The sequence below is a fragment of the Rattus norvegicus genome, assembly GCF_036323735.1.
Source record: "Rattus norvegicus strain BN/NHsdMcwi chromosome Y unlocalized genomic scaffold, GRCr8 chrY_unlocalized_22, whole genome shotgun sequence".
Classification (NCBI taxonomy): Eukaryota; Metazoa; Chordata; class Mammalia; order Rodentia; family Muridae; genus Rattus; species Rattus norvegicus.
In genome coordinates, this window is record NW_026947381.1 from 17,299 (window position 1) to 89,387 (window position 72,089).

At 37.0% G+C, this 72,089-nt stretch overlaps 1 pseudogene; it reads left to right on the plus strand.

Moving 5' to 3' along the window:
* On the plus strand, positions 39,372–39,833 carry Or10ap2-ps1 (olfactory receptor family 10 subfamily AP member 2, pseudogene 1; annotated as a pseudogene).

Genomic DNA, 72,089 nt, shown 5'->3' on the forward strand with positions numbered 1-72,089 from the left:
CATGGGAGGTCTTTTTGTCTTCTGCTACCTTCCTCAGTTTCTCTCTTCAGGGACTTGGAGTTCACACCAGACATGTTTCTGATGTGCTAGGTTAGAGTTATTTTATATTTCATATATATATATATATATATATATATATATATATATATATATATATATATATATATATGCCCATTATGAATGGCATTGCTTCCCTAATTTCTTCTCAGCCTCTCTGTCATTTGCATGACAGATTATTTTCATTTAATATTTCATCCGTCCACTCGGCTGAAGGTGTTTTTCATATGTAGGTCATTTCTGGTAAATCTTTGGGATCACATATGTTCACTATTATATGATGTGTAAATGGTGATACACTGAGTTCTGATTTTCCAATATCATCCCCTCTACTTCCTTTGGTTGTCTTATTGCTCTAGCTGGGAATTTAAGGACTTTACTGAAAGGATGCTGCGAAATGAGCATTCTGTTCTCATTCTCCAATTTAGTCGAATTGCCTTTTTCCCCCCCATATTTGGTATTAACTGTTGGACTGCTTTATTTCATTTTATGTAATTTTTTTTATTTATTTTAGTATTTTATTGCATTATGTATGTGCCTGTCATCCCTGGTCTCCCTGAGACCATAAATAGCAAAGGACGATTTATTCTGTCAAAGGCTTTTTCAGCATCTAAAGAGATAGTCTTGCATTTTTTTCTTTGTTTCTTCAATTCTGCTCCTTCACACCATTGTGTAATAGTGCATATTAAAAATTCATATTAAATATATTAATAATTAATATATTAATTTTGATATATTAATGTACTATTTCATTTAATTTATTATATCACTATTTATTAATTTAATATCGTATCATAATATATCAATATTAATTATATTTACCATATTAATATAATTTAATGTATAATACAAAATGTTAATATTAATATAATATATTAATATTAGTTATATATTATAATATTAGGATATAACAATTTAATATGTTACTATATATATATATATAAATATATATATATATATATTTCATGATATGCAACTACCAAAAAGTAAAATCAAAGGAGAGCTCCCACGTTAATGTAAAGTGCTGAGGGCAGAATTTTTTTTTCAGTTCAGTTTGTTAATATGGTGGATCACTTTGATAAGTTTTCATCGATTGATCTACTCCTGCATCCTCAGGTGCAAGCCTACTAAATGGCGCTGGATGGCGGATTGAAATGTCCTTGGATTTTGTTTTCAAGCATTTTACCTAGTCTTTTTTCCACCAATGTTCGTCAGGGAAATTCGTCTGAAATTCTTTCTTTGTTGAGTTATTTGTGATTTTGGTGTCAGGGCGACAATGCTGTCATGGAATCAGTTTGGCTACTTTCCTTCTGTTTCTGTGTTTAGGCGTAGGTTGAGATATCTTTGAAAATCTGGTAGAAGTCTGCGCTCAATCAATCTGGCCCTGGGAATTTTACAGTGGGGAAACTTTTAATTACTGTTTAAAGGTTAAATTACTCTTTAAGTGTTGTAGAGCTATTCACATAGTTTATCTGACCTCAGTTTACCTGTGGTCAGTGTTATCCTTCGATACAATCATCCATTTAATTCAGAGATTCTAATTTTGCAGACAGCAGGTTTTTGACACCTAATGATTCTGTGACTTTCATCAGTGTCCATCTATGCGGCTCCCTATTCATTTCTGATTTTGTTATTTGGATGCTGTCTTACCTCCTATTACATTATTTGTTTAGGGCTTTGTGTGTCTGCTTGATTTTCCCAAGGAACTAGCTCTACTTTTTGTTAATTTTTGTATTCACTTTGTTTCTGATGGATCACTCTCACCCCGAGTCTGATCATTTCTTTCTGTCCCCTCCTTTAATATGTATTTGCTTCTTTTTATTTTAGAGATTTAGGGTATGCTGGGAAGTTGCTAGTGTGAGGTCACTCTGATTTCTTTATGAAAGCTCCCTGTGCTGCATATGCATGTTCCCCTTAACACTGCTTTCGTTATGTCCCTTAAGTTTGGGGAAGCTGTGCCTTCATTTTCATTAAATTCTAAGAACGCTTTTTCTTTTTCTTGTCTTCTCTGAACTTGTGGTTCTTCAGTTTGGAGCTATTGAATTTCAATGAGTTTATATACTTTTTCTTATTGTTGAAGTCCAGTTTTAATCCCTGGTGATCTGAGAAGATCCAATGCTTAGCATAGTCTTTTTGTATCCGTTGTGGCTTGTTTAGAGTGGGAGAACAAGGTCAGTTTAGGATAAGGTTACATGAGGTACTGAAAAGAGAGTGTGTACTTTTGTGTTCATGTGAACTATTCTGTAGATATCAGTGTGGTCAATTTAATTGAACCCCGTGTTAGGGACATCATTTATTTTTTTTTGTTTCTGTTTCAATGGTCTGCCCTTAGTGAGAGTGGGACATTGATGGACCCCACTATTAATGTGTGAGCTTCAATGTGATATTTAAACTTCAGCAATATTTCTCTCACCAATATTACTGCTTTTGTCTTTGTCTTATAGACATCCAGAATCGAGATGCCATTTTGGTGGATATTTCCTCTGATGCATAATAAGTGTCCTTCCCAGTCTCTTTTCATTACTTTTGGTAGAAAGTCTGATTTGCTGAATGTTAGAATGGTTACACAATCTTGTTTCTTGTGTCCATTTGCTTGGAAAAACTTTTCCAACCCCTTGGTCTGAGGTTGTGTCTAGCTCGGTACCTGGATTGTGTTTCTTGGGTGCAACAGAAGGATCTTTCCTCTTTTTAAATCCATTGTGTTATCCTGTGTCCTTTTACTGTTGAGTAGAGGACATTAATGCTTAAAGTTATTAATGAGATGTTGCGGAAGCAGGGTTTTTTTGCTTGCATGTTTTTTGGTTTTGTGTTTTCGATTGGGATGTTTGAGAAGGTATGTGAGTATTACTTCTCTTCAGTGGGGTGCATGTTTTTTTTGTTTGTATTTTTTGTTTTTGTTTTCTGGGGAGCTGTTGGAGTATGCATGTAAATGTGAGATACTTTCTGTACTTTATGCTGTGTAATTATTAATTTCTAGTGGGAGGCAGGGATGGTTCAATTTCTGAAAATCCATCAATATAATTCACTATAAAATGAAACTGAAAGAGAAAAATCACATGATAATCTCATTATATGCTGAAAAAGCTTGCAAAAATATTCCAACACCCATTCATGTTAAAAGCATGAGACCAATCAGGGATACGATTCCTATGCAGAAACATAATAGAGGCAATGGACAGCAGGCCGGTACCCAACATCAATCTAAAGGGAAAGAAACGTAAAGCAATTCCATTAAATCAAGGACAATGTAAGGCTGCCCACTCTCCCTATTCTTTATAGTATTTGAAATTCTATCCAGGGTAAAAGCATAGTTCAATATTGATTCTGACATGGAGTATGGCCAAGGCCTGTGAAGGAGGAATGGCACACAGCTTTAGAACTCCTGGGGTATGGCCCACTCTTCAGCACAGTCTCCTTGGACCTTGGTGAGTCATGAACCCCACGAGAACTTCCCACAGAGTGTCATTCAGTTATTGCAATCATTCTCTCTTAATCTAAGAAGTGCATGAAAATCCTCATGGAGCTTCCCACCACTCAGAGGGCAGTGCCATTGGCATTTGCAATAACCGTGGTCCAGGTCTTTTAGCAATTGCCCCTGGGGTAGATCAGTGCTTCTATCGTTGACCAAGGAAATGTAGAATTGTCACAACCCGTAAAAAGGACCACAACCCTTAAAAAGCATTTGGAAAAATAAAATTGATTGTGAAGCTGGCTAAGATCTTTTCCCTACTGACTCTGTTATAAAAAACAATGTATGAAACAATTGGTAGTTCAGAAAGGCTGGGACCTTTTAAGGTCAGGGATCAAGAACAATGGCAGCACAGACTAATGGTGTGACTGTCACAAAGGCTGGAATGTTGATGACTGATTTCTGAACCAGTTTTACCCTCTGCTTCCTGATAGGATTTAATAATGATTCCCAATTACAGATGTGCATTCTGATCATTTGAAGCAGATGACATTTTTATACAGATGTTTATATTTCTGTTTTTTTTAAAGATTCTTATAAGAGTATTTTTGAAGATAAATAATACAATACTTAACCATTTCTCTGTAAATTCAAATTGCTTACTTATGAAGTTATGTTGGCCTTGGGAATAATTTGTTTTCTTTAGGTGACTATGTAATATTTGTTCTAATACTGTATTGGGTATCACTTTTTCAACACTATGCAAGAGAAGAAAACTAAAACATGATCACACTTTTTGTAATACAATATTCAATAAATTAATGGTCTATAGGGAAAATACTGCCCATTGGGAAACAGAGAAAACCTAGAAAATTTAACTGTATGTCACTCGAATGAACCTGGGAATAAAAATGTTATGTAGAAGATTCTCATATACTTTATGTTCCTAAGTGATTTCTACCCATGTCAAGTCCCTGACTAAATATCTTCATTCAGAGCATGTAACCACTAATGAAGCCAAGAGAATTCTCTAGATTTAGAGAGATGTAGTATGTAATGGTTTTGACTGTTTCACAAGAGACTCTTCTGGAAAAGGCACTCTTGAACCTGGTCAATGTAAGGAAATATGTTCAGCATGTAGGCCATAGCAAGTCTCAGTGACATCATCATTAGGCCCTCCATTAAAAATCTCTTGTATCCTGGAGAGCCCTAGTTTCTTCTGTGATGTCACAAGTGTTGTGACATCATCTGCCTCTTAGATATTCCATCAGTACCTCTAGAGTTTACTAATTGATCTGTAATTCAGAATAAACAGCCATTTGGGAGAGAAAAAAAGAAGATGAAGAGATCAGAGATGGGGAGAAGGAACCTGGCCTTCTGTCTTGGTATAAAAAAGAAGAAATATGTGGTCCATGGTAAAGCTATGTGAGACCTTAGTAGGGGTTGAGTGGGTTCTCTTGAGAGACAGCCTTGACCTGAGCCTTCCACATATGGGAATCAGGAGCTGGGAAACTCTCAGAAGCATCTGGAGTTTCCTGAATATTATGGTTCCTTGAAGTCAGAGAGTTTCTATCATTAATTACTTTATTTCAAAAGTCAAGTGTTGGGAAGGGCACAGTTTTCTTTCTGAGAGCTCATGGCTATTATTCTTTTTGACAAGAAGAAAAAGGACCTAAGGAAGAAGGGAAAAACAAGTATTTTGTCCCTAGCTCAAAGTAAACTCCTCCATACTATTTTATCTATTGTTTAGTTTGTGTCTGACACTGATATCGGGAAAGAGAAGTGTTTGTAGTTGAGACTTCACCATCTCAGTCTTTCCAATATTATTTCTCTCACTACCATTCCCTGACAGTGACCCATTAGATTTCTGTGTCAAGAGCTGTGTTTAGCTGTCAGTTTTCTTTTCTTTTATATCTTATTTTTTTAATTTTTACAAATTTATTTGTCTTTTTAAATGTTTATTTCTCTATTTACAATTATAATATTATTCCCTTTAAGAGTTTCCTCCCATAAGATCCCTAACCGGTCCTTCTCCACTTCTTCTATAACCCCCCCCCCTTACTGTCCCTTCAAATTCTCTTTAACTGTGAATCAAACCAAGGGAAGACCAAGGGCTTCTTCTTCCACTGGTGCCGAACAAGGCCATTCTCTGCAGTTGGAGACATAGGTCTGTTCACGTACAGTCTTTCAATATTAGTCTCGTACCAGAAAACTTTGTTTCATTAGCATTGTTGTTCTTATGGGGTTGAAGGTTCCTTCAGCTCATGTTAGCCTTTCTCAAATTCTACCAAAATGAGGTCCATTTTCAGTTCACTGGTTTGCCACTAGCATTCACTTCTTTATTTGACATGCTGTAGTTGTGTCTCTCAAAACATATCTATATCCGTTTTCTGGCAGAATGCACTTCTTAGCTTCATAAATCTTATCTATTACTGGTGACTGATACACACACACACACACACACACACACACACACACACTTTTGGTGCCTCCTACAACTATTTGGTTAGGTGGAATGTTAACATGGATTCTGCACAACTAGGTCAAGAATGTACCATTTACAAATGACAATGTTATGTAGACTCTCTCCTGTACTTGAAGTTGAGGTTTCACTGTTCCTCTAGCTTTCTTCACCCTGCCATCTTCCTGTTTCTTATATTAGCCTTAAGAAAGAATCATGGTAAAATATCTAAAACCTTCAAGTCTGGCAATCAGAATACAGGAAGGTAGATTTTGTAGTACAGATATCAAATGTGACTAGAGAACTGAATTGTATAGTCCATGTGGTCCTTTGCTTTATTGATGTCTGGTAATATTAGGATCAAATAAGGATTTGGGAGTTGATCATTTGACGTATGTACACAACATTTCCACTGTTTAGTCACTCTATAGCTGGGCCAAGTTTGTTGTCGAATTCATTGCAAAAAAAAATGGAATTGTAAAAATGAAATTTTTGAGTACACATGCAGGAATATATATAATGTCTCCTGTCAATTAATGTACGATCAGTAAATGTAAAACAATATTCACTCGATTAAAGTTCTGTGGGGAAAATACTGGCATATGGAAAACTGACGAAACCTAGGGAATTGAACTATATGTCACAAGATTGGACCTGGGGAAATAATTAATCTCCAGAAGAATCTCCTTCACTCCTTGTTCCTAGATATTTTCTACCCATGCCAAGCCCCTAAGAAACTATCTCTATTCAGAGCATGTGTACCCACTAATGAAGCAGAGAGAAGTCTCTAGTTTTAGAGAGATGAATATGTAAAGGTTTCTACTGTGTCACAGGAGACACTCTTGGAAATTGCACCTCCAGATCTGGTCAATGTAAAAAAATCGTTTAACAGGTAGGCTATGGCAATTCTCAGTTACATCATCATTAGGCCCTCCGTGTAAAAACTCTTGTATCCTGGAGAGCCCTAACTTCTTCTGTGATGTCACAAGTGTTGTGCTGACAGCAACAGACTCTTGGATATTCCTTCAGTACCTCCAGGGTTTCATAATTGGCCTTCAATTCAGAATAAAGAGCCAATTGGGAGTGTATTTGTATAAAAAAATAAAAAAAAAATACTTGGTCCAGTGGAAAGCTCAGTGAGCCCTGTTTAGGGGTTGACTTGGTTTGCTGAAGAGATAGCCTTTATCTGAATCTTATCATAAGGGAATCAGGAACTGAGGGCTTCCCAGAAGCATCTGGACATCCCTGCTTGTTATGTTTCCTTGATGTCAGAGAGTTATATCATTCATTTCTTTATTCCAAAATCCAGGTGTTGGAAAGGGCCCAGTTGTTCTGTGAGAGCTCATGGCTTTTAGTTTTTCCCAGAAGAGAAATGTCCTAAGGAAGAAGGGAAAGACAAGTATTGTGTCCTCAGCTCAGAGTACAGTCCTCCTTGCTTTGGATTCCTATAGTGAAGTTTGGGTCTGACACTGATAACTGGGAGAGAGAAGTGCTTCTATTTGAGATTTCATCATCTCAGTCTATCCACTAGTATTACTCTGCTTACCATTCCCTGACAGTTACCATTTAGATTTCTGAGTCAATAGGTATGATTAGCTGGCAGTTAACTTTTCTTTTTTTCTGTCATATTTTTTATTTTTTAAGCAATTTTTATTACTTTTCCTAATTGGATATTTTTATATTTACATTTCAAATGTTATTTTTTATCCCAGGTTCCTGTCCATGAGATCCCTAAACAGTCACACTAACCTTCTTCTATAACCCCCCTTACTGTACCTTGACATTCCCTTGAATTGGGAGGCAAACCTAGGGAGGAGCAAGGGCTTCTCCTTCCATTGGGAAGGAGACAAGACCATACTCTGTTACCTATGCAGTTGGAGCCATAGGTCTGTCTATGCCCAGTCTTTGAATATTGGTTTAGTACCAGAAATCTCTACTTAGTTGAATTGTTGTTCTTATGGGGTTGAAAGTCCATTCAGTTGTAATCCTTTCTTATCATCTTAAAAAAAGAGGTCCATTTTCAGTTCTTTGGTTTGCCACTAACATTCACTTCTGTATTTGACATGCTGTAGCTGGTTCTCTCATGAATGATCTATATCCAGTTCCTGGCAGTATGATCTTCTTAGCTTCAATCATCGTATCTAGTTTTGGTGCCTGGTATATCTATATATCTATATCTATCTATATCTATCTATCTCTATCTTTATCTCTATCTCTATCTCTATCTATCTCTATCTCTATATCTAAATCTATATCATCTATATCTATACATATGTATATATATCATCTATATCTATATCATCTATATCTATATCTATATCTATACCTATTTCTATATATATCTATACCTATATCTATATCTATATCTAACTATCTATCATATATATACTTTATATATACTTTTATACTTATATATACTTTTGGTGGCTCCTACAACTACGATTTTTGATGGAATAGTTACATGGATTGTGCCTAACTAGGTCAAGAATATATGATCCACAAATGACAATGCCAAATAGACTCCCTCCTGTTCTCATAACCTACTGAAGTTGAGGTTTCACTGGACCTCAAGCCATTCCTCTTGCTGCCCATCACCCAGAAAATAATGTTTGGCCTGAAGAAAGAATCATGGTAAAACATCCAAAATTCTCAAGTCTTTCCCTGGACAAACAGGAAGGTTGATATTAGAGAAAGGATATATAATAGAACTACAGAACCAAATTCTATAGTCCATGCTGTCCTTTGCTTAACTGATGTCTGGTAATTTATAGATAAAATAAGGATTTGGGAGTTGATCATTTGAAGTAGGTACACTATATTTCCACTCTTATATTCACTCTACAAGTGGGCCCCATTTGTTGACAAATTCATTGCAAAAATGGAATTGGAAAAATGAAATTTTTGAATACACATGCAGGAACATAAATGATGCCCCCGGTCCATGAATTTCCAGTCAGAAAATGTAGCACAATATTCACTCAATTAAAGGTCTGTAGGGAAAATAGTGGCAACGAGGAAACAGATTAAACCTAGGGAATTGAAATTTATGTCAGAAGGTTGGAAATTGGAGTAAATTAAATCTTGAGTAGAATCTCCTTCCTTCCTTGTTCCTAGATCTTTTCTACCCATGACAAACCCCTGAATAACTTTCTTCATTCAGAGCATGTGATCACTAATGAAGAAGAGAGAAGTCTCCAGCTTTAGAGAGATGTAGCATGTAAAGATTTCTACTGTGTCACAGGAAACACTCCTGGAGAGGGCACCTCCAAATCTGGTCAATGTAAGGAAAGCTGTTCAGCAGATAGGCCATGGCACTTCTCAGTGACATCATCATTAGGCCCTCCATGAAAAATCTCTTGCTTCCTGGAGAACACCTGCTTCCTCTGTGACATCACAAGGTTTATCTTGACAGAAACTACCTCCCAGATATTCCTCCTATATATCTATGGTTTACTATTTGGCCTCTAATTCGGAGTAAAGAGCCATTTGGAATGGAGAACAGATAGGATGAAGAGATCAGAGATGGGGAGAAGGAATCTGGCCTTCTGTCTTGATATAAAATAAAAGAAGAAATATGTGGTTCTTGGGAAAATACCCTGGGAAGATGACTCTAGTTATGTTGTTCTCTAGGTGCACCGAGCTCTTGGAGAAGTTGCTGAACATCCTAAAGACTTTTGGGCAGATGGTAAAGTTTCTAGATACCCCTTTTTAGATTTCAATTGTCCTGAGGATTGTATGGCTGGTGGTCAATGTTTTCCAGGAAGAGTGCTAGAGCCAGATTGATTTTTAGATGCATGGGCTAATGGCATAAGGTCCAAATGATTTTTTTTGATGTGGATATTCCTTCAGACCTTTGGAAATATAAAAGGATTTTGTATTTTTGAAGTCTAATTTGCACAATAACAAATCACTGTGAGCATCTTTGGACGACATGAGATGTCCAGCATTCCCTTCAAAGGATTGGTAACTTTCCACATTTCCTTCATCATTTTTTGAAAATTCCATGGCCCTTTGGACAGATGGAGAATGTGTGGGACTCACCTGAGGAGTAGTTGTAGCTTTTGGTGTCTCTTTTGCAGAAGAAGATAGCACAAGATTTCTTTTGGCAGAAGGGGGAAGGTTGAAACTGTCTTCCTTAGAGGAGAAATTTTTCAAGACTCCATCAGAAGGAACAAACCTTAAACCACTGTTTCTAGAAACTGGATGCCTGTCGTCCATTTTGGTAGAGGGAGAATGTCGAGTATTTCTGCCCAGAGTGGACATGTGAAAGAAATCTATTTGGGTAGATGGGGATAGTTGTAAAGCATGCTGTTCAGATGCAGTAGATCCTAAGACATCCTTCTCAGATGAGGAAGGTCTTAATGTACCTTGTACATGTTTAGAAATCCTGACTGACATCAAAATGGGGTGTAGGTATTAGAGCTACCTCTGAAGGTGAGACCTCTCCTACAGCATCATGGGCATATGTGAGAGGGCTGAGAGACTCATGAGCAGATAAGGATGTTTCTACATATTGTTGACTAATTGAGGAAGTTCCAAGAAAAATTTCTTTTGCTAGAGAAGAGGAAACAGACTTTCGTATAGATGAGTCAGTTTCCCTAGCCTGCTTGATAGGCAAAACAGGTTCCAAGGCCCCTTCAGAAGGTAAGGAAAAGTGCAGAGCCATTGAAGTATTTTACAGATGTTCTGGGTCTGCTTGTGGGTATAAAGAAGGACAGGCAACCCTTTCTGCATATTTGGAAGAGTGTGTAGCATCTTCTGTAGTTGGGGAAGATGGCTAATCTTGAGGAGATAAGGAAGTTCTATAGACTCCTGTGAAGTTTGCGGAGGTCATATGTATTCTTTTGCACTAATGGAATCCAAGGAATCCCTTTCCTCAGATATCGGGGATGCTACAGAACTGGTGTTTGCGTATCATGTTCCACCACTCCTGGTTCACATATGGTTCGATCCATAACCTTCTCTACAGATGGAATATGTCCTAGAACATCTTTTGCACATGTGTCCAATCCACAAGTCAATCCTAAAGATGTGGCTGTGGGTAGAACTTCTTTTGTAGATGTTTCTTGTCTCACAGAATCTTTATGAGATAGAGTACTACTCAGAGAATACTGCTCAGTTTTGGGAAATTCTAGCATCTCTGATTTATATGTGGAAAATTTTGGATCCTCTCCGTTCAGGACAAAATGACCTAGAGTCCCCTGAGGATGTAGGAGATGTTTTATCTTCTCTGCACATTGTATAAATATGGAGCCTGCATGGCTCATTGACTGTGTGTTGTGATAAACCTGGCTCTTTTGAGTCTAATGACAAGTTACGTGGGTCCTTTTCAGTGGTAGAAGATATTTGAATAATTCTCTGTTGTATAGGGACATTTGCAGTACAAGGGGAAATGGTGAGGGTGCTAGAACATATTTTTTATGTTCGGAAGGCGTAAGAGTTCCTTGGGTGGACTCAGAATTTTCTAACACATCTTACATGGGTTTGGAATTCTCAAGAGCCCCTTCTGAAACTGGCAGTGGTCCTTGAACTAATGGTGTAAATGCAGAAAATTTTGTCTCTGCTTGGGCTGGTATGTGTGTTATGAGGTTCACTTGGGGATTTTGTCCCCCTTGGACCATAAGTGATTATTTAAGCCCATTTTTAATAGTATAGGACATTGAAGGTCCTCTTGTTTTAATAGGGAAGTTCTGAAATTCCCTTTGTCAGCAGAATCAGGTTTCAAACTCATTTTACCCGAAGTAGATTGCATAAAGCACTTTGGTGGAGATGGGAGGCATCTTTGTCTGTCTTTGTGAGTGGACTTGGCTCTGTTCCCTGCTTTGGCAGCTGGCCAAGATAGTAAAGTCTCATGTGGAGACAGGGCAGGATTTAATCCATTTGTGGAATATGAGAAATCACAGAGATTACCTTTAAGAGAAGAACTTTTGCAGCCCTCTTTGTCTGATGGGAACTGTTGTACTCCCCTTGAACAGAAGGGTCTTTTCCAATACACTTTGGAGGAGAATTGGAAAGACTGGAGACCTATAGGATAGGGAATGAACATTTGAAACTCCTTTGGAAACTCTGTGGGACAGAGAGCTGATCACCCAGAAGAGTGGGCAATACTGAGACCACAGGGAAGGAGAGATTGCCACTTCTGACCACCGGTGCACACATTCCTAGCCCAAGAGGAAACTGCAGAGTGCCACTGGACACATGAATATAGGAGTAGTCAAGCTTCAGGAGCCCTGCAGTCCAAACTGCACTTGTATCTGAACTGGTCCTAACATTATTCTACACCCTAATCTCGTGTGGGTTGAGGAAGTCTTAGACTGTCAGAGGGACAGAAACCCCTGAGAACTCTGCTCACAGTCCTGACTCAAGAAAAAAACACCTAGCTCCATCTGGGCCTTCTGTTAATAGGGACCTAGGGGCAGTAGGGGCAGAACAATTTTGGTTGCAGCCTTCATGGAAAACTGCAAGTCAGCCCAACGAGCAACTTCAGGCATGAGACAAGAGGTGAATCAAACTTTTCTGCTCAAAGTGAGCTGAGTTGTGGTCTCAGGACACACAAAGGAAGAACTGCCCTGGGACCAGGCAGTTCCAGTTTCTTGCAGGCTCCTGAACTTCTGTGGTCCTGGCCCAGAACTCCCTGATTCTAGATGCTGTGGGAAAGAGAGCTGATCACCCAGGAGTATGGGCAATACCAAGCGTACAATGAACAGAGACTGCCACTTCTGCCCACCATTGCCTACACCTCTAGCCCAAGACAAAACTGCCTAGTGCCTCTGGACACAGGAATATAGGAGGAGTAAATCTAAAGGAGCACCATGTTCCAGACTGTGCCTGGATCTGAACTGAACTGGTCAAACAGCTCCTTGTACCAAAATCCTGAGTGTGGGGGAACTAGACCTTCAGAGAAGCAGACACTCCTGGGAAACCAGAGAGGACTACACTCTTCCAAGATTCCTGACTCAAGAGGAAAACATTTTGTGCCATCAGTGTCCCCAACCTACAGTGGGACCTATGAGAAGTATGGGAATTTTCTTCTTGTTCCCGCCCACAGGGAAAGATGAAAGGGAGTGGACAGGAGCAACTACATGCCTGAGAACAGAATACTTTGTTCCTATAACTGGGTAAAACAAAACAGGAAAACAGGTCTATAGCAATCCTGACACACAAGCCTACAGGGCGGTCAACCACCGCCAGAAAGACCAAGAGAAGCTAGCTCCAGAGACAACCTGATGGCTAGTCAGGAACACAAGCAACAGAAAACAAGACTACTTAGGCACAACAGAACCCAATTCTCCCATCAAAACAAACAGTGTATATCTAAACAAAAGCAAGATCTAGATTTAAATTCACATTTTATCATGATGGGGGCGTGTGTTAAGAAGGTCATAAATAACTCCTTTAAGAATATAAAGGACAATAGAAAATACAGAAGTAAACAAGTAGAATCCCTGAAAGAGTGAACTCAAAAGTACCTTAAAGAACTACTGGAAAAGGACTTCTGCGCCTGAGACACCACCGGAACCTGAAAGAAACAGACCGGATAAACAGTTCTCTGCACCCAAATCCCGTGGGAGGGAGAGCTAAACCTTCAGAGAGGCAGACAAGCCTGGGAAACCAGAAGAGACTGCTCCCTGCACACACATCTCGGACGCCAGAGGAAAACACCAAACGCCATCTGGAACCCTGGTGCACTGAAGCTCCCGGAAGGGGCGGCACAGGTCTCCCTGGTTGCTGCCGCTGCAGAGAGCCCCTGGGCAGCACCCCACGAGCGAACCTGAGCCTCGGGACCACAGGTAAGACCAAATTTTCTGCTGCAAGAAAGCTGCCTGGTGAGCTTGGGACACGGAAGCAGAATTTCTCTAGGAGGCACGGTCTGTGTTTACCGGAAGTCCCACACCCGCGGATCCCGGCCCGCAGCAGCTCTCTGCTCCCAGACCCGGTGAGAGAGAGACCCAACCGCCTGGTCAGGTGGGCACTCCTGAGGCTGCAGAGCGGAAGAGACGACCAACACTGCTCACCCCTGCCCACATCCCTGGCCCAAAAGGAAACTGTATAAGGCCTCTGGGCTCCCGTGGGGGAGGGCCCAGGAGCGGCAGGACGTCTGCGCCTGAGACACCGCCGGAACCTGAAAGAAACAGACCGGATAAACAGTTCTCTGCACCCAAATCCCGTGGGAGGGAGAGCTAAACCTTCAGAGAGGCAGACAAGCCTGGGAAACCAGAAGAGACTGCTCCCTGCACACACATCTCGGACGCCAGAGGAAAAAGCCAAAGACCATCTGGAACCCTGGTGCACTGAAGCTCCCGGAAGGGGCGGCACAGGTCTTCCTGGTTGCTGCCGCTGCAGAGAGCCCCTGGGCAGCACCCCACGAGCGAACCTGAGCTTCGGGACCACAGGTAAGACCAAATTTTCTGCTGCAAGAAAGCTGCCTGGTGAACTCAAGACACAGGCCCACAGGAACAGCTGAAGACCTGTAGAGAGGAAAAACTACACGCCGGAAAGCAGAACACACTGTCCCCATAACTGACTGAAAGAGAGGAAAACAGGTCCATAGCACTCCTGACACACAGGCTTATAGGTCAGTCTAGCCACTGTCAGAAATAGCAGAACAAAGTAACACTAGAGATAATCTGATGGCGAGAGGCAAGCGCAGGAACCCAAGCAACAGAAACCAAGACTGCATGCCATCATCGGAGCCCAATTCTCCCGCCAAAACAAACATGGAATATCCAAACACACCAGAAAAGCAAGATCTAGTTTCAAAATCATATTTGATCATGATGCTGGAGGACTTCAAGAAAGACATGAACACACTTAGGGAAACACAGGAAATCATTAATAAACAAGTAGAGGCCTACAGAGAGGAATGGCAAAAATCCCTGAAAGAATTCCAGGAAAACACAATCAAACAGATGAAGGAATTAAAAATGGAAATAGAAGCAATCAAGAAAGAACACATGGAAACAACCCTGGATATAGAAAACCAAAAGAAGAGACAAGGAGCTGTAGATACAAGCTTCACCAACAGAATACAAGAGATGGAAGCGAGAATCTCAGGAGCAGAAGATTCCATAGAAATCATTGACTCAACTGTCAAAGATAATGTAAAGCGGAAAAAGCTACTGGTCCAAAACATACAGGAAATCCAGGACTCAATGAGAAGATCAAACCTAAGGATAATAGGTATAGAAGAGAGTGAAGACTCCCAGCTCAAAGGACCAGTAAATATCTTCAACAAAATCATAGAAGAAAACTTCCCTAACCTAAAAAAAGAGATACCCATAGGCATACAAGAAGCCTACAGAAGTCCAAATAGATTGGACCAGAAAAGAAACACCTCCCGTCACATAATTGTCAAAACACCAAACGCACAAAATAAAGAAAGAATATTAAAAGCAGTAAGGGAAAAAGGTCAAGTAACATATAAAGGGAGACCTATCAGAATCACACCAGACTTCTCGCCAGAAACTATGAAGGCCAGAAGATCCTGGACTGATGTCATACAGACCCTAAGAGAACACAAATGCCAGCCCAGGTTACTGTATCCAGCAAAACTCTCAATTAACATTGATGGAGAAACCAAGATATTCCATGACAAAACCAAATTTACACAATATCTTTCTACAAATCCAGCACTACAAAGGATAATAAATGGTAAAGCCCAACATAAGGAGGCAAGCTATACCCTAGAAGAAGCAAGAAACTAATCGTCTTGGCAACAAAACAAAGAGAATGAAAGCACACAAACATAACCTCACATCCAAATATGAATATAAAGGGAAACAATAATCACTATTCCTTAATATCTCTCAATATCAATGGCCTCAACTCCCCAATAAAAAGACATAGATTAACAAACTGGATACGCAACGAGGACCCTGCATTCTGCTGCCTACAGGAAACACACCTCAGAGACAAAGACAGACACTACCTCAGAGTGAAAGGCTGGAAAACAACTTTCCAAGCAAATGGTCAGAAGAAGCAAGCTGGAGTAGCCATTCTAATATCAAATAAAATCAATTTCCAACTAAAAGTCATCAAAAAAGATAAGGAAGGACACTTCATATTCATCAAAGGAAAAATCCACCAAGATGAACTCTCAATCCTAAATATCTATGCCCCAAATACAAGGGCACCTACATACGTAAAAGAAACCTTACTAAAGCTCAAAACACACATTGCACCTCACACAATAATAGTGGGAGATTTCAACACCCCACTCTCATCAATGGACAGATCATGGAAACAGAAATTAAACAGTGATGTCGACAGACTAAGAGAAGTCATGAGCCAAATGGACTTAACGGATATTTATAGAACATTCTATCCTAAAGCAAAAGGATATACCTTCTTCTCAGCTCCTCATGGTACTTTCTCCAAAATTGACCATATAATTGGTCAAAAAACGGGCCTCAACAGGTACAGAAAGATAGAAATAATCCCATGCGTGCTATCGGACCACCACGGCCTAAAACTGGTCTTCAATAACAATAAGGGAAGAATGCCCACATATACGTGGAAATTGAACAATGCTCTACTCAATGATAACCTGGTCAAGGAAGAAATAAAGAAAGAAATTAAAAACTTTTTAGAATTTAATGAAAATGAAGATACAACATACTCAAACTTATGGGACACAATGAAAGCTGTGCTAAGAGGAAAACTCATAGCGCTGAGTGCCTGCAGAAAGAAACAGGAAAGAGCATATGTCAGCAGCTTGACAGCACACCTAAAAGCTCTAGAACAAAAAGAAGCAAATACACCCAGGAGGAGTAGAAGGCAGGAAATAATCAAACTCAGAGCTGAAATCAACCAAGTAGAAACAAAAAGGACCATAGAAAGAATCAACAGGACCAAAAGTTGGTTCTTTGAGAAAATCAACAAGATAGATAAACCCTTAGCCAGACTAACGAGAGGACACAGAGAGTGCGTCCAAATTAACAAAATCAGAAATGAAAAGGGAGACATAACTACAGATTCAGAGGAAATTCAAAAAATCATCAGATCTTACTATAAAAACCTATATTCAACAAAATTTGAAAATCTTCAGGAAATGGACAATTTCCTAGACAGATACCAGGTATCAAAGTTAAATCAGGAACAGATAAACCAGTTAAACAACCCCATAACTCCTAAGGAAATAGAAGCAGTCATTAAAGGTCTCCCAACCAAAAAGAGCCCAGGTCCAGATGGGTTTAGTGCAGAATTCTATCAAACCTTCATAGAAGACCTCATACCAATATTATCCAAACTATTCCACAAAATTGAAACAGATGGAGCCCTACCGAATTCCTTCTACGAATCTACAATTACTCTTATACCTAAACCACACAAAGACACAACAAAGAAAGAGAACTTCAGACCAATTTCCCTTATGAATATCGACGCAAAAATACTCAATAAAATTCTGGCAAACCGAATTCAAGAGCACATCAAAACAATCATCCACCATGATCAAGTAGGCTTCATCCCAGGCATGCAGGGATGGTTTAATATACGGAAAACCATCAACGTGATCCATTATATAAACAAACTGAAAGAACAGAACCACATGATCATTTCATTAGATGCTGAGAAAGCATTTGACAAAATTCAACACCCCTTCATGATAAAAGTCCTGGAAAGAATAGGAATTCAAGGCCCATACCTAAACATAGTAAAAGCCATATACAGCAAACCAGTTGCTAACATTAAACTAAATGGAGAGAAACTTGAAGCAATCCCACTAAAATCAGGGACTAGACAAGGCTGCCCACTCTCTCCCTACTTATTCAATATAGTTCTTGAAGTTCTAGCCAGAGCAATCAGACAACAAAAGGAGATCAAAGGGATACAGATCGGAAAAGAAGAGGTCAAAATATCACTATTTGCAGATGATATGATAGTATATTTAAGTGATCCCAAAAGTTCCACCAGAGAACTACTAAAGCTGATAAACAACTTCAGCAAAGTGGCTGGGTATAAAATTAACTCAAATAAATCAGTTGCCTTCCTCTATACAAAAGAGAAACAAGCCGAGAAAGAAATTAGGGAAACGACACCCTTCATAATAGACCCAAATAATATAAAGTACCTCGGTGTGACTTTAACCAAGCAAGTAAAAGATCTGTACAATAAGAACTTCAAGACACTGAAGAAAGAAATTGAAGAAGACCTCAGAAGATGGAAAGATCTCCCATGCTCATGGATTGGCAGGATTAATATAGTAAAAATGGCCATTTTACCAAAAGCAATCTACAGATTCAATGCAATCCCCATCAAAATACCAATCCAATTCTTCAAAGAGTTAGACAGAAAAATTTGCAAATTCATCTGGAATAACAAAAAACCCAGGATAGCTAAAGCTATCCTCAACAATAAAAGGACTTCAGGGGGAATCACTATCCCTGAACTCAAGCAGTATTACAGAGCAATAGTGATAAAAACTGCATGGTATTGGTACAGAGACAGACAGATAGACCAATGGAATAGAATTGAAGACCCAGAAATGAACCCACACACCTATGGTCACTTGATTTTTGACAAAGGAGCCAAAACCATCCAATGGAAAAAAGATAGCATTTTCAGCAAATGGTGCTGGTTCAACTGGAGGGCAACATGTAGAAGAATGCAGATCGATCCATGCTTATCACCCTGTACAAAGCTTAAGTCGAAGTGGATCAAGGACCTCCACATCAAACCAGACACACTCAAACTAATAGAAGAAAAACTAGGGAAGCATCTGGAACACATGGGCACTGGAAAAAATTTCCTGAACAAAACACCAATGGCTTATGCTCTAAGATCAAGAATTGACAAATGGGATCTCATAAAACTGCAAAGCTTCTGTAAGGCAAAGGACACTGTGGTTAGGACAAAACGGCAACCAACAGATTGGGAAAAGATCTTTACCAACCCTACAACAGATAGAGGCCTTATATCCAAAATATACAAAGAACTCAAGAAGTTAGACCGCAGGGAAACAAATAACCCTATTAAAAAATGGGGTTCAGAGCTAAACAAAGAATTCACAGCTGAGGAATGCCGAATGGCTGAGAAACACCTAAAGAAATGTTCAACATCTTTAGTCATAAGGGAAATGCAAATCAAAACAACCCTGAGATTTCACCTCACACCAGTGAGAATGGCTAAGATCAAAAACTCAGGTGACAGCAGATGCTGGCGAGGATGTGGAGAAAGAGGAACACTCCTCCATTGTTGGTGGGATTGCAGACTGGTAAAACCATTCTGGAAATCAGTCTGGAGGTTCCTCAGAAAATTGGACATTGAACTGCCTGAGGATCCAGCTATACCTCTCTTGGGCATATACCCAAAAGATGCCTCAACATATAAAAGAGACACGTGCTCCACTATGTTCATCGCAGCCTTATTTATAATAGCCAGAAAATGGAAAGAACCCAGATGCCCTTCAACAGAGGAATGGATACAGAAAATGTGGTACATCTACACAATGGAATACTACTCAGCTATCAAAAACAACGAGTTTATGAAATTCGTAGGCAAATGGTTGGAACTGGAAAATATCATCCTGAGTGAACTAACCCAATCACAGAAAGACATACATGGTATGCACTCATTGATAAGTGGCTATTAGCCCAAATGCTTGAATTACCCTAGATCCCTAGAACAAACGAAACTCAAGACGGATGATCAAAATGTGAATGCTTCACTCCTTCTTTAAATGAGGAAAAAGAATACCCTTGGCAGGGAAGGGAGAGGCAAAGATTAAAACAGAGACTGAAGGAACACCCATTCAGAGCCTGTCCCACATTTGGCCCATACATATACAGCCACCCAATTGGACTAGATGGATGAAGCAAAGAAGTGCAGACCGACAGGAGCCGGATGTAGATCGCTCCTGAGAGACACAGCCAGAATACAGCAAATACAGAGGCGAATGCCAGCAGCAAACCACTGAACTGAGAATAGGTCCCCTATTGAAGGAATCAGAGAAAGAACTGGAAGAGCTTGAAGGGGCTCGAGACCCCAAAAGTACAACAATGCCAAGCAACCAGAGCTTCCAGGGACTAAGCCACTACCTAAAGACTATACATGGACTGACCCTGGACTCTGACCCCATAGGTAGCAATGAATATCCTAGTAAGAGCACCAGTGGAAGGGGAAGCCCTGGGTCCTGCTAAGACTGAACCCCCAGTGAACTAGTCTATGGGGGGAGGGCGGCAATGGTGGGAGGGTTGGGAGGGGAACACCCATAAGGAAGGGGAGGGGGGAGGGGGATGTTTGCCCGGAAACCGGGAAAGGGAATAACACTCGAAATGTATATAAGAAATACTCAAGTTAATAAATAAAAAAAAAAAAAAAAAAAAAAAAAAGAACTACTGGAAAAACTGAAAACAGGAGAAGGAAATATACAAAACCACCCTGGAGTTAAAAATAGAAATAAAAACAATAAAGAAAGCACAAGGAAGACAACCCTGAAAATGGAAAACCTAGGAAAGAGACCAGGAGTCACAGATGCGAGAATCACCAACAGGATAAAAGAGATTGAAGACATAATCTAAGGAGCACAAGATTCCATAGAAATCATTGACACAACTGTCAAAGATAATTTAAATGGAAAAGCAGCTAGCCCAACACATCAAGGATATGCGGGGCACAATGTGTAGATCAAACCTAAGCTTAACAGGTATAGAAGAGAGTGAAGACTGTCAACATCAAGGGACAGTAATATATTCAACAAAATTATAGAAAGAAACTTCCCTAATCTAAAGAAAGAGTTGCCCATTAACATACACAAAGCCGACAAAACTCTCAATAGATTGGACCAGAAAAGGAAATCATCCCGTCACATAATAGTCAAAACACCAAAATCGAAAAACAAATAAAAATATTAAGAGCAGTAACGGAAGAGGTCAAGTAACATATAAAGACAGACCTATCAGAATTAAAACAGAATTCTCAACAGATACTATGAAAGCCAGAAGATCCTGGATAGGTGTCATACAGACACTAAGAGAACAAAATCGCCATCCCAGGATACTGTATCCAGCAAAACTCCTAATTAACATAGATGGAGAAACCAAAATATTCCATGACAAAACCAAATTACAGAATATCTTTCTACATATCCAGTCCTACAAAGGACCCTAACTGGCAAACCCAAAAACAAGGAGGCAAGTAAAATCATAGATAAAGCAAGAAATTAATCTTTTCACAACAAAACAAAGATAAGAGAAGCACACAATCATTTTTTAATCTCCAATTATGAAAATAACAGAAAGTGACCATCACTATTCTTTAATATCTCTCATCATCAATGGACTCAATTACCCACTAAAAATACACAGATTGACACACTGGATATGTATTGAGGACACAGCGTGTTGCACTACAGGAAACACACTTCAGAGACAAAGACAGACACTACATCGGAGGAAAAGACTGGAAAAAAACTTTCCAAGGAAATGGTCTGAAGAAACAAGCTGGAGTAGCCATTCTAATATCATATAAAATCAACTTTCAACCGAAAGTCATCCAAAAGCATAAGGAAGGACACTTCATATTTATCAAAGGAAAAATCCACCAAGATGAACTCGAAATCATAAATATCTACGCTCCAAATACAAGGTCACCTATATACAAAGAAGAAACCTTACTAAAGTCAAAGAACATATGGTACTGCAAATAATAAGAGTATGAGATTTCAACACCCCATTCTCACCACTGGACAGATCACGGAAAGAGAAATTAAACAGATACATAGAGAGACTAACAGAAGGTATAAACCAAATGGACTTAACAGATATTTAGAGAACATTCTATCCAAAACAAAAGGAAATACATTCTTCTCACCACCTCATGGCACTTTCTCCAACACTGATCATATAATCAGTCAAAAAGCAGGCCTCAAAGGATACAGAAATATAGCAATAATTCCATGCACTCTACCAGACTTCCATGAGCTAAGGCTGTTCTTCAAAAACAATCGGGAAAGAACACCCACATATACATGGAAGTTGAATAATGCACTACTCAATGATAACGTGGTCAAGGAAAAATTAAAGGACGAAATTAAAGACTTCTTATAATTCAATGAAAATGAAGGTACAATACACCCAAACTCTTGGGACACAATGAAAGCTGTTCTAAGAGGAAAACTCATATCTCTGAGTGCCTGCAGAAAGAAACAGGAGAGAGGATACATCAGCAGCTTGACAGCACACCTAAAACCTCTAGATTAAAAAGAAGCAAATACACCCAGGAGGAGTAGAAGTCAGGAAATAATAAAACACAGAGCTGATATCAACCAAGTAGAAAAAAGGGACTATACAATGAATCAACAGAACCAATACCTGGCTCTCTGAGAAAATCAACAGTATATATTAACCCATAGCCAGACTAAACAGAGGATACAGAGAGTGTCCAAAATAACAAAATCAAATATTAAAAAGGGAGACTTAACAGCAGTATCAGAGGAAATTTAAAAAAAAATCAATCTACTACAAAAGCCTATGTTCAACAAAACTTGAAAATCTGGAGAAAAAGAACAATTTCCTAGACAAATACTAGGTACCAAAGCTAAATCAGGAAAAGATAAACCATTTGAACAACTCATAACTCCCAAAGGAATACAAGCAATCATCAAAACTCTCCCAACCAAAAAGAGTCCAGGATCAGATAGGTTTAATGCAGAAATCCATCCAAAATTCACTGAAGTTTTCATAACAATACTGTCCAAACTATTCCATAAAATTGAAAAGATGGAGTACTACCGAATTGCTTTCATGAAGCCACAATTGCTGTAATAACTAAAACACAGAAAGACCCAACAAAGAAAGAGAACTTCAGACCAATTTCTCTTACCAATATCGACACAAAAATACTCAAAGAAATTCTTGCAAACCTAATCCTACATCACTTTAAACAATAATACACTATGATTAAGTAGGATTCATCCCAGACTTGCAGGGATGCTTTAATACAGAAAACCAACAATCTAATCCAGTGCATAAAGAAACTCAAAGATGAAAACCACATGATCCTTTCATTAGATGCTGAGAAAGATTTTGAAAAAATTCCACATCCCTTGATGATAAAAGTCCTGGAAAGAACAGATATTTAAGGCCCATACCTAAATATATACAGCAAATACATAGCTAACATTAAACTAAGTGGAGAGAAATTTAAAGCAATCACACTGAAATCAGGGACTAGACAAGGCTGCCCACTCTCTCACAACTTATTCAATACAGTTCTAGACGTCTTAGCAGAGCAAGCAGACACTAAAGTAGGTCAAAGGGATATAGTTTGGAAAGGAAGAAGTCAAAATAGCACTCTTTGTAGATGATATGATAGTATACTTAGTGACCTCAAAATTTCCACAAGAGAATTACTAAGCCTGATAAACAATTTCAGCAAAGGGCCTGGGTATAAAAATAACTCTGCACAAAAGCTAAACAAGCGGAGAAAGAAACTAGGGATATGACACCCTTCAAAATAGCCTCAAATAATATAAAATATCTCAGGGTGACTTTATCCAAGCAAGTAAAAAATATAAGCATATGAGCAGAACATCATGTCTCTGAAGTAAGTGAAGGAGATTTCAGAAAATGGAAAGATCTCCAATGCTCATGGACTGGCAGGATTAATATAGTAAAAATGGCCATTATACCAAAAGCAACCTACAGATTGATTCCAATCCCCATCAAAATTTCAGTCCAATTCTTCATGGAGTTAGACAGAACAATTCATAAATTCTTCTGGAAAAAAAAAACCCAGGATAGCTAAAACTGTCCTCAACAATAAAAGGACTTCCCTGGGAATCACTATCCCTGAACTCAAGGAGTATTACAGAGCAATAGTGATAAAAAACCGTATGGCATTAAGACAGAGTCAGGCATATAAACAAGTGGAATAGAATTGAAGACCCAAAAATGAACCCATGGTCACATAACTTTTGAGAATGGAACCAAATCCATCCAATGGAAAAAAAGATAGCATTTTCTGCAAATGGTGTTGGTTCAACTGGAGGTCAGCATGTAGAAGAAGGCAAATTGATCCATACTTACTGCCCTGTAGAAACCTTTAGTCCAACTAGATCAAGGACCTCCACATCAAACCAGATACACTCAAGCTAAGGGAAGAAAATTGGGTAAGTATCTCAAACACATGGGCACTGGAGAAAATTTCCTGAATAATACAAAAATGGCTCATGTTCTAAGATCAAGAATTGACAAATGTGATCGCATAAAATTGCAAATCTTCTGTACGGCATAGGACATTGTTGTTAGGACAAAATGGCAACCAACAGATTGGAAAAAGATCTTTACCAATCCTATAACAGATAGAGAGCGTATATCCAAAATATTCAAAGAACACATGAAGTTAGCCAGCAGGGAGACAAGGAACCCTATTGAAAAATGGGGTTCAGAGCAAAACAAAGAATTCACAGGTGAAGAATATCGATTGGCAGGGAAATACCTAAAGAAATGTTCAACATCTTTAGTCATAAGGTAAATGCAAATCAAAACAACCCTGATATTTCACCTCGCACCAGTCAGAATGGCTTAGATCAAAAACTCAGCTGATAGCAAATCCTGGCGAGGATGTGGAAAAAGAGGAACACCCCCCATTTTTGGTGGGATTGGAGACTGGAACAACAATTCTGGAAATCAGTCTAGAGGTTCCTCAGAAAATTGGACATTGAATTATCTGAAGACCCAACTACACCTCTCTTTGGCATATATCCAAAGATGCCCCAACATGTATCAAAGACACGTGCTCCACTATGTTCATAGCAGCCTTATTTATAATAGGAGAAGCTGGAAAGAACCTAGATGCTCATCAACAGAAGAATGGATACAGGAAATATGGCACATGTTCACAATGGAGTGTCATTAAGAGATACCAACTAAATAACGATGGAGAAACTTTACTGGCTCTTTATCTGATGTATGGATCATATCTATAAGACACAAAATACCTTATTCATCAGAAATAAAGTAATGCAATTAAATATGCAATATGGTTGATTAAATGCTTGAAATAATGGCACAGTAATTATCAAAAATTACATGAAAATTACTAAACCCACAAATCGTTGATGAAGTACAAATACAAATGACAGTGTTTGTATAGTTTTGCTGGAACAAAGAACCCTGGTATATGTTTGTTGGATCTAAAATTTAATATAGCTACTAAAGAAATTAATATAAAACTGAAAACTGAAATTATTTGTGATTCAATAGTAACACTGAAGGAATATGTACCTTGAGGAATATGTCTATTCCAGGTATAACTCCATGACTGTATTTACCTTCTCACTGTTCAAAATATCCATGTTACAAAATTGGAAAAATAATTTATATAGGCACCAGACCTTTTTTCAACCATCAAAAGAGCAAAATTATATCATTGGCATGGATATAGATGAAACTAGATAACATTGTGCCAGTTGAAAATCCAGAAATATGAAGACAATTATATAAATTTTATGAAAATGGCCAACTGCTGTTTGTTTGACTTTGAAGCCTCTACTATAGAAGGAAAGTCAGATGTCATGTTGTAAACACGGTCACATTTTCCCCATGGCTCACATGGCCATAGAGAGGATCCTACTATTCCTGTTTTGCTAAATGGCCATGTTGTTAAACTGACTTCCAATACTTACTGTTTTTATCCATACATTACTACTTTTATGATCTGTGGTCAGAGAAATGTATAGGTGTACTGTGCCGTAATTACTGTTGATCTATGTAAGTTATATAAGTGCTAAGACCGTGAGAAAAAGAAAGCTGAGCATAAGGATGGGGAAACAGCAGAAAAGGAGAAGGCCAAACTTGGGGAGTGAGAGGATCCAACCGTGACATCTAGAGATGAAACAGTTGTTGGACCAATGGATTCACTGCATCTACAGTCGTATGCACAAGTCCTATACACAGTTAAGACAATGAATTAGGGAAGATCCCAACAGGCAGTAATCAGTGAACCAATAGATTATAAAGAAAATAAAACAGGAAAATATAAAGAACATGAAGCTGGAAATGGAATGTATCCAGAGAGAGTAGAACCAAGTTAAGGATCGGTGTGATCAAGGTACATTGTATACGTGTGTGAAGAATAAATAAAATTCTAAAATAAGAAAAAGTTCTGAAAATATATTAAGGATTTTTATATCCTATGGAAGTCATTTTTTCCCAAAAATAGAATGGAGAATCTTTTTTGTAAGTTGCAGAAAATTCAGTGAAAAAATGTAGTTACATTAGTTCAGTGCATGCTGTCTGCATTATGGAAATATCAAACTTAGGCTCATTAATCTGTACAGTTAACTTATATCACCTGTTCAAATAAAATAAAATAAAACACTGTCTAATGATCCACCAAAACCAAACTGCACACTAGAGATTGAAATGCAAACCTAAAAATGCCCTGTTCTTAACCTCAACAATTTTACTCTTTGAAACTCCAAATACTTATGAATATAAAAGTTCTAACCTGATACTCAGCATATATTATGGTGTCTCTGTGACTTATATGGTAAGACTTTTAGAGTTGCACATTGCTATCAAATATGTCATTCACTTTTAAAATCCTAGGACAACAAGATCTAAAATTCACGGGCTTTGTTCCTGACAGCCAGGGAGTGCACTCTGTACATGATCACTTTATATTAATTAGCTAAACTCTGAAAGGCAATTTGCTGCCTCACAAAATTAAATTGATTCATTGCTATGGTTATGGTAAGGGTTTCATGTGAGAATATATATATATATATATATATATATATATATATATATATATATATAAATTTCTCATGACAAATTTGCTTTCTCTTGTAATGGATAGTGGGCTATTGATGAGCTTAAACTTCTTCCTTCCCAACATAGCACTTACAATAGATTATTTTTCACTCTCGATCCTAGACACAATAAAGATAGGAAAAACACTGAATATAGTATGGGCTTTGTTCTCTGTCCCAAAAGATCGTTTTTGACTTCTTCATCATATTCACCACCACAACCAACACCAACACCAACACCACCACCCCCTCCACCACCATCATCAACATCACCATCATCATCTTCATCTAATTTACATGAAATTGAATTTGGAATCGTGTTACACCGAAGGATGAAATGAGAAGTATATTGCTTGAAGAAGAGATGTTGATTAACACTAACTCCTGTACAGCCATTTTAATGTTATAAAGACATTATCAAGGTTTCTTCAGATGATTGATTTAAATGCTAGCGCGCTGTACATCAGGGTTTGAAATTCCTGTTGAGAGAGAATGATCTTTTACAGCAAGACCTTCATTATCAGACCTTAATTTAACCCATCTACCAACGAAGTGAAATTGTCCCAGAAATAAAATAGTGCCTCTCCAGAAACAGCTTTTATCCACTGATACACATCTACTTCTATTTCTTAATTGTCATGCTGATGTGGGCTTAGGATACAATATATTCTGAATTATTAATGGTATTTTAGTATTATTTGGGTTAATTGTGAAAATTTCAAAGGATCATCCCTCTTCCATTATTGTATCCCATACATTTAATTTGATCTTGAAGAGTTGCATGAAAACTGAAGTATCGAAAATGTATATCTTCCCATTGAAAATTTCTAACATCCATCATGTGAAACTCCCACTGGACTTCAGTGGATTAATATCTCTGAAAGCATTTAAAGAATTTCCTACTGCAATATTGCAACTCTACAGAAGCTTCACTCCCATAGTGGCAGTTCCAGATTGGCTGTAAACAAATAATTTTCCTTGCCTTGGAAAGGGTTTAAAATATTTTCATTAACTTTTAATATGAAATTTGTTAAGACTTTGAGAAAAGTGGGCAGACAGGCACTAGAAAGTATGTTTTTAAAATTCTTTTCTTAAAATTTGACTTTTTCATGCAATATATTTGAATTATGATTTCCCTTTCATCTATTCCCTCCTTCTTCTATTCCTCTACAGTCATCTGTATCTACATTCTTCTGACTCTCACTAGAAAACAAACAGTCATCTAAGGGATAAAAATAAAATGAAAGTTAATGAATTTGAATAGAACAAAACAACAGATAGAAAAGAGCCAATGCAGGCTACAAAAATCTGATACAGACACAGAGACACAGACTTCCATTCACACAATCAGGTATTTCATGGAAACAGAAAACCAGGAAAAAATATATACACAAAACATACAGAGTAAAAATTAATAGATAAATAAATAAATAAATAAATAAATAAATAACAAAAGGAAAAAGACATTCCGAATAAAACTTCTGTCATATTATGAGACAAGGATCCCCCAAAGATGTTGTTCAGTTCCCTTATTTCTTTATACGAATTCTACCCTTAAAATTAGTTTGGTTACCAAGTGAGATTCCCTTGGAGAAAACTAAGTTTTCACTTTCAAATGATTACCCACCGGAGATAACTTCCAGTGTAGAGATAAGGTGATATGCATGGCTTGGCCTCTTTCAAGGGCTAATTAATAGGTAAGGAGATCTGTGAGGTGCTGTCTTCTGAGATTGATACAGTTGTGGCACTCAGGAACTCAGAATATTTACATCTATCTGAACAGACCCTATATAATATTGTCCCTGCCTTTTCAAAGGAACTAAGCGAAGTGTTGGAGAATAGAAAATGATGTAGCCACTGGTGTCTTACCAGTTGTTAAGTGTATAGCTTCATGGTCTTTTTCACAGAAGTGACTCAGGGTAAATCCAGGGGGTCATGAAGGAAAAATAAAAGACATGCATGTGCTGAGGGGATTTGGTCTAAAGAGGATATGTTGGTTGGGGAAGATAAGGGATTGGGAGTGTAGTGGGCTTCCATACATGTGTTGTGCATGTATGGAATTGTCAAAGAATAACTTGCTTTCTTAAAACTTCCAAATGTAACCACTAAGATCGGTTGGGCAGATATTCTTTCAAATCAGATCTATTTGTCTTTAAAATTGGATCTCATTGTGTAGCTCAAAATGACCTAGAACTCCCAGTGTTCTTTCTACTGCCTCCCATGCTCTTGTATCAGGTTTACTCTATATTGACAAAATTATAGAATATATGTAAATCTTCTGTTTATAAAGTTTAATTACATAATGCAATATTCTGTCATTTGTATTTCATTTAACAATATATCTTGAATACATGTGCATGAGGAATTTCTTCATGGAATATCATGCATTTAATAAATGGTAGATTACTCATTTGTTTAAATAATAACCTAATTGTGGTATTCAGATTATTTTCATTTTCATTAAGTAAAGTTCGCTACAGAAAATCAGCATGGACACTACTCTGGCACTGTACTCAGTGGTGATTATTTACAATATATTTTGTTTAAATTACAAAACACATTGTTGGAATGATCTCAATGCTATAAAGTAATGAAATACTTGTATAAATACTGCCAAATTTCCATCTCTGAAGACTATAATAAATACATAATGCTATCAATTTTTTGTGAAAGAACCCATAGTATACCATTCAAAATTAAATGATACATATATTTTAAAACGGTATCAGTCTCTGATTTCTGTCAGTTGTTGGATTAGGGGAAGGATTGACGAAGTTGAAGTGGGGGGCAACCTATATAGGAAGACCAGCAGTCTCAACTATTCTGGACCGTTGATATCTCCCAGACACTGAGCCACCAACCAGGCAGCATACACTATCTGTTCTGATGCCCTGACACATGTATAGCTGAGCACTGCCTGGTCTGGCCTAATCCTTGAGAGTTTTGAGGCCCCAGGGATTATGGGGCCTGGCAGAATCTGGGGAACATCGTCTTGGGTCAGGGAAGGAAGAGGTGGAATGGGATGAGTAACTGTGTGAGGGGACAAGGAGATTGTACAATGGAAGGAATGTATTTAAATAAAATAATTTATAAAATAGTTTTACTCATAAATTCAAATGCTAGATTTTTTTAACATCCATATTGCAATTCAATAGTGAAGTTTAACATTTTATCCTTACTGAACTGTGTAAGCTTTAATCCTTAATTTACTCTTCATACTATTTGCGAATTGTCTTCTTTCTTATTATATTGTAGCAATTGTGTTTGCATATGTAGAATGCTTACTATTCATAATATGTGCAGAAAATACATTCATGAATCTTTTTTATTTGAATGATCTGTTATGTGTGAATGCGTATGAATAGATTTGTGCACATGGACACAGGCACCTGGGGAGACCAGGAGATGTCAGATCCCCTGGAGCTGCTTTTACAGCTGGTTGCAAGTGGCTTCGTGGATGTTGGAAACTGAATGTGTTTGCTCTTAAGAGTATAAGTGCTCTTAACCACTAAGCTAATATTACAATACTTATTCCATAATAAAATCAACCTATTTATCATTTTCTCATGTATTTCTGGTGTCTTTGTATTTGAGACATCTTGGCACATTCTAGGTGCTGAGACTACACTCAGCCATTATTTTTTCCAGTTTTCTTTCCTTTATCATTGTAAGATGTGTTTGATTAAATATGTTAATATTATACAGTAGATCTTTCCAATTTTTCTTATAGAACCTTGGATAAGTGTCTGTTTCTGTCCTCTGCACAATCGATCTCATGTGTTTTTGCTTTCATATAGAATGAAGTAAAAGCCAGTTAGTTTTCCTTTGAATAGTTAATGTACTAGGAAAATGTGTTTAATTTCCTATTTTGAGACCAATACAATATATTATTTATTTAAAATGTTCCTATAGTTTTTTTTCTTTTTCTTATTATTACTGTTCTCATTAGTCTCATTATTAATATTCTGTGTAGCCTTTTGTGTGTGCAGGTGTTGTGGTGAATATTGAAGTCTTCAAAACATATATGTGTAGGTATCAAATTTAGGTTCTTGGTTTTTCAAGGCATGAAATTTTATCTGCTGGGACACCACACTGGAACACACTATAAAACTTTAAGGTGACATATAGCTCCAGGCTGCTTTTATGTAAACAATATTTTCATCATTTTGCTTTTAATAAATATTTTTGGTTATTCTAATATATTTTATATTCCATTTTACTTGGTAACCCAAGAATGCTTATTTTAATATTTAATTAATAATTTAATCATAATTATTATGCACTTGAAACCTAGCTAATATTATATAATCTTATATACAATTGAATAAATGCAATTATTTACCTAAAGCATGAAGCTTGGTACATAATTTTGTTCATTATTCCTATGTATTTGCATAAAGCAGAGAATATTTCATCTTTACAATCCTGATGCCAATTTTACAAAGTATGACAGCTACCAACTACATGTGACTTTTAATCACTTAAAAGGTGTTTGGATTATACTATTAAATTATATTTCCCCAACATCAAGTAAATATTTATTTTGCTTAATTTAAAAAATGCTCTATAGCAGGAAAAGTTTAATTTCCTTTTGTTAGTTTAAGACTAAATTTAACTTTTACATTCTCCTGAGTATCAGAAAGTAACTATTAAAGAGAAAGATATGCCGGGCACGGGTCTAATTTCTAGTATATCATATAATTACAATCACCAGTCTTGTCAGTTTCAAGTGATTGTTCACATCATACCTGTAAAACACAATGATCAACATGACAGGATAAACATAAGGGCAGTGCAGTGGCATAAATAGCTTGGTGATAGCCAACAGTTCTCTAATTTTGCTTAAGTCCTGTTCAATGAACATGGATGGTACTGGTAATTTAGCCACATATATAAGGCTATTGCAGCTGTGACTATGGGGGAGTATATACAGTCCCTTACTTACATAAGCCAGTATCATACCTAACATCAATCAAAGTCATGTGTCCTTATATACAGAATTAATTACAGTCTCTGCAACAAAGATCACAGTAAAAATCCCAGCCTTTCAAAATGCAGGACAGAAATTTCAGGTGCAGTCTCAATGCATCTATCTATAAAACGTCACTTGATTCAAGGCTGAGGAACATTACAGAAGAGGGGAAAGAAGATTGTAAGAGACTAAAGTATACTATGAGATGGTGTTCCAAAGTAACACCAGAAATTACACTTATAGCATCTCACTAACATGACTGCCTAAACAACAGCTGAGGAAGAGAGGAAATGGGGAAGTATGGAAGTTTATTTTTCTTTCTCTTTCAATTCCTTCTTCTTCTTCTTCTTCTTCTTCTTCTTCTTCTTCTTCTTCTTCTTCTTCTTCTTCTTCTTCTTCTTCTTCTTCCTCTTCCTCTTCTTCTTCCTCTTATTCTTCCTCTCTCTCTCTCTCTCTCTCTCTCTCTCTCTCTCTCTTTCTCCTTCACTCTTTCTCTCTCTCACTGTTGGATATTTCCTGTTTACATTTCGAATGTTATTCCCTTTTCCAGGTTTCCAGTCCACAAGCCCCTTAACCCTTCCCCCTACCCTTCTATAAGGGAGTTCACCTCTCACCCACAGCCTCCCTACACCTCCCCACATTCTCCTACACTGGGGGTACAACATTGTCCGAAAAAAAATTGTTTCTCATTCCATTTTTTCTCAACAAGACCATCCTTTGCCACATGCAGTTGGAACCATGGGTCAGTCCATGTATAGTCTTGCTGTTGGAAATTTGGTCCCTGGAAGCTCTGTTTGTTTGAGATTGTTGTTATTAACTTCAGTTCTTTCAATCATTTCTCTAATTCCTCCAACTGGGGTCTGATTTGCTTCAGTGGTTTGCTGTTGCCATTTGCCTCTGTATTTGACATTTTCTGGCTGTGTCTCTCAGGAGGGATCAATATCCAGTTATCATCAGCCTGCACTTCTTAGCTTCATACATCTTATCTAGTTTTGGTGACTGTATATGTATGGGCTACGTGTGAGCCAGGCTCTGAACGGCAGGTCCTTCAATCTCAGTTATAAACTTTGCCTCCTTATCCCCTCCCATGGGTATTTTGTTTCCCCTTTTAAAGAAGGAGTGAATCATCTGCTTTTTAATCATCCTTCTTGAGTTTCATCTGGTCTGTGTATTGCACGATGGGTAATTCAAGCTTTTTGGATAATATCTACTTACCAATGAATGCATACCAAGTATGTTTTTCTTTGATAGAATAACCTCATGTAGGATGATATTTTCTAGTTTATTCTATTTGCCTATGAATTTCATGAAGTCATTGTTTTGATAGCTGAGTAATATTCTACTGTGTAGATGTACCACATTTTCTGTATCCATTCCTCTCTTGAAGGGCATCTGGGTTCTTTCCAGCTTCTGACTATTTTAAATAAGGCTGCTATGAACATATTCGACTATATTGCACTGTTGTATGTTGGAACATCTTTTGGTTATATGGCCAAGAGGGATATTACTGGGTCCTCAGGTAATGGAATGTCCAATTTTCTGAGGAAACTTCAGATGATTTTCAAAAGGGTTGTACCAGTCTGTAATCCCACCAACAATGGAGGAGTGTTCCTCTTTCTCCACATCCTCGCCAGCATCTGCCATCACCTGAGATTTATATCTTACCCATTCTGACTGGTGTGATGTGGAATCTCAGATTTGTTTTGATTTGAAGTTCCCTGATGACTAAGAATGTTGAACATTTATTTAGGTGTTTTTTGGCCAGTTGAAAACCTTCAAATGAGAATGTCTTGTAACTCACTCTACCCCATTTTTAATAGGGTATTTTTGCTTTCTAGAGTCTACCTTCTTAAGTTCTTTGTATATTTTGGATATTATCCACTGTCAGATATAGGATTGGCAAAAATCTTTTCCAATCCGTTGGTTGCAGTTTTGTCCTAATGACAGTGTCTTTTGCCTTACAGAAGCTTTGCTGTTTTATGATCTCCTATTTGTCAATTCTTGATCTTAAAGCATAAGTCACTAGTGTTTTGCTCAGGAAATGTTCTTCAATGCCCATGTGTTCAAGATTCTTCCCCACCTTTTCTTCCATTAGTTTGAGTGTATCTGGTTTTATGTGTAGGTCCTTGATTAACTTGTACTTAAGCTTTGTACATGGTCATAAAATTGGGATTATTTGCATTCTTCTACATGCTGACTTCCAGTTTAACCAGCACTATTTCTGGAAAATGCTATGTTTCTTCATTTGGATGGTTTTATCTCCTTTGCCAAATATCAAACGATAGGGTGTGTGCGTTCATTACTTGGTCTTCAATTCTATTCCACTGGTCTATCCATCTGTCTCTTTATCAATACCATGCAGTTTTTTATCACTATTCCTCTGTAATACTGCTTGAGTTCAGGGGTGATGATTCCCCCAGAAGTTCTTTTATTGTTGAGGATAGTTTTAGCTACATGGCTTTTTTCTTATTCGGAATGAATTTGCAAATTTCTCTTTCTAGCTTTATTAAAGAAGTGAGTAGGAATTTTGATGGAAATTGCATTGAATCTGTACATTGCTTTTGGCAAAATAGTCATCTTTACTAAATTAATCCTGTCAATGCATGAGCATGGAATCTCTTTCTATCTTCTGAGATCTTCCTCAATTCCTTTCTTCAGATACTTGAACTTCTTGTCATACAGATCATTCCTTTGCTTGTTTAAACTAACACCAAGTTATTTTATAATATTTGGGACTATGGTGGAGTGTGTGATTTCATTATTTTTTCTCAGCATGTTTATCCATTGAGGAGTGGAAGGCTACTGGTCTGTTTGAGGTAATTTTATACCCTGACACTTTGCTGTAGTTATTTATCAGGTTGAGAAATTCTCTGGTGGAACTTTTGGGGTCAATAAGTATATACAATCATATCATCTGCAAATAGTGATATTTTGATATCTTCTCTTCCAATTTGTATCTGGTTGAACCCCTTAGCTGTCTGATTTCTCTGACTATGGCATGGAGTCCTGTTTAGAAAGAGTAGGGAGAGAGTTGGGCAGCCTTTTCTAGTTCCTGGTTTTACTGGGAATGCTTCAAGTTTCTTTCCATTTAGTTTGATGTTAGCTACAGGTATGCTGTATATTTCTTACACTATGTTTTTTTTTTTTGGTTCTTTTTTTCGGAGCTGGGGAAAGAACCCCGGGCCTTGCACTTCCTAGGTAAGCGCTCTACCACTGAGCTAAATCCCCAGCCCCACACTATGTTTTGATATGAGCCTTCATTTCTTGATTTTTCCAGGATTTTTAGCCACAAGGGTTGTTGAATTTTGTCAAATGCTTTTATACCATCTAATGAAATGTTCATGTGCTCTTTAATTTTGAGTTTGTTTACATGATGGATTACATTCATGGATTTTCCTATATTAAACCATCCTTCCATTCCTGGGTTCAAGTCTACTTGATCATGATGGATGATTTTTTTGATGTGTTCTTAGATTCGGTTTGCAAGAATGTTATAAGTATTTTTCATCAATATTCATAATTCATCAATATGAAATATTCATATTTTCATCAATATCATAAGGGATATTGGTCTGAAGTTCTCTTTCTGTGCTGAGTCTTTGTGTGGGTTAAGTATAAGAGTAATTGTGGATTCATGTAAGGAATGTGGTAGTTCTCTGTCTGTTTCAATTTTGTGGAAGAGTTTGGATAATATTTGTATGAGGTCTTCTAAGAAGGTCTGATAAAATTCTGCACTGAACCATCTCTACTTGGGCTCTGTTTGGTTGGGAGATTTTCAATATATGCTTCTATTTCTTTAGGAGTTATGGGGTTCTTTAGATAGTTTATTTGTTCCTGTTTTAACTTTGCTACCTGGTATCTGTCTACGAAATTATCCATTTCCTCCAGATTTTGTAGTTTTGTTGAATATAGGCTTTTATAGTAGAATCTGATGATTTTTTTTTTTTTACTTTCTTCAGATTCCCTTGTTACGTCTCCCTTTTCTTTTCTGATTTTGTGAATTTCGATACAGTCTCTTTTACCTCTGGTTGGTTTGGCTAAGGGTTTATCTATCTTATTGTTTTTGTCAAAGAAACAGCTCCTGGTTTTGTTGATTCTTTGTATGGTGCTTTTCATTTCTGCTTCATTGATTTCAGCTCTGAGTTTTATTTCCTGCTTTCTACCCCCCTTGGGTTTACTTAGTTCTTTTTGTTCTAGAGCTTTTACATGTGCTATCAAGCTCCTGATATATGCTCTCTCCTGTTTCTTTTCGCAAGAACTCAGATCTATAAGTTTTTATTTTTAGTTCTGCTTTCATTGTGTCACGTATGTTTGGGAATGTTGTGTCTTCATTTTCATTAAGTTCTAAGAAGTCTTTAATTTCTATCCTTATCTCTTCCTTGACCAATTTGTCATGGAGTAAAGCATTTTTCAACTTCCATGTATACGTGAGCATTCTGACATTATTGTTATTGTTGAAGACAAGTCTTAGTGTGTGGTGATCTTATAGAATGCATGGGATTATTTCTATCTTCCTGTATCAGTTAAGGTCTGCTAAGGGACCGATTGTGTGGTCAATTTTGAAGAAGGTTCCCTGACGTTATGAGAAGAATGTATATCCTTATATTTTAGGATGGAATGTTCTATAAATATCTGTTAAATCCATTTGGTTCATAACTTCTATTATGTTCTCTACATCTCTGTTTAATTTCTGTTTCCAAGATCTCTCCAGTGATGAGGATGGGGTGTTGAAATATCCTACTATTATCATGTCAGGTGCAATGTGTGCTTTTAGCTTTAGTAAGTTTTCTTTTATGAAACCTCAGGATTTCTCGTGAGTCATTTTTACTGCACAAATCCAAATGTAAATACAACATTCTAGTTCTTGAGTTAATATTCTGGAAATTTACCTGGGAGAAGAAAGGCCTCACTCTCTAACTAGAGAGCTAACTATACAAATACAGAAATTACTAATGAAAAGTAAGTTGCTGTAAAAATATTTCAAATTAAAATATAGTCATTCTCTGTGTTGGCTGTGGGAAGGTTGTTTATTTGTTTTTGTTTTTGTTTTTTGTTTCTTTTATTTTAATATGGACAAATATTTACACTACATCAAAATAAGTGTGAAATGCCTAACAATAGAATCCTATGCATTCCAGCATTTTTTTTTTCTACAAGAAGAGAGTCCACTGAATGGTCAAGTATGTTCAACAGCACTCTCGCTTCATAATTCTCAGAGCTTTAAGTCTACCCTATGTTCTCTACACTTAGATTTTTATAACTTTTATATGAATGGGTCAGATCTAATCTAATAGATCTAATAAAGTATTATACCTGACTATGTCCCCTGCCCCCACAAGAAAATCGTGTATTGTTTTTCTTTTTTTTGTTGTTGTGTTTGTTGTTTTGGAGAGCTGTGTTTTTTCATTAACCCAAATAGAAAATTAATATAGTGATCAATTATTGAACAGAAACGAAAATTATGTATTGTGGTGAGAAATTCCCCAAAATAGAGTGTACCCAAATGCAAATCTAAAATGTTTGTGGCTAGACATGCACACAAGCTCAGGACTCATGTAGCTGACAAGCATTCCACACCTGATCAACTTTAGTGATTTGGGAAATTAACTTATTCATACAGAAGCAAACTCATGGGGAATGCTTTTTTTCTTAGCCGTGTTTATAAGTGATCAAATGGTGAAGCAGGATGTAAACAAATACTGTTATCCTTCATTGTTGCTTATTTTAACAGTTTAATTTATGTACAACCTCTACGTGCTTTTTTCTATTGTGTTTCTCTGTGTCTCTGTCTCTCCATGAATATATAGGCATACAAGTGTGTGTGTGAGTGTGTGTATGAGTGCGTGTGTGTGTGTGTGTGTGTGTGTGTGTCTTATATGGTATTTATAAACATAGATAACATGTTTATTTATTTAAAATTTGGAAATACTGAAGATCACATTTGATTTGTGGATTAACCATGTGCTGATCTACTCACATATCTCTGATATTTTATTATATCAAGTGAATAGAGAGAGAGCCAAGAGGCTGGTGATATCTCCTACTCTACACTTGTCAGGAAAAAGTGGTCTATTTTTTGTCAAGAAAACCCAAACTTCAGCAAAGACATATACACTCCACAAAACAGGAAAGGACATCTCATTTGAAAGGAAAAGTTATCAGAGTGTGAGAAAAATGAGTTTGCCACATTCCAATATTTGTGGGACATGAGACTGAACTTCAGAAGATATAATGGGAAGGGACAGGCAGAATCCCTAAGGAACCAAAGTACGCTTAGCACTGGAGTTCCTCATTACATGAGAGCTCAGATATTGGTAAGGATGGTAAACATAATGATAAGAACTTTGCAGTCCATACTCAGTCTCCATATAAGGCAACAATGTGAACAAGATGAAAAGTAGTCACCACCACAGTGCTAACAGCTACTTTAGCAGTGGTATTGTGAAAAACAGAGTATAACTGGAGAGAGAAGAAAAGGTAGATATTTGAAAACAGACTAGGCTCTGCTGGAACTGAACAATTTTCCATGAAAGTAACCAAGCAATCACACCACAGGTGCCAAATGCAAAAATGAGCAAAGATTAACTGTATAAATACTATGTGTACAGAAATACAGGTAGTTTGTTGGAATTCTATGATGTTGAGATGAAAGAATAGGAAGGAATTTCTATCAAGTCAGGCACCATATCCTGTTCTTAGAATACTCACATTCAAGAGACTGAGACAGAGAAGTTAGGAATTTCAGGTTAGCCCGAACTACATATCAAGACAATACATCTTTTATTCTTTTTTTCTTTATTTAAATCAAAAGTCTGGTTGATAGAATATCACGAACAATATTAAGAAAATAGAAATTTAACGCCTATGCAGTGATACTCCTGCTAAGAAAACATGTTCTATAAAGAGACGTTAATTATTAAGTTACAAATACCAGCTGTCATATTGAAGGTTGTGGCATGAAGGGGTATGGTGTTGTTTGGTTGATCATTCTTCACTTCCATGTCTCATTTTACACATCTTAAAAAGCTTCTCTGATGACCTCCTTACTGTATAGACATCGATATGTGCCTTGCCTTTAATTCTATGTATTAAAACCAGTAATTTATTTATCAAATGACTATTTGATTTTGCATTATCTTCAAAAATAATGGGTCTTGAGGAATTTATACCTTTATTGTGTGGGTTTGAATATTCATAATAGCAATCAGAGAATAATCGGGGCCCAACACACACACAGGGTTTTTGGAGAGACTATACCTGTGGCAATACGAAAGCATAGAAATAAGTAGGTTGATCTGTTTTTCTGCTTAACATTTATAACTAGTTACTGATTAGAATGGGTAAAAAGTTGAGATACAGTCAAGGTTTTCTTTTCCTTAATTTCAATGATTGCTTATACAGCATGTGAAACTGACTCACCCCTGGTAAAATTTCTGCCTGAACTGCATTAGTGCAAAGACTACAAGTTTGCACCAGCTTTGTAAATATTTGGACACTTGACTCAATGCTTAACACACTTTGGAAAATCCGCTTGTGTTAAGAGAGAAAGTATTAGATATGAAAATCTGTGAGAATAAATCACTCCTAAGCTTTGATTTTTGCGACTACAGAGAAAGACTTTGACTCTGATGTAACTGAGTGTCTAAAAGTATTAAAAAATCAATATCTCTTATCTGCAAGAATCCTTTTAGTGGCTTACTGCTCTGTCTTCCAGAAGATGAGTGTTAATTGTGTCAATTGCTCTTTTTGGCAGGAAAAGGGCTTGTCTGTCAAATGCTTTTCAATCGCCAAGAAGTTTGAGGTACCTGGAGAATGCTTCCTCCTGTTCATCCTCATCCTGCTCTCATGGCCTTTGTTATCTGCACCAGTCCATCTCTACACACCCCCATGTACATTTTTCTGATGAACTTACGTATCCTGAAATTTGGTTACACTAGTTCTGTCATACACAATATATGGAGAGACTTGAAAGTGAGATCTGAGGAATCTCTCAGGAGGGATGTGCCACACAGACGTTTTTCTTCACACTTTTTGTATAATTCAGTGCTGCCTATTGCCAGCCATGGCCTTTGTCCACTGTATGGCCCTGCTTCATTCTGCAGCCCAAATGAGTAGTGAGGTATGTTCCCACATGGCAAGTGTTTCACGGGGAATAGGTTGCCTTGTAGGGTTGGGAAAAAACTACTTGAGATCCAAATCTAACCACACACAAGGAGTTGAAAAATTATTGGTCATCTTCCATACCACAGTGATATCCATGCTGAACCCATCATCTTTGCTTAAAGTATGAAGAAGTCAAGACAGGACTGAAAAGAACTCTGGGTCTGAAGAAAGTTCTGATAATAAATAGATAATTAAGGATCCCAAAGTGATCTTTCAAAAAGGTGCAAAGTCTGTGAAAGAAAGAAAAAAAATAATAACTGTGTGTTTTCTTGCTGTCTTGAAACAAACTTTAAGAAACATACCTTTCTTTAAAGTGTTCTCTTTATTCACCACCATGCTTAATTGCAAACAATTGTAAAGTATGCTTGCTACTAAATTACTTTAGTAGATTAATCCAGTACTTAAGTGGTTTCCTCTGGACAGAGTTTAAACCACATGTTAATGTCTCTGGGTCTTGAAAATTCTCTGTATCCATTCTTAGCTATTTGGAAATCTTTCAGAAATTGTTTGTACATGATCTCAGCTCGTTATGATACAATTCCATATTCTTCAGTACATGTAAATTCTTTGCATTGGATGGAACTGCTAATTAGTTCTCAGGAGAGTGAATTGTTAACCCCTGCTTTGTGTACCATATGATCAGTCCATACTTCAGTTCTGGTCACCCAGTGTCTATTATTTTGGAACAGGAGTAGTCTTTCCTCCACTTTTTGATTTCTAAAAGGGCTGTGGAAAAGAATTTCAGCCAGGTGATTCCCAACATCAGTATCATAGTTTCATATAAACACACACACACACGTACACACACACAGACACACACACACACACGCACACACACACATACACACATGCACAAACACACACACACCCACACACACACAAATATGCATTCACATACAGGAACTGAAGTGAGTTTACAAGTGACCGAATATAAAAATAAAAGTCAGCTAGAGTTATATAATTAGATTCAGGTTGCTATTCAACAGGAAAATAAAATAATATACAATTAGAATCTTGAGTCTTTATGAGTATAATGAAACAAAAATAAAATTCCATTTAAGTGTGCTGAAAATATTGAAGACATTGACAAATTACCATGACACCAAAACTACAGTATTGTTTTAGGCATGAGTCACCCATACAGAAAGACAGTAATTATATTCTCTTCAGACTCATTGTTCTGAGTTTTCTTACATGGAGTAAGGATCATTCAGGTCAAAATGTTGGTGAAAAAATGACAGAGATGCTGAAAACCAATCCTAAAGTTTTGAAGAGACACACAGTCTTTCCATAGGCTTTAAGTGATTCTCCCATAACTTCTATTACTTTAAAAGAAATACAAAAGAAAATACATTAAAATATTTTAAATATGAAAGGAAAATAATTTAAAATAATTTCATTGCTCCATATTTGGTTCTTGTTAAGATGACAGATATCCTCCTAATGCTTACCTGCGATAAGCGAAGCAAGAAACACTTTGTGGTATCTGTGTCAAGTACATATAATCTCAACCTAAAAGAGGAAAACCACTGGGCAAATCCAAATTCAGAGACATTCTTGCAAGGTAAGTAGTTATCTTCAAAGGTGTGGTCACAGAAGATAAAAATAGTAATGAATTATCACAAAACTGAATGACTTAAGATATGTAATAAGTAAATGTTAACTGGATTTCTGGATTGGATATGGGCATAGAAAGTGTACAGTTCTAGAAACATTGTTGATATGATTTGGTAAACCTACTGTGTTACTTGTAACATTTTTTTTTTCAATTTTCTGATTTTTGAGAATTAGTCATTAGATTGCTTAAAGTATATAAAATTCAGGAATTAGGACACGATATAAAACCATACTGTTTCCTAGCAATTAAATCTGTTTTTCCTGTATAGTTTGAATTCTTTTTTATTTTTTGTATTTATTTATTTTATTAATTTATTTATGTCTCAAATGCTGTCCTCCTTCCTGTTTTCCCCCCAGAGTCCCTTAAAACAAACAGCATGCCTTTCTGATTACTTCTTTCAAAAAGACAAAGCAACAGTAGTTAAAAGTCATGTTTAGTCCCTTGATAGCTGTTCCTTTGGCCACACATTTGAAAATCTATATCATTGATAGTGCAGACATTAGGAAATATCTTCAAAAATGATCTTCCAAAATTAAATATTCTCCAGTTATCAGCTATCAGCTATCAGCTTGACAAAAGTGGAAGAACCCATGAACAAAAATATCCTTGTAATGTACGTAGAGAAAATTGATCAGAGAAGAAGGAATACATATAGCAACCTTCCTGGATTCAACACAATAGAGCCTACATTGCTGTAGTGTATTCTTCATGAGTTTATAGAGTTTATGGGCTAATACCTGGAAAAGAACTCCTACAAAAACCAGCAGCAAATTAACCACAAACTGCAATATTTATACAAGCCAAAGAAATATGTGTAAAGTATTATTTTCAGCTCTATATGAGAATATTAATGTTTTTTAATTCATATAGTAATAAAATTTTAATTTCATTTCTGCAAATTTTTATTGCAATTTTTTAATAAATAGATTTTAAGTGACTCATGTGATCATTAACTTTTAGTGGTTTTGATTGCACTATAGAACAATAAAGTGTTTATTTGACTGTGATCATTACTATGAATATTCACGAAAATCAAATTATGTCAACCAGGAACTGCTCTTCTGTTTTTATACTTTTTGTTGTACATATGCTTGTTCACATGTGCAACACATGCATGCCTACTGTCCAGGAGGTTGAAGAAGGTGTGAGGTTCCGTGATGCTGAAATTACAGCCACTTGTGAGCTGTCAACGGGTTCTCTGGAAGAACAGGTAATGCTATTAATCACCGAATCATTCATTCATCTGCAGCAAACACCATTTTTTGTAAATATAGTGAGTAAATTGTCCTTTCTTCTGCATAGACTACTGTTTTCTCAAATGTGATAATTTAATATTAAACATACACCCACCTGTTCTTAACTTCATATATATATATATATATATATATATATATACACACACACAAATACATACACAGCCACACACACTCACACTCACACACACACACACACACACTGCTCTTACATTCAAGTTTACTTACTTACTTACACACACACACACACCTGCTTCTTACCTTCAAGTAGACTTAGTTATTTTCATAGTTATTTGTTTATTTATTCACTTTACATGCTGCACACTGCCCCCTCCAGTTCACCCCTCTCACAATCCTTCCCCCAGCCTTTTCTCCTCTGAGCAGGAGGGGAACCCTCGGGTATCTCCTCACCTTGCATATCTAGTCTCTGTGATCACACCATCTGCTAGTGAGGACAGACACAGCAGCCTAGATAAATGGGTTGAGGAGGTAGAGGTCATATCCAGAAAGAGGCAGAGAGCTGGGGTAAAAGATGCCCATGAATCAATGGGTGTTTCCTTAGTTGAGACTCACAGCCTCAGTGATATGGACCTGAAGAAGCAATCTCCGGTAGCCAGAGAGCAACCCAAATGGAGTGATAAAGACACCTACTTTTGACCCAAAATTTATTCTGACCACAAGAAATGAAGGCGCCGTGCATAGAACAGAGAGTGAGGAAATTTCAACCAATGGTTAGTGCAGATCGAGACCCATCCCAGGGATGAGCACCAATCCCTGACACTACTACTGACACTCTGTTATGCTTGGAGAAAGGAGTCTAACATGGCTTCCCTCTGAGACACTCCACTAAGCTGCTGACTCAGACAGAAGCAGACATCCATTAGCCATACCAGGGGTGGTGCTTGGGGACACAGATGGAAGAACAGAATGAAAAGGATTATGGCCTCTAAGGATATAGGCAGTCCACAGGCTTTGTCTTCATGTGGGTACCGAACAACTAGAATTGGGTTTCCCCAAAACATGTTGTATGTAGATGGGACATCTGTTTCTTTAAAATTCATTCATTTATTTACTCATTTTACATCCCAAGATCGGTGCTCCATCTTCAAGGTACGCCAACACCCATTGTCAGGGGAACCCATAAAAAGACAAAGCTATACATTTCCTACCTATGTCCTGGTGGCTCAGGCTCAGTCCATATTCACTCTCTGGTTGGTGGTTCTGTCTTTGAAAAACCCCAAGAGTCCCCATGAGTTGATTCTATTGGTCTTTCTGTGAAGTCCCTCATATTATCTGGGCCTTGATTCTTCACCTGTTTTTTTAAAGACTCCCCAAGCTCCAGCTAATGTTTGGTGGTGAATCTTTACACTTGTTTCTCTCAGGTATAGGGTGGAGTCACAGAGAGGAAAGTTATATTAGGAATCTGTGTGCAAGCATGATAGAGTATCTTTAATGTATCAGAGATAGGTGATTGCTCATGCGGTAGGTCTCAATCTGTAATAACCATTGGTTGGACATTCCTTCCATGTCTACTGTTTCTATCTTTGTCTCTGAAGATCTTGTAGGCTGTGTTAACTTTGGATTGAAGGTTTAATGGGTGGGTTTTTTTCCTTGTCACATCACTGTGGGTCATTCCTGGCTACAGAATTGGCAAATTAAGGATCTGTACCCTCACTGCTACAGTCACCCCAATAGACATCCTGGGGACTCGCCTTTCCCAGTTCTCTGGATCTTCCTTGAGATGTGCACCCCAAACTTGTGATTTCCATTCTCTTTTCCCTGCTTTCCCTATAACTAATTCCTCCAAAGCCCACTCCCTTCCCTACCTCCGCTCCCTTTCAGTTTCCTCCCTCCCTCCATCCTCCTCAATATTTATTATGCTAAATGCATTTTAAAGTCAATATTTAGGAAGAAACACTGAAAAGTGTAGAAAGTATCCCACTCACATGTTGCTAACAGTGGACTGTGCTAGTGGAAATGTGTCTCTACAACCTCTCAGTACTAGAAGTGGTCTTAGGCTTCCTATGTGTATAGATATTGGTCTTTCTCAGATTTCTGGCACGGTTGGAGACTGATTATAGTCTCGTTGCTTATCAGGCCGTATAACTCTGGATATACATATTTTTCGGATAGTTATCAGATAGTATACAATCTAGCCAAGACATAATATAGATTTTAAGCCTTTCTGAAGCTGAAATGAAGAACTAAATGTTATTTCTAACTGATATAGTGACAGACTGGGTGTTGTGTATATCAAATGCTTTAAAATTGTTGAATGGTAATAATCTTACTCAATTGATATGTAAATTAAAAGTCTGTTTAACTGGACAAAAAGGGGGAAACATTGTTTACACTGAAGTTATCTGTATTTTGATGCTAATCCACTGCTCTAAGGACAGCTGCCTTGTCCTGTATTCAGAACTCAGGTGAATTCTCCAAAACCACTTTCCCATTAAATTTGTGAAGTACAGGTGAGGGGCGGGTCCAGGAAAGAAGGAGGCCTATCATTGGAGGAAGGAAGAATGGGCAGGAAAGAAGTTTGAAGGAAGTAGAAGAGACTAGAGGAAAAAGGAGAGACAGGAAGAGGAGAGGTGAGAAGCCATAGCAGGTGAAGTTAAGATTCTGCTCTGTTTATTTACTTGTTGTTATTAATGTTCCAAAGGTATGGATGGTACCAGGCTTGGTATGCTTAAGTGGGCTATTATATCTTATCAATTGGGTCAAAGATTATTTTGTTGTGTGTTCTTTTATGTGAGGATTTGAGTAAGAATGTGTGTGGCAGTAAGAGACACTGGGCAGATGAGGAGTAGGGCTGTATTCAACCAAGATATCTAGCAGAGGCTTGGGAAACTATGGTGACAGTGTTAGCGGGGTAAAAGACTACTTTTTTATTTTTATATTTTTGCAACAGCACATTCACTTCTGTATTTGACATGCTCTAGGTGTGTCCCTTAGGGAAGATCTATATCTGGTTCCTGACAGAATGTGCTTCTTAGGTTCATCAATCTTATCTAGTTTTGGTGGCTGATTATATATATATATATATATATATATATATATATATATATATATATATATATACACATATATATATGTATATGTATATGTATATGTGTATATATATATTATATATATGTATATGTGTATATATATATTATATATATGTATATGTGTATATATATGTATATATATGTATATGTGTATGTATATATATATATACTTTTGGTGGTTCCTAGAGCTATGAGATTAGGTGGAATTTTAACATGGATTCTGAGCAGCTACGTCAAGAATGTAGAATCCACAAATGCCAATGACAAATAGAATCGCTCCTGTTTTTATGAGCCTATTAAAGTTGAGGTTTCACTGGACCTCAAGTTCTTCCCTCCCTGTCAATCCTCCTTTATCTTATCTTTGGCCAGAAGAAATAATCATTTTAAAACATCCAAAATGCTGAAATATCACCCTTTGGAACACAGGAAGGTACATATTACAGAAATGATATCTAATGGGACTACAGAAACATTTTCGATTGTCCCTGCTCTCCTTTTATTTACTCAGGCAGCTATGTATATGCATAAAATAAAAATTTGATAGCTTATCATTTTAAGTAGATACACAATATTTACACTTGCAAATTCACTTTATAGCTTGGCCACCTTTGTTGCCAAAATCATTGCAAAGATCTAGAATTGGTAAACAGAATGTTTGAGTACACATACAGGAATATCTATAAAGTCCCCTATCAAGGAATGAACAATTAGAAAATGAAATACAAAATTCACTCAGTTAAATGCCTGTAGAGAAAAAAAATGGCCTTTGAGAAAGAGGGAAAATCTAGAAAATTGAACTGTTTGTAACAGGAATGGACCCGGTAATAGAGTTATTATCCAGAAGAATCTCCTACAACCCATGTTCCTAGATCTTTTCTACCCAATACAAGCCCCTAACTGACTTGGTCCGTTAAGAGCCTGTAACCACTGATGAAAAAAAGAGAAGTTTCCAGCTGTAGAGAGATATAGTACATAAAGGTTACCACTGTGTCACAGGAGACTCTCCTGGAATAGGCACCCTTGAATCTGGTCAATATAAGGAAAGCAGGTAGGCCATGGCAGTTCTCAGTGACATCATCATTTGGCCCTCCCTGAAAAATTTCTTGTACCCTGGAGAGCACTAGCTTTTGTGATGTCACAAGGAACTGCATCACAGATATTCCTGCAGTACATCTTGGGAATACTAAATGGCCTTTATTTCAGTACAAACAGTCATTTGGGAGGGAGAACAAAGAGTATGTACATAACAGAAATGAGTAGAAGAATGTTGGCCTTCTGTTTAGTTTAAAAAAATGAAATATGTGGTACATGGGAAAGCACAGTGAGTGCTGTGTAGGGGTTGTGAGGGTTCACTGAACACATAGCCTTGATCTGAGCCTTCCATATATGGGATTCAGGAAGTGCGAACCTCTCAGTAGCATCTGGTTTTCCTTGCTTGTTATGGTTCCTGGGAATCAGAGATTTTTTATCATTAATTTTATTATTCCAAAAGTCAGGTGTTGGGACAGGTATAGTGTTTTTTTTTTTTCTGAGAGCTCATGGCTTTTATTTTTCCCCCAAAAGGAAAAAGACCTATGGAGGAAGGGAAAGACAAGTATTGTATGCTCAGCTCAGAGTAATCTCCTCCAGCTTTGGATTCCTATAGTACAGTTTCTGTCTGACACTGATATTTGGGAGAGAGAAACGCTTCTATTTGAAACTTCATCACCTCATTCTTTCCACTAGTGTTATGCTGACTACCATTCCCTGACAGTGTCCCTCTAGATTTCTGAATCAATATGTCTGATTACCTTGCAGTTTTATTTACTTATATTTCTTTGATTTTTTTTAATTTTTAAGTTAATTTTAATATTTTTTGGATATTTCTATATCTACATTTTAAATGTTTTTTTTTTCCTTTCCCAGTATCCTCTCCATAAGAGACCTGAACGTTTCCCTTCCTTTACATTTAAACCCCTCTTACTGCCCCTCGACATTTCCTTGAACTGGGAGTCAAACCTAGGGAGAACCAAGGGCCTCTCCTTCCTTTGGTGTCCAACAATGCAATCCTCTGCTACATATGCATTTGGACCCATAGGTTTGCCCATGTACAGTCTTTGAATATCTGTATAGTACCAGAATGTTCTTGTTCATTGTCATTGTTCTACTGATGGTGTAGAGCATCTTCAGCTCTAGTAATCCTTTCTCAAAATTTACCAAGAAGAGGTCCATTTACAATTCTCTGGTTTGCCACTGGCATTCACTTGTGTAAATAACATGCTCTAGCTGTGTCTCTCAGGAAATATATATAACCTGTCCCTGGAAGCATGTACTTCTTAGCTTCATTAATCTTAATCATATCTAATTTTGGTGGCTGATCTATCTATCTATCTATCTATCTAGTTATCTATCTAGTTATCTATCCATCCTTGTCTCTGTCTCTCTACATATATATATATATATATATATATATATATATATATATATATATATATATATATATATATATTTGGTGGCTTCTACATCTATGAAATTATGTGAAATTTTAATATGGATTCTGCGCTCCTAGGTGAAGAATGGAGTATCCACAAATGACAATACCAAATATATTCCCTCCTGTTCTTTTGAGCCTATTGAAGTTGAGGTTTTAATGGAACTCAAGCCATTCTTCTCCCTTCCCATCATCCTGTATCTATTGTTTGGCTTGAAGAAAGTATCATTGTAAAACATCCAAAAGCCTGAAGTCTCACCCTTGGAACACAGGAAGGTAGATATTAAAGAAATGATATCTAATGTGACTACAGAACTGCTTTCTATAGTCCATGCTGTCCTTTGATTTACTGATGTCAGGTAATTTCTGCATTAAATAAAAATTTGGGCGTTTATCATTTGAAGTAGGTACACAATATTTACACTATTAAATTCACTCTTTAGCTTGGCCAGCTTTGTTGCGAAAATCATTGCAAAAAACTAGATTTGGAAAACAGAATTATTGAGTACACATTCAGGAATACCTATAAAGTCCCCTATCAAGGAATTAACAATTAGAAAATGAAATACATAATCCACTCATTTTAATATCTGTAGGGAAACAATGTCCTTTGGGAAACAGATAGAACTTAGGAAATTGAACTGTTTGTCACAGGAATGGACCTGGTAATAAAATTATCCAGAAGGCTCTCCTACATCCCATGTTACTAGGTATTTTCTACACATGCCAAGACCCTGAATAACTTTGTCCATTCAGAGCAGGTAACCACTCATAAAGCAAAGGGAACTCTCTAGCATTAGAGAGATATTCTGCATAAATGTTTCCACTGTGTCAAAGGAGACACTCCTGGAAAGGGCACCCCAGAATCTGGTCAATATAAAGAAAGATTTTTAGCAGGTAGGCCATGGCAATTCTCAGGGATAACGTCATTAGGCCGTCTCTAAAAAATCTCTTGCAATCTAGAGAGCCCTAGCTTCTTCTGTTATATCAAAAGTAATGTTGTGACTGCAGCTGCCTCTCAGACATTCCTTTAGTACCTCTAAGGTTTTTTAATTGGCCTTTATTTTAGTTTAAACAGCTACTTAGGAGGGAGAACAAATAGGATGTAGATATCAGAGATGGGGGGAAGGAAGTTGGCCTAATGTTTTAGTTTAAAAAACGAAGAAATACATGGTACATGGGAAAGCTCTGGGTGCTGTGTAGGGGTTGTGAGGGTACACTAAACACATCGCCTTGATCTGAACCTTCCACATATGGGATTCAGGAGGTGAAAGCCTCTCAGTAGCATCTGCATTTCCTTGCTGGTTATGGTTCCTGGAAATCAGAGATTTTTTATTATTAATTTCTTTATTCCAAAAGGCAGGGGTTCGGAAGGGTTCAGTTGTTTTTCTGAGAGCTGATGACTTTCATTATTTTTTTTCCATGAGAAAAAGTTCCTAAGGAAGGAGTGATGACAAGTATTGTATCCTCTCCTCAGTGTAAATTCCTCCTTGCTTTGGATTCCTATAGTGCACTTTGTTTCTGACACTGATATCTGGGACAGAGATATGCATCTAGCTGAGACACCATCATCTCAGTCTTTCCACTAGTATTACTCTGATTACAATTCACTGACAGGTACCCTTTAAATTTCTGGGTCGATATGTATGATTCCTTGACAATTTTCTTTTCTTTTACTTATATCATTTTTTAAGCAATTTATTGCTTTTTTAATTGGATACTTCTATATTTTCTTTACAAATATAATTTCCTTTCCCAGTTTCCTCTCCAAAAGAGCCCTGACCTGTCCATTTCCCCTTTTTCTATAACCCCCTTACTGCCTCTTGACATTCCGTTGATCTGGGAATCAAACCTAGGGTGGACCAAGGGCCTCTTCTTCCATTGTTGCTCACCAAGACCATCTTCTGCTACATATGGAATTGGAGCCATTGGTCTGTAATGTGCAGTCTTGAATGTTGATTTAGTACCAGAAAGGTTTCGTTCATTGTCATTGTTCTTATGGGGATTAAAGCCCCATTCATATCTTGTAATTCTTTCTCAACATTTACCAACAAGAAGTCCATTTTCAGTACAGAATTTGCCGTTATCGTTTAACTCTGTATTTCACATACTATAGCTGTGTCTCTCAGGAAAGGTCTATATCTGTTCCTGGCATAATGTATGCACTTCTTAGCTTCATCAATTTTATATCGTTTTGGTGGCAGATGTATATATATATATATATATAATACTTTTGGTGGCTCCTACAACTAGGTGGTTAGGTGGAATGTTAACATAAAATCTTCCCAACTAGGTAAAGAATGTAGAATTCAGAAATGACAATGTCAAATAGACTCCATCCTGTATTATGAACATATTGAATTTGAGGTTTGACTGGTAATAATGCCATTCTTCTCCCTGCCTATCCTCCAGTATCTAAGGTTTTTACTTAAGAAAGAATAATATTAAAACATCCAAAACCCTCAAGTCTGGCCATGGGAAAACAAGAAGATAGGTAGTACAGAATTAATATCAAATAGGACTAGAGAACCAAATTCTATAGTCCATGTTGCCCTTTGTATTGCTGATGTCTGGTAATTTTTAGATGAAATAAGCATTTAGGAGTTTATCATTTGAAGTGTGTACACAGTATTTACACCGTTATGCTCAGTCTATAGCTAGGCACAATTTGTTGCCAAAATCATTGTAGAAAATGGAATTGAAAATCAATATATTTGAGTACACTTTCAGGAATATTTATGAAATGCCCTGTCATTGAAAGTACAATAAGAAAGTAAAATACAATATTCATTTAATTACAGGACTGTAGGGAAAATACTGGCCATTGTGATACATAGATAACCAAGAAAATGGAACTCTATGTCACTGGAATGAACCTGGGAATAAAAATATTATCTAGAAGAACCTCCTACACTAGATGTTCCTAAAACTTTTCTACCCATGCCAAGGCCCTTATTAACTTTCTCCATCCCAAGCATGTAACTGCTTAAAAAAATCAAAGAGAAATCTCTAGCTTAAGAGAGATGGAGTATGTAAAGGTTTCCACTGTGTCACAGGAGACATACATGGAATGGGCACCCTCGAATCTGATCTATGTTAGGAAAGCTGTTTAGCAGGTAAACCATAGCACTTCTCAATGACATAATCTTTAGGCCCTCCCTGAAGCATCTCTTGTAACCTGGAAAGCCCTAGCTTCTGTGATGTCACAAGTATTGTTGTGACTGAAACTCCCTATCAGATATCACTTCAGTACCTCTAGTGTTTACTAATTGAATTCTAATTCAGAGTAAACAGCCATTTTGGAGTGAAAGCAAAGAGGATGAATAGATCAGAGATGGGGAGAAGGATGCTGGCCTTCTTTCTTTATATAAAAAAAGGAAGAAATACATGGTCTTTGGGAAAGCTCATTGAGTCATTGGTACAGATTGAATGGGATGGCTGAAGAGACAGCCTTGATCTGAGCCTTCAATTAAGGGTAACAGAAGCTAGGAGCCTCCCCAAAACATCTGGACTTCCCTGTTATTATAGTTCTTGGAAGTCAGAGAATTTATATCATTTATTTCTTTATTTCAAAAGTCAAATGTTAGGAAGGGCACAGTTGTTTTCCTGAGATCTCATAGTCTTTATTCTTTTTGTCAAAAAGAAAGTGTCCTAAGGAAGATAGGATTGACAAGTATTGTGTCCTCTTCTCAGAGTAAACTCCACCATGCTTTGGATACCTATGCTGCCGTTTGTGTCTGACACTGATATCTGGAAGATAGAAGTGCTTCTGTTTGAGACTTCATCATGTCAGTCTTTCCACTAGTTTTACTCTGAATACCACTTTGGATTTCTGAGTCAATATATGTGATTAATTTTCAGTTTTCTTTCATATCTTTCATTATATTTACTCTTTAGCAAATTTTATTATTTATTTAATGGGTTGTTTCTATATTTAAATTTAAAATATTATTTCCTTTCCCAGATTCCTGCCCTTAAGATCCATATTTGTTCCCTTTCCTTCTTTTCAAATCCCCTTTTCTGCCAATTGACATTCCCTTGAACTTGGAGACAAAGCTAGGGAGGACAAAGGGCTTCTACTCCCATAGTGCCCAACTATGATGGGGAGAAGGAACCTGGCCTTCTGCCGTGGTATTAAAATAAGAGAAAAATACGTCGTCCTTAGGAATGCTAAGTGCATACTTCATATGTGTTGACTGGAGTAACTAAAGAGATAGCCTTGATATGAGTCTTCACCATATGGGAATCAGGAGCTGAGAGCTCCTCAGAAGCATCTGTACTTCCAAGTTCTTATGGTTCCTAGAAGTCAGAGTGTTTATATCATTAATTTCTTTATTCCAAAAGCCAAGTTTTGGGAACAGTACAGTTGATTTGCTGTGACCTCATGGCCTTTATTTTTTTTTTTGTCCAAAAGAAAGACGTCCTAAGGAAGAAGGGAAAGACAAGTATTGTGTGCCTAGCTCAGAGTAAACTCCTCCATGCTTTGGATTCCTATAGTGCAGTTTTTATCTGACTCTGATATTTGGGAGAGAGATGTGCTTCTAGTTGAGACTTCATCATCTCTGTCTTTCCACTAGTATTACTCTGAATACCACTTTAGATTTTCGAGTCAATGGGTTTGATTAGATGACTGTTTTCTTATCTTTTATATCTTGAGTTTATTTATTTTTTAGCAAATTTAATTGCTTTTTTTAAACTAGATGTTTCTCTATTTACCTGTAAAATATTATTTTCTTTCTAATTTTCCTTCTTATAAAATCCCTACCTATTCACTATCCCTTCTTTAATGACACTTTCTGCCCCTTGACAATCCCTTGAACTAGAAGACAATCCTGGGTTGGATCAAGGGCTTCTCCTTCCATTGGTGTCCATTAAGATCATCATCTGCCACATATCCATTTAGAGAAATTGGTCTGTCCATGTAAAGTCTTTGAATAATGGTCTAGTACCAGGAAGTTCTGGTTCATTGGTACCGTTGTTGTTATGGTGTTGAAAGCACCTTCAACTCTTGTAATCCTTTCTCAAAATATACCAATAAGAGGTCCGTTTTCAGTTCACTGGTTTGCCACTAGCATTCACTTCTGTAATTGACATGCTCTAGCTATATCTCTCAGGAAATATCTACATCCAGGTCCTTCTTACATCCAATGCACTTCTTAGCTTCACCAATCTTATTTAATTTGGTGGCTGATATACATATACATATATATATATATGTATATATATATATATATATATATATATATATATACTTTTGGTGACTCTTACAATTATGAAGTTAGGTGGAATTTTAACATGGATTCTGCGCAAATAGGTCAAGAAGGTAGAATCCACAAATGGCATTGCCAAGTAGACTCTCTCCTGTTCTTATGAACCTATTGAAGTTGAGGTTTCACTGGTCCAGAAGCCATTCTTCTTTGTGATCATCCTCCTCTACCTTCTGCTTGGCCTTAAGAATGAAACATGGTAAAACATCCTAAACAATTAAATCTGGGCCTGAGACACTAGAATGTAGATATTTTTGCAGATGATATCAAAAGTGACTAGAAAAGAAAATTCTATGCTCCATATGGTCCTTTTTTAACTGATATGTGGACATTTTGGATAAAATATAATTTTGGAGTTTATCGTTTGATGTCGCTACACCATATTTACACTGTTATACTCAGTCTATTGCTGTGCGCCTTTGTTGAGAAATCATTGCAAAAAAATGAGTTGGAATTTAGAATGTTTGAGTACACATTCAGGAACATTTATAAAATCACCTATCAAGGAATATACAGTAAGAAGTGAAATACAATATTCATTAAAACTAAAGGTCTGTAGGGAAAATACTTGCCTTTTTGATACAGAGAAACCCTAGAATTTGAACTGTATTTCACAGTAATGTACCTAGGAATAAAATATTATCTAGTAGAATCTCCTACACTCCATGTTCCTAAATCTTTTCTACCCATGCCAGGTCCCTGACCAAATTTCACCATTTAGAGCATGTAACCACTAATGAAACAAAGATAAGTTTGTAGATTTAGAGAGATGGAGTTCGTAAAGGTTTCCATTGTGTCACAAGTGACATACCAGGAAAGGGCACCCTTGTATCTGTTTCATGTAAGGAAGCTATTTAGCAGGTAGGCTTTTTCTGTGATGTCACAAGTGTTGTTGTGACTGCAACTCCCTTTCAAATATTCCTTCAGGACCTCTAGAGTTTACTAACTGGCCTGTAATCAGAATAACGAGCCATTGGGGAGTGAGAAGAAAGAGGATGAAGAGATCAGTGATGGGGAGAAGGAAGCTGGTCTTCTGACTTGGTGTAAAAAAAAAGGAATAAATATGTGGTCCTTGGGAAATCTCAGTGAATCCTTGGTAGGTGTTGAGTAGGATCACTGAAGAGATAGATTGGATCTGAGCCTTACACATATGGGAATCAAGAGCTGTGAGCCTCTCCGAAACATCTGGACTTCGCAGTTCTTATGGCTGCTGGAAGTCAGAGATTTTATATCATTCATTTCTTTACTCCAAAAGCCAAGTGTTCGGATGGTCACAGATGATTTCCTGAGAGCTCATGGCATTATTTCTTTTCGTAAAATATAAAAAAGGTCCAAAATAATAAGGGAGAGAAAAGTATTGTGTCCTCTGCTCAGAGCAAACTCCTCCATGCTTTGGATACCAATAGTGCAGTTTGTTTCTTACACTAATATCTGGGAGAGAGAAGTCCTTCTAGTTGAGACTTCATCATCTCAATCTTTCCACTAGTATTTCCACTGACTAACACTTAAGTTTTCTGAGTCAATTGGTGAGATATCTTGCAGTTTTCCTTTCTTTTATTTCTTTCATTTTTAAAATTTTTTTAGCAAAACTCTCAAATATCATCCTGGGTGACGATGTAGATTAGACCCATCAGATGAAATGAAGAATTGAAAAACTCTCCTGGGGATGAAAATAGTAAGGAAATCACATTGATGTATCATAAATGCAGTGCCAAGAGCAATATTCAGACTAGTCTGGGGAGATGCTGCCTTTATCAGAGACCACAGACCTTTAGTTTAGAATGATTCAGTACTAAACTGGGAATGGAAAATGATAGTTGATATGGTTCTAACAGATCACATAACATTAAAAAGGGTCTCTTCCAGATCAGAGAATGATTATTGTAAAGCAACTACCAGAATAAACTTATGAGACCCACTATCAGCCTGTGAAATAATGTGCTAAAGAAGAAATTAGTGTCTCTTCAGGGACAAACTGTTGCTTGCAAACAAACAGTAAACTGTCCATTCTATGAATGATACATAGATATATACACATTATAGCAAGATGTATACAGAGTTACTTCAGGTCCATGAAAGAGGTATTCAGCAGTTGACCTGGCTCAGCAATAAAGTTATTTTTTTGCCAACTCTTGAGACCTGAGCTCCTTCACTAGGAGATCCATGATTGAAGGAAAGAACAAAATTCAGACAACTTGTCTCAGATTTCTATGTAATTCAGATTTCCTGGTCTTGTTCCTCAGAAGGAACGACATCTTGTTTTTCAATTCTTGTTCATCCTATAATCCTTCTCTCTGATGCACTAATTCAAATAAATTAGGGTGCATTTCATTGATAGATTACAATTGATATTTTAATTCTGTTGCCAAGAACTATAGAAAATAAGAAGGGCTGTATCAAAGCATCCTTTGAAAGTCAGACTACGGGAATGTGTCCATTGGAAATTTGTAACTTAGCTGAAACTCTTACTAGAGACAAACTGCCATAAAAGGTCTTCTCTAGATACCTGGTGTAGTAGTTGGTGTTCCCAACAGATAGTAAAGGATGAATCTCTCTGTATAGAGGAATCTGATTGTTCAAAATGATCACAGACTACGGACCACATAATTTAACAATGGCTGACTATTTGTAAACTCCTAGAATCCATTAGATTATTAGTCCAAAAGGCTTGGTGTCTCATCTGGTCATAAGTATATGGATAAATTTTCAGTATGCAGGTTCTAATGTATGTGAGGGTTTGGTAGCATTGTGAGTGCAAACATGAAAAAGTAAAAGCTTCATTCTTCCATGTTTTCTATGGGGATTCAAATAAAAGGCATAGTTAAGAATAGACTGGGATTGCAATTCTCAAACAGACCAGTATCTTCAACTGAACATTCATTTCTGGGAAGCTGCACGCTGTCAGAATGGCTCAGGTGTATGTGAACTGCAAGATCTAGTCTGGGAAGGCATTCCTGTTCATCAATCACACCTGCCCCTACTACAGAAACACCCAAGACTTCCTCAATCAACTTTTTTGGACACATGGTCTTCTGGGATTCGAAGAGATTAGATCTACTAACAACAACAATGCGATTCAAGATTACTTACAACAGGTCACTGGAGTGAGAATAGTTCCTTGGATCTTTAAAGGTAGAGAAAGACTGCATAGGTAGTCACAGTGATCTAATCTCCCTGCAACAGAAAGAGAATATAATGATGTTGCTGAAGCAGTTTGGAGCTCTGCAGTTATAAAAGGGATGGCTGTAAAAGCCCATGCTGACAGCAGACATTCAACCATGCTGAGAGTTGAAGTGTGTCACAGATGACTTCAGTATTTTCACAGGACAGGGATTTAGAACAAATTGGCTTTTATTCTATTCCTCAGTGCAAAAAATCTATTGCTGTTTACCTCAAACCATGGGGTAGGGAAACTTAAGAGGCAACAGAGGTTTGATTTTCCAGTCTTCATGTTCTGACATGTCTCTACTTCTAAGTCCATGTTTCACAAGCCAGATCATTTAAATCTCCAGGGAATCAGTTACTGTTTGCCTACCATGCTTGTCTTCTGATGTCATTTTACAGAAGTCCACTTCCTAGTAATTATTAAAGCAATGAATATTATGAAGTTGTTTATGATCTACACACAGGCCTATCATGCCCCAAGCATGTACCATCCCACATCTGCCTTGGCAACTCTCAGCCAGTGTTTTAACCTATTCATACAATAACCCACAGAAGTCCACACTTGTATGAGGATGTTGTTTGAAAAACAGATGAATATCTTTAGCATGGTTGTTCTTCACTGTAGCCATATTAACACAGACGACAGAGTATATGATGCATTCAGCTCTGTTTGTCGTGTTTAATTGCCCATAAAGTCCCAAACAGCTCTGAGTTGATTGTGTCAGAGTACGAGCAAAGTCAAATATAAAATGCAAAATTTCAGAACTCTCCTTCCAAGGCTGTTTGTGAAAGAAGTTGTTCGCAAAACACTGTCCTAATAAATTTATTCCATTCTCACTTTGATATTTTGATTTGATGTCTTGAAATGACATTTAATTATCATTGAAATGCAGGTTCTCTCTATGGTCTCTAGTGAGAAGGATTCATTTTTCAAAGGGATGTATCTGCAGATGCCTGAAAAAATAAATATAAAGAATAGATCTTGATAAAATTCTAGGGTAAAGATGCAACATCCTACTCCAAAGATCCATATAAGAAGCACATTTTACATTGACCTTATATTATTAAGAAATTCTTCACATATTCCCTCTATCATTGGGGATTAAATAATCTCAGATGAATAGTTGACAAACAAGAATAGCCTTTAGAATCATTTTACCCTCTTCACTAATAGTTTTTAGCAAATAGAACACTAAAAGATCACATAGAAGAAATGGTTATAATCAAAAGATACATGTGGGTCAGCTCTAACTCTCATGGTCAAGGTCAATTTGGACACGCTCATTGTGGTCATGGATTGCTCTCATAAGACTCTGCAGAAGGTTTTTCCTATTGCCTCAGTGTAAGCTCCAGGAAGACCAAGCTACCAGAGCTGATCAGGTTCCCTTAGAATGCACTTGAAAGCCACATACGCTGAGGAACTTTTAATGTGCTTTAGCTCTATTGTCAAGTTTTTTTAAGCCTCTAACAAATAGCAAGCTGTCCTTTTTACTCGCTCCTCAACACCTCTAAATGAGCCCTAGCTCAATTGCTCAGTTTCATTGGTCATAGCTCAGCACCCCAATATGCCCTCATCTTACTGTGTTTCTAACATCCTGCCTGCTACACCAATGGCCACTCCATAATAGATCTCACATGACTGGTAGCTATTACTCCACCCTTAAATCCTTTCTTCACCCTTGTGTCTACTAGCCTGTTTGCAGGAATACTAGATATCCACACAACTGATTGGCCAAGAGCATCTTTATTGAACTATACAGAATCAATTTCGGAACAGGACCTTCAGTGTTTGCAGGAAGATTCCCGATCTAAGAATCAAAACGTGACCAAACAAGACTCAATCCATATCTCTGGTTTTGGGAGGGAGATAGAGCAATTAGTATTTCAGAGTTGAAATTCAAATAATTATAATATATTTATAGTATTAATTATGCCAAGATAAAAGGATCCAAAAAGTGGAAATGGGCAACATTAAAGGCAAGAGAAATTCCCTAGTACAGCAAACAATGTGGACGTGGTAGAAAGACTGGGTTCTTCCCAGCCATCTGAATTTGAACTTGAAATTCTTCTGATCACTTCTTGATCTCTGTATGTACAAATAACAAAAAGAAAAAGAAAACATAATTAAACAAAAAAACAAACAAAATGAAACAAAAAGCAAAAGCAAAACCGAATCAACCCCAATCCTAAAAGAAGAAGACCGAGTGAAGATTGTTTGAGGTCCTCATTTTTAACTACACTACAAACCACCAATAGCTTTCAATGCAAAAATTGTTCATTATTTTATTTGAAACTTCTCTTTGGGTCCAAGGAACAAGGTTTATAAGCTGCAAAAACAGGAAACAGAAACAAATAATACTGTAGAGCTCACCACTGGTATTACTATGGTGACTGTGGGCAATGCGGAAAATACTGCTGTTTGACAATGGGTCTTATGGTTTTCTATATGCTGGCAATATCTATGACTCTGAAATGAGTTAGAGTCATCACCAAATCATGAATAAATGAACTGTTCCTTTTGTTTGGATTACAAGATATGGCAACCAGTTGACTGACTATGATTTGTATTTTGTACCTAGCCTCTGTGGTAAAGCTAAGGCTTCTGATGGAAAATCCTCCACCAAATACTCGATGTTCAATGGTGCTGCCAGCCAAAATCCATTTCCTGAGGCTACTTTTCAATCTCCAGAAGAGGTTTCAAAATGTCAAACTTAACAATATTTTATTTGTAGCTTTGTCTTGTCACTTTTATTTTAAATAATGTGTGATTTCTGGCATAATTCCTTCTAATTTCTTCCTCACATAGAACTTCACTTTTGACCTCAAATTCCATTCATGAAGGGGTACTCTTACCTTGCATTGACTGAGTTTTCTATTTTCCTTTTATGGCTTACTGTGATTGCTTATTGTGGCTGTCTAAACAATGCATTATTGAGCAACTGACTCCATCAGAATGGCTTGTAGGCATCAGTGTATTGCATTTTCTTGATGGCTAGTTTATGTATGGGGACTTTGCCCACTGTGGATGGTACCAGAACTAGTAAGCTGAGGAGGTTATAGAGAAAATGTAGCTGAGCAGATTAATAAGCAGAGTTCCTCTTTCATTTCATGCTGCTGCCTTGTGTTCTTTTCTTGGATTCCATTGATTATGAACTGGAACTTGTGTTGTGAATAAAACCTTCAATTTCCCACATTGGCATTTATATTTACTAAAACATAGTAGTACTAACTAGAACATTTGGCATTTTCTTGAGATCTGATCCGATAGTCCATCCTCCTGCTGGTATGTAACCTCACTTTTAAAACAATAAATCAATCCTGGACGCTCCAATCTTTTGAAATATTTACTCTGCCAACAACATCATATGTATGTAACTCTTACTTTTTTTAATCTCATGATATTTTTCCTCCCTCTTTATTTCTCTTTAAAATTATCTCCCTAGACATGTTAGCACTTTGTATTTTAAAGTTGTCCTCTGTCCCATAGCAGAATAATTATAGTCAAATTCTTGAGTTTCGTAAAAGTAGGTGATTTATTGTAGTAAAATTTTCTAATCAATATTTATTGCATTAACTTTTTAATCAATCAAAAATTGACATTATTATATTATCTACTTATCCTTAAAACTATAAAAGATTTGATTTATACAAGTCTTTAAGGTTCTTCAGAACATCAGCTGGAACGTTCTTATATATATTCTGGATGGATCATGGTTACTTCATATGTCTTCTAACTAATATTATGCTTTAAAACTATGCTAATCTACGGTATTTTGTTATATACTTTAAGAGTGTTTCAAGTGGAATATTTCCTTGATTTCCCTCCTCTGGTTTGAAATTGGAAAACAGGAAAGATAACGTGTTTTCTGTGTTCACTTTGAATTCTACTATTTTATGAATGTATTTTCAGCTTTAAGAAACTTAATCTTTCAGAGAACAATTGTCTCTATTCAGCATCACTTCTAGCTAATTCATAGTGCTCTTTGCGTTTTAAATATTTTTATCCACAATATTTTATTTTATATTTTCAGATTATTGTGAGGGGAATTTTACCCATATTTTCTCACAGTATGGTTTGGATTGGCATAAATGAAGGCTCAGGAATTATGTGTGTTCGTATGATATTCTACTTTTATGACCATATTTTTCAGTCTTAAGAGACTGACACATTTTTAGAGTTTTTAAAATGGTATCATCACATCTGCAACTGAGACCAATTTGATTTCTTCATTTTTTCTTTTGTATTCCTGGATCTACTTCAGTTGTCATATTGTTCTAGCTAAAATTACAAATACTGTAATATATAGGTATGAAACCAGTGTATATACTTGTCTTCTTCCTGCTTGTAGTAGAACTGCTTTGAATTTTTCTCTCTTTAGCACGATGCTTGTGGTGGCCTTCTTGTACCTTGCCTTTACTATGTTGAACTATATCCTCCATACTTATAGCTTCCCCAAGACTAATCAAACTTGTAAGTCTGGGAATTGGAGAAAGCTTACCTGGTTGAAGATTATTTTTTAATGTTGTCTTGAATCTGTTCACAAGTATTTTATTGAGAATATGAGTGTATAGGTGCAAATTAATGTGTGATAACTTCCTCTCTTTCTGCCAGTTTCTGTAACTCTTTTTTCCTGTCGCTTCCAACCCTGACCAGCAGGAAAGGTGTGACACAATGATGTTCTTCCCAAAGCAGTTTATTCAGGAACCCTTTTTCTGCAAGCCAGAACAATGTCTCCATCCAGCCCCCGAGCCCACTCCCTTATATGCGCCCTCAACCACCTCAACCGTCCAGTCTGCATAACCTCCATTCATAGGTCCATGTCACATGGCCTGATCAATCGTCATGGTGCACAGGTGCAGCTCTCATGATGGGGCGTGGCTTAATTTCACGTGCTGGTCGGGAGACAGGGTAGCAGTCCCAAGCTCCATCTTGGGATTTCCGCTAAACTCGCTTCCCACAGTAAATCACGAATGCTTTAAAAATATTCTAGATTTGGGACTGTAAATCTAAATAGTCTGAGTTTTCTCCATGTTTCCTATATTCTCTTTCATTTTATTAATTCAAACCTTTCATTACGTAACATGGCCAGAGGGTATGACGATCTTGTTAATACCTTCCAAGGGTGACCTCTTCCTTTCTTTCATTATATAGTTGTCTACATTTTATTGATTTCAGCCATAATGAGTTGGATACACATGTTATACCCCTTCCCCAAGGCTAAAAAGCCATCCTGAAACAAGGTGCAAAGAGAGTGTAGGTGCCCAAATTGTGGATGGGATCAGACATGAAGCGTCTTCTGGATACAAGAAGTGTTGCCCTCATGTCACATAGCAGCTGTGGCTTCCTACACAGCTTCAAGCCAGTCAACAGTCAAGAATCCAGTGAAAAGACCTGAAAGCTGCTATAACTACCTGACATACTATGGACAGTTAGTGTCTTCTGTTGGAGGGTTGAAAAAATATTAGTAAGGGTTTATCATAGAGTTATTAAACACTATTTTAATGAAGAAGATATACACAGGTAGGATTCAAAGAAATAGAGTGATATGTGTAAAATAAATGGAAAAATATCATAATTCATTGGTGGAAATTCTCAAAGAGTAAAATATATAAACTATATTCCTCAATATTATGTATATAGAAAATGTTTTATTATATAAGGATATTTAATGAAGCTACGTTATGGTTTCTGTTGGTTACAACAGATCTGCCAATTCTGTGAGTTTAATGAGTGCATTTTGTAATTTTATCTTAATAAGTTTAAAGTGGTTTTTTTCAAAAATAGTAAGCTTTATTTCCATGTACATGTTCAACAACGGGCTTCTATAAATCATATTATAAAAACCAAAACACTATATATCAAGAAAACATAATTATATTGGGCTACATATCCAAACAAAATATACAAAAGTGAAGAAATTCAAGTGACTAAGAATCGAAAGTGAAATATTTATCATCCTTATACATTACTGAAATGCAAATCAAAATTATTCTGAGATTTTTTTCCTCCCTTTCTGAAAATTTAGTTTTATAACACATGAGTCAACTTTTGTTTCTTGTGTTGTGGAGGGAGTGGAACATTCCTATTCTCCTGGTGGGGATGCAAACTTGTACAGCAACTTTGGAAATCAATATGATGTTTCTACAGGAATGCAGAAATGGAAATAACTCGAGGAAAATATATCCAAATGTTGATTCATCGTAGTATAGAAACCCTTGAATATTTGGTAATGTTCAAGTTGTTCCTTAACAAATAAATGCATAAAGAAAATGTGGTGCTTTTAACAGATTGGAATGGGAAAGCATGTAATTTTCAGGACAATGAATGTATTTTGTGAGAGTCATCATAGATGAGATAATCCAGATCAAAAAAGAAAAATGGGATACATTTTCACTTTAAACTGAATGTTAAGTCTCCACACTGTATTGCTATGATTACTTTATTGTAAATGTCAAGGGATGTGGTCCAGACTGTCCTCACTTTGGCATTTACAAATGTACTTATGGATTGCAGAGGAACACTGTCAGGAACGGGAATGTCACATTTGAAGAAAGAGGGAAGAGGATGACAATGGAGGGAATATAGAGATGTACAGTTAAATTAGGAGACATTTGAGGCATTGAATGGAAACCTAATGAAACAGAAATAAAAAATATTTTTTTATTTTTTTTTTGTCGAGGTAACTAAAGATTTATAGCCATAAGGACAGAAAATAAAACATTGATTGGGTATATCTATGTGAATTTTCAATAATAAGAAACTCACAAAAATTATGGATTTCAACTTTCAATAAACCTATAGTATAGATAATGAAATATATATTCCTTAATGAGACAGATGTGAATATCTCTGTTGTAAACATAAATGTATTATATTATATACATTATATGTGTAAAATAATCTATTTTTTATTTACATTTCCAATGTCATTTCCCAAATTGGTCTTCCTTTCTTGAAACCCCTAAGCTATTCTGATCCTCATTTTTCTAATATTGTGCTACCCCATCTACATGACCACATCCCCCTTCTCTGGGATATGAAGTCTCCACAGGACCAATTGCTTCCCTTCCCAGATATGGCAGATGAGGCAGTTGTATTCCACATATGCTCTGATATCTATGTAGCAGAAGTCTTGGACTGGACAAAGCATACTCTAGGAGATGGAAAATTTCCTGAACATCTGAAGAGAAAACTTAATGGATACTTTTGTTCTTCATATTGGGTTCCAATCCACTCCAGATCCATAATTCATTCCCCTAACTCTTCTTTTGTGGCTGTCAGGTGTTGTCAAATGCTTAGGTTTTTCTGCATCGGTCACAGTCAGGAGATGGCAGAGCCCCTCAGAGGGGAGACGTATTAGGGTCTTAATGCAAGCACATCTTGACATCAGGAATAGTCTGAGGATTTGGAGTCTGTGGATGAAATTGATCTTCTGGTTGGGTGGTATCTGCATTGCCTTTCCTACAGTCTCTGCTAATTTTTGTATTTAGATTTTTTAGATTTGACATTTATAGATAAAAATTGTGAGCTGTGTGGGCAGCACCATCCCTTCACAGGTGGGCATGTCGAGCTACAGGAGGCAGTCTCTAGTTGTTCTATCTATTTTCCTGCTCGGTATTTAAACTACCACCATCACAGTAAGTTTCTGGGATATACTTACATCCCTGGCATCAGGGATTTTCCTGGGGATACCCAAGTTCACCACCAACAACTGATGCTTATTTTTATTTACTCCACGCTTCCTCTGAATTTCTCCACTGTCTCTTTTAATTGTTGCAACTCCCACCACTTTGTCCATCATTTTCCACCTCTAGTTACTCTCTCTTCCTGCACTCCTCTGCCTTCCATGTTTATTTTGTTCTCCCTCCTAAGTGGATTGCAGGCATCCACAATTTGGCCTTCTAACATGTTACCCTTCATGTTATAAAGGATTTGTATAGCGGGTATTCTGTTAGCAGGGCTAAGATCTGCTTGTCATTGAGTGCATCTTATGTTTGGTCCTTTTCGATCTCTGTTACTTCACTATTTTCCAGTTCATCCTTTGTCTACAAAGTTCTTGGTGTCCTCATTTTTAATACCTGAATAATGTTCCATTGTTTAAATATAGCATATTTTCTGTATTTATTCCTGAGTGGAGATGAGGTATACCATGATTGTTTCCAGCATTCAAATATTATAAGTAAGACTGCTGTGAATATCTTCAATCACATGTCCGTGTTATGTGTGGATCAAGATTGAGTCTATTTGTTGAAGTGAGTGGTAAAGCTGGGTTTTCAAGTAAAGCTATGTGCAATTTTCTCTGAACCTCCACTTAGACATCCAAAGTGACTATCCAGCTACAAATCCCACGAGCATTGTAGGAGTGTTAAACTTTCTCTACATTCTAGCCCACTATGCTACTGCATTAATGTTTTGTTTTAGCCATCCTGATTGTTTTAACAAAGACCCTTGTGTTCATTTTGATTTGCCTTTTTGTGAAATAAGGATGTTAAACATTTCTCGATATGTTTTTCACTTACTGAGCTACCTCAGTTGAGAATTCTTTGTTAGCTCTGTAATCCAGTTTAAAAGTTGTGTTGCTTGATTGTCTCGGAGTTTACATTTCTGAGTTCTTTCTATATTTTTGGTTTTGGCCCTCTCTCAGATGTATGGTTCATAAAACTCTTTTCCGAATGTGTAGGTTGCTGTTTTCCTATTGTCAGTGTACTTGACCTTAAAGAAAGTTTTCAGAATGATGGGATTTCGTAAATTGATTGGTGCTCTTAGAGTCTGAACCTTTGGTGTTCTGTTCTTAAAATTTTCTCCTGTGCAAATATGTTCTAGGCACTTTCTGACACTGTCCCTTCTATTGGCTTCTGCATATCTGATTTTGTGAGGATTTCATTGATGTTCTTGGCCTTTAACTTTGAAGGAGAGAGAAATGGATCACTTGGCACAGAGATATATCTAGACCACCAGTTAGGAGAATATCATTTCTTAGAACGCTTTGTGTTATGTATAACATACTTAGTCATCACTGAAATGCAAATAAAAACAACTGTGAGATACCTCCTCACATCAGTCAGAATGACTAATGTCAAAATTCAGGTTACACCATATGCTGTCAAGTATATGGAGAAAGAGGAACACTCCTCCATTGTTGTTGGGATTGCAAACTGGTAAAACCTCTCTGTAAATCAGTCCTGAGTTTCCTCCAAAATTGCACTTGCTGAAGACGCAGCTATACCTTACCTGGGCATATACCCAAAAGATGCTCCAACATACAACAAGGACACATGTTACACTATGTTCATAGCAGCCTTATTCATAATATCCAGAAGCTGGAAAGAGCCCAGATGTACTTCACCAGAAGAATGTATACAGAAAATGGCCTATATTCACACAATGGACTAGTACTCAGCTATCAAAAACAATGAGTGCATGAAATTCATAGGCAAATGGATGGACCTACAAAATATCATCCTGAGTGAGGTTACCCAATCACAGAAAAACAAACAAAGTATATAATCATTGATTATTGAATATCAGCCTAAATGTTGTAATTAGCTATGATACAATGCACAGACCACATGAAACTCAAGAAGGAGGAAAAAATGCACATGATTCACGCCTTCCTTAAGGGTAAATAAAATATCCATAAGAGGGGTAGGGAGGCATTCTTCTTAAGAGACTGAAGAAATGGCCATTCAGAATCTGCTAGACTTTTGGCACACACACACACACACGCACACACACACACACACGCTCACACACACACACACACACACATTATATATATATATATATATATATATATATATATATATATATGCACCAAACTATTTTGGATTAAATAAGGATTTGAGAGTTTATCATTTGAAGTAGGTCCACAATATTTACACTGTTATAGTTACTCTATAGCTGGGCCCCCCTTTGTTGCCAAAATCATTCCAAAAAATGAAATTGTAAACCAAAATATTTTTGAGTACATAATTAAGGAATATTTATAAAGTCCCCTATCAAGGAATATACAATAAGAAAGTGAAATACAATATTTATTCAATTAAATATCTGTACGGAGAATACTGGCATTTAGGAAACAGAGAAAACCTAGAAAATTGAACTATATATCACAGGAATGAACATGGCAATTAATTATTATATAGAAGATTCTTCTCCACTCCATATTCCTAAATCATTTCTATCCATGCCAAACCCTGAGTACATTTCTCCATTCAGAGCATGTAACCACTAATGAAGCAAAGAGATTTCTCTAGCTTTAGAGAGATGGAGTACGTAAAGGTTTGCACTGTGTCACAGGAGACATACCTGGAGAGGGCACTCCAAATCTAATCAATGTAAGGAAAACTGTTTATCTATTAGGCCATGGCAGTTCTCAGTGACATCATCATTAGACCCTGCTTCAAATATCTCTTGGAGCCTGGAGGCCCTTAGCTTCTTCTGTGATGTCACAAGTATTGTCGTGGCTGCAACTGCCTCTCATATATTCCTTCAGTACCTTTAGGTTAAACTAATTGGTCTCTAATTCAACGTAAACAGCCATTTGGGAGGGAGAATAAAGAGGATGATGATATCAGTGATGGGGAGAAGAAAGTTGGCCTTCTGACTTGGTGTAACAAAAAAAGGAAGAAATATATGATACTTGGGATAGCTCACAGAGACTTTAGTAGGGGTTGAGTGGGATCTCTGAAGAGATAGCCTTGATCTGACCCTTCCACATATGGGAATAATGAGCTTGGAGCCTTTCAGAAACATATGGACTTCCCTGTTCTTTTGGTTCCTGGAAGTTAGAGATTTTATATCATTAATTTCTTTATTCCAAATTCCAAGTGTTCAGCAGGGCACAGTTGTTTTCCTGAGAGCTCATGGCCTTTATTCTTTTTGTCAAGAAGAAAAAGGTCCTAAAGATGAAGAGAAAGACAAGTATTGTGTCCTCCCCTCACAGTTAACTCTTCCATTCTTTGGATTCCTATAGTGCAGTTTGTGTCTGACATTGATATCTCAGAGAGAGAATGATTCTAGTTGAGATTTCCTTATCTCAGTCTTTCCACTAGTATTACTCTGACTACCATTCCCTGACAATGATCTTTTGATTTCTGAGTTAATAGCTGTGATTACCTGGCAGCTTTCTTTTCTCTTATTTCTTACATTTTTTAATTTTAAGCAAATTTTATTCCTGTTTTATTCGATATTTTTATATTTACATGTCAAAACTTATTTCCTTTCCCAATTTCTTGCCCAGAAGATCTCTATCTGGTCCCCCTCCTCTTATATAACCCCCCCTTACTGTCCGTTTTCAGCTCATTGATGTGCCACTAGAATGCACTTCTGTATTTGATGTGCTCTAGCTGTGTCTCACATGGAAGATCTATATACAGTTGCTGTCAGCATGCACTTCTTAGCTTTATCAAACTTATCAATTTATCTATTCTAGTGAGTGATATATATATATATGTATATATATATATACATACATACATATTTCTGCCACATGTTTGGCATGATCTGAATGGGATTCCATCAGTCTCTGCTATTAATTCATAGATAGTATCGTTCCACCTTTTAAAAAGGAGTGAACCATGCACATTTTGTGTGTACTTTTCTTAAGCTTCCAGTTATCTGTGTACTGCATCTTGGGTAACTTGAGCTTTTATGCCAATATTCACTTTCAGTGATTTCAAACAATGTGTATTTTTCTGTGATTTCATTACCTCAATCAGTGTGATATTTTCTAGTTCATTCCATTTGTCTATGTCTTTTTTGAGATCATTGGTTTGATACCCTAGTAGTACACCATTGCGTAGATGTACCACATTTTCTGTATTCATTCCTCTGATGAATGCCATTAGGGTTCCTTCTAGGTCCTGGGTATTATAAATAAGGCTGCTATGACCATAGTTGAGGTTGTCTCTTTTTTGTATATTGGAGCATCTTTTGGTTATATGCCAAGAAGAAATATATCTGGGTCCTCAGGTCGTGCAATTTCTAATTTTCTGAGGAATCTCAGACTGATTTCTAGAGTGTTTGAACCAGTTTGTAATCCCACCAACAAAGAAGGAGCATTTCCCATTTTTGACATCCTTATCAACATCTGCTATCTCCTGAGTTTTTATTTCAGCCTTTCTTACATGTGTGAGGTGGAATCTCAGGGTTGTTTTCATTGACATTTCCTAGATGACTAAAAATGATGCACATTTCTTTAGATGCTTCTCAAATATTTGATATTCCTCAGTTGAGAAATCTTTGTTTAGTTTGGACCACAATTTTAATAGGGTTATTTGTCTCTCTGAAGCATTACTTCCTGAGTTCTTTGTATGTATTAGGTAATAGCCCTCTGTCAGGTGTAGGATTGGTGTAGACCTTTCCCCAATTTGTTTCCTGTCATATATATATGACAAAGTTGTTCTGAACCTTGACACCCACTGGCAAGTAGTCCAATAAGGTGTACAACAACAAGGAGTTGGTGAGCAACATTCCTCTATTAGTGGCTTTAGCAAGCTGACTGAATCCTCCGGCCTCCGTATGTGCTGGGTCAGGAATCTATATGGATGTCACACTGTTATTTAGACAGACTACACCAAAAACATCATATTATTTACACAGTACAGTATTGAAGCCTCTCCACATCACATAAATGGGATACTGATGTTAATATTCTACAGAGATGACAGCAATCTCTCCCTACTCTTGTCAGGAATTTATTCTTCCATAAGGAAAATCAATGTGTATTGTTATGTTTCAAAGCCTGAACTAAAGGTCTGATCATGAAAAATCGTTTTTAAAGTTTTTAAAGTTCATCCTGGTTTCATTTGAGATTTTTGGATAGGCAGATGTTTCCCAATAGTGTTTGCGATATATAATAAGTACACAGTGAAATGTGTCGGCTGAAAGAATAACATCGTATACAACAGAGTACACGATGCCTGCTGTATAGGTTATTCTTTCTCACAGGAGAAAGTTTATGTATCAAAGGATGTGTGGATTAGTACAGCAGCTGCTGACAAGTTTTGAAGAAGCATTGCTGAGGGCTACAATGGATTTTCAACACCGTGATATGCCATGGCCAGGAGGGACTAGCAATTACTTGGTTTGGAAACATCAGATAATGTGATGTTTGACAGCTAGGTTGGATGATTCTGGATTATTGTTAAAATAGCACAAAAGCATGTAAATACAAGATGGCATTCCAGAGCAATGAAGAGTCATTGTGGGGACCTTCACCCAGAACAAAGAAGTTGATTCCCAGATCCATAGATTGTGATCAGATCCAAATGACTATAAATAAAGAAATATGGGAATCACTTGTTCATCAAATTTGACACTTTATTAACTATTTCCGTTTTGTCCTACTGTTCTGTGCTAAACCTTAGCTCTTCATTACTTGTTCTTAAACAAGTGTTAATATGTGTTGATTACCACATGCTATTTAGCAGAAGGAATTCAGGAAAAATATTTATTCCTGCTTTCTCTGGCAAGTCAGCCAGGAGCCTCTCCCTGATTGGGGAGCTCCTTAACTGTTATTGAACCTCATATAAAAGGGAAAGAAAGACATCACTCCCACTGATTATATATATATATATATATATATATATATATATATATATATATATATATATCAGATGAACCAAAAAAAAAGCTGCACAACCTTTTGTTTAGTGCTTTTACCTTTTCATAGATTTTAGACAATATTCTCTCTATGCAAAAAAGAATTCCATCCAGGTAAAATGTTCCAAAGGTTATTGTTAAATACTTTACATAGGATAATGTGCTTAGACTGGTGTACATTTTATATATAGTCATTCAGTCCAACAGCTGATTCATCCACAGGTGTTCTGCATACTTAAATGCATACAAATATACCTCCATGTATGTGGATATTAAACGTAGAGGACCTACCAATACATTTGGGTGGATCGATGGATCGATGCAAGGATTGATAGGGTAGAGAAAGAGTCCCCCAAAGCACCAAACTTATTTCTTTTCAATGGCATTTTTATGTCTCCTTAAACAAATGATCTTAAAAATTACCTCAGATATAAAATATTACAAATCATGGGAGTTATAGAAGGATGATGTTCAAAGGGTTGTTTCATTCTATATGGTCTTTATAATTTGAAAGAAACAGTGTCCTATGGCATTGCCTAAACTTCATGCACAGTGACTTAAGCCGTGGTCCTGAATATTTACCTTGAATACAAATTCGTCCCCAACTTATTTCTCTTTTTAGGGTAATAATGAAATACTTTTGTATTTATCATTATATAGCCTTTATTTACTATTAAGTGGAATGGTCTCATTCTATCCTTTAGTTTTGCTTTATTACATCTTTCTAGCAAACAACTAAAATCATTAATCCTAATTTCTAAGATTATCTGAAGCAAATGAGGAAGTCTATAAAATCATTAATTCATCTAACCAACATTATTATATGAAAGCTTATCTTTTGTTGATCTGCAGGACAGATACTCAGTGGGGACTGTTGGGGGACAGGGCAATGCACAGCAATTCTTGTGCTTGTAAGTCTGAGAGGAAAGGCAAATCAGGTGCAAGAAGCAATCCCCAGATGAAGTCTCTTGACCCTTTGGAACTCTAGCTCCTGCATCTTAGTCCACGCAAATGGTCAGAGAAATCAAGGAGGGTCACCTGTTAGCCTGAGCCTTTCCTAGATTGCTCCAGACAAAGGGCCACTTTTGTCTGTTTGTCTGTCTTTGTGTTTGTTTTGTTTTCTTAAACAGTGTTTTATTTGTATTGCCCTGGGTATCATGGTACTCACTACATAGACCAGGCTGGCCTTTAGTTCACAGTTACACCCACCCATTATCAGGTACTGGAATTAAAGGCATGAACCAACACTATCAGGCATCTGAGGACCCTTAAAAATTTCTACGCAACCATACAACTTGTATTTAAACAAATAGTATCTGAATTTATAGCTAACATGTAGACTAAACCTAAGAAGCTTACAAAATTCAAATGTAATTTGTTCGGCTGATGTCATATTTTGTGATTTCATTGTCATGCAAATATGAGGACCTGAGTTTGAATTCCCAACATGTATGTAAAAAGCCACCAGTTGAGAACAGAAATACTTTTTTTTGATGATTGATAAACTCATCTAAGAGCGCTGTTTCAAATGAGTTATGAGTTCTCTTTTTATGTTCAAAGTTTGTTTGTGTTTTAACCATGTGAATGTGTGCATGCACACACACACACACACACACACACATACACACACACATACACACACACAAACTCACAGGCACATTCATATGCCCATGCACACACACAGGTATGTGTGATGTTTGAAGAAGCCAAAAGGGATCATTGGAAGACTTGAGGCTGAATTTACTGTCAGGGTGGGGGAGGAAGGCATATTAGACCCAGAAGAGAAAACAGAGTGAAAGAGGAGGAACATGCAATGGTTGATGTTTCAAAAAAGCATGGACAT